The 63092-nt window shown below is 40.3% G+C and overlaps 7 protein-coding genes across 10 annotated transcripts; 4 read left to right on the top strand and 3 right to left on the bottom strand.

The window, feature by feature from the left end:
* The first annotated feature begins 3104 nt into the window (after positions 1-3104).
* Positions 3105-5516, top strand: LOC106744964 (leucine-rich repeat-containing protein C10orf11-like). Of its 2 annotated transcripts, none has more exons than XM_014620148.1 (4): positions 3105-3215; positions 4117-4398; positions 4529-4789; positions 4875-5516. In XM_014620148.1, exons 2-4 carry the CDS (start codon positions 4184-4186, stop codon positions 5068-5070), a joined length of 672 nt encoding a protein of 223 aa, XP_014475634.1. In that variant the 5' UTR covers positions 3105-3215; positions 4117-4183; the 3' UTR covers positions 5071-5516. The 2 variants fall into 2 exon arrangements, with proteins under 2 accessions (XP_014475634.1, XP_014475633.1); XM_014620147.1 differs by lacking the exon at positions 3105-3215 and adding an exon at positions 3246-3665.
* Positions 5517-7312: 1796 nt separating this feature from the next.
* On the bottom strand, positions 7313-16126 carry LOC106744978 (peroxidase-like). The gene is made up of 13 exons (XM_014620169.1): positions 16012-16126; positions 12784-12925; positions 12515-12708; positions 10996-11172; positions 10272-10468; positions 9678-9873; positions 9372-9569; positions 9029-9176; positions 8463-8625; positions 8175-8345; positions 7905-8103; positions 7523-7628; positions 7313-7430 (listed from the first exon to the last, which is right to left on the bottom strand). The coding sequence occupies exons 1-13, from the start codon at positions 16124-16126 to the stop codon at positions 7313-7315; spliced, it is 2124 nt and encodes a 707-aa protein (XP_014475655.1).
* Positions 16127-21535: 5409 nt separating this feature from the next.
* Positions 21536-24571, top strand: LOC106745020 (death-associated inhibitor of apoptosis 1-like). Of its 2 annotated transcripts, none has more exons than XM_014620237.1 (3): positions 21536-21921; positions 22116-22863; positions 23232-24571. In XM_014620237.1, exons 1-3 carry the CDS (start codon positions 21551-21553, stop codon positions 23613-23615), a joined length of 1503 nt encoding a protein of 500 aa, XP_014475723.1. In that variant the 5' UTR covers positions 21536-21550; the 3' UTR covers positions 23616-24571. The 2 variants fall into 2 exon arrangements, with proteins under 2 accessions (XP_014475723.1, XP_014475722.1); XM_014620236.1 differs by having other exon boundaries at positions 23223-24571.
* Positions 24425-37679, bottom strand: LOC106745018 (peroxidase-like). Of its 2 annotated transcripts, none has more exons than XM_014620234.1 (13): positions 37528-37679; positions 30953-31090; positions 30601-30898; positions 30326-30543; positions 27724-27900; positions 27393-27589; positions 27088-27271; positions 26687-27026; positions 26463-26619; positions 26218-26391; positions 25954-26152; positions 25783-25888; positions 24425-25706 (listed from the first exon to the last, which is right to left on the bottom strand). In XM_014620234.1, the coding sequence occupies exons 2-13, from the start codon at positions 31077-31079 to the stop codon at positions 25619-25621; spliced, it is 2265 nt and encodes a 754-aa protein (XP_014475720.1). In that variant the 5' UTR covers positions 31080-31090; positions 37528-37679; the 3' UTR covers positions 24425-25618. The 2 variants fall into 2 exon arrangements, with proteins under 2 accessions (XP_014475720.1, XP_014475719.1); XM_014620233.1 differs by lacking the exon at positions 37528-37679 and adding an exon at positions 32693-34526.
* A 4889-nt stretch (positions 37680-42568) lies between these two features.
* Positions 42569-48849, top strand: LOC106745019 (synaptic vesicle glycoprotein 2B). The gene is made up of 12 exons (XM_014620235.1): positions 42569-42760; positions 43936-43986; positions 44074-44235; positions 45991-46153; positions 46300-46421; positions 46521-46765; positions 46898-47058; positions 47136-47328; positions 47394-47508; positions 47684-47843; positions 47985-48112; positions 48198-48849. The coding sequence occupies exons 1-12, from the start codon at positions 42736-42738 to the stop codon at positions 48260-48262; spliced, it is 1590 nt and encodes a 529-aa protein (XP_014475721.1). The 5' UTR covers positions 42569-42735; the 3' UTR covers positions 48263-48849.
* A 235-nt stretch (positions 48850-49084) lies between these two features.
* Positions 49085-52115, top strand: LOC106745022 (sorting nexin-4-like). The gene is made up of 9 exons (XM_014620240.1): positions 49085-49308; positions 49795-49901; positions 50140-50356; positions 50435-50650; positions 50820-50957; positions 51114-51324; positions 51415-51547; positions 51641-51755; positions 51850-52115. The coding sequence occupies exons 1-9, from the start codon at positions 49231-49233 to the stop codon at positions 51898-51900; spliced, it is 1266 nt and encodes a 421-aa protein (XP_014475726.1). The 5' UTR covers positions 49085-49230; the 3' UTR covers positions 51901-52115.
* A 15-nt stretch (positions 52116-52130) lies between these two features.
* LOC106745021 (neuromedin-U receptor 2-like) lies at positions 52131-61447 on the bottom strand. Its single transcript, XM_014620239.1, has 3 exons — positions 60573-61447; positions 55777-56003; positions 52131-55706 (listed from the first exon to the last, which is right to left on the bottom strand). The coding sequence occupies exons 1-3, from the start codon at positions 61294-61296 to the stop codon at positions 55299-55301; spliced, it is 1359 nt and encodes a 452-aa protein (XP_014475725.1). The 5' UTR covers positions 61297-61447; the 3' UTR covers positions 52131-55298.
* Positions 61448-63092: the final 1645 nt, after the last annotated feature.

The following is a 63092-nucleotide window of genomic DNA, read 5'->3' as shown; positions in this document are numbered from 1 at the left end:
TTATAAATACGCGTAAGCTTCTCCTTCACGCGCCTTCAATCTCGTTTCCACGTTAGCGGTGCCGCGGACAGCATTGATGAGCATTCATTTGTACAATTCAACGAAATTGAAATTCGGTTCTAGAGAAAGAAAGAGAGAAGAGAAAAAAATAGAAATTTTCCTCTGGTGCACGCGGTCTGCAGGATATTTTAAGAATTGAAAAGAAACGGTGTGCCCGCGCCAAACGCGCGCACATTTTGGCACTCGTGCTATTTCTTTTCTTTTTTTTCCTTTTTTGAAAACATTATGTGTTGGTTTATTTTCTGACGGCTAATTTTTCTAATCGTCTCCATATTGTGCAGACAATGAAAATCTCTTCCTTTTCTTCGCTAATCTCATATGTTCCATAGACATTGTTTTATTTATGCCGGCCAAAAAAAGTAGCTTTTTGAAAAAAGCAGCTGTTACTTATGTCGAGATATTAAGGAAATTAATTAAATGCATATACGTGTCCATAAACTTAAAAAATTAATTGCTGCGAAAAGATAACGGTATACAAAGTTTAGAAAGAAAAAGAAAAAAGATTCTGCACGTAGCGGAAACGCGAAGGAGATCGATAAACGCGCGTTTACTCGATTAATGACTTCATCGTGTAACGGCGAGTATGTAGAGTTGTAGTCGTCATTACATCGCGTTGCGCGTCGTAAATTGAATTGCTCGTGTTTACACGTCGAGTGGGAGAACGCATTTTGTGTAAACGGTGGTTCAATTTACTGGCGATCAACTTTGCCATATTAATACTTTATCGCGAATTGGTGTTGCGCTACGTTGCAAATTTTGCCACGAGGATTCCATTGTGATCGATATTATCGTGATCGTACAGCCGTAAATTATGCAGTCAGGAACACACTCGTAAATTATATTACGAAATTATATATTAGATATTATATATAATGTTTTTTCTTCCTTTCTTTTCAAAAAATCAATAATGGAAAGTGTGTACTATATTATATAAGCGATTGAGTAATTTGTTAAAAATGTGGGAATGTAATTAATATATTTTCACGTTGATTTCAAGAAATAATTACTTACAAAGTTGACACAACACCAATTTAGAAAAATTGTATTCTTTAAATTCGCTTTAATTATCGATCACTGCCCGTAAAGATATAAACATAACGTATTGTATCGGAACAGCACTATATTCAATCCACCGAGTGTGTAAATAATAATAAAGCGAATATTTTCCGTACTCGTTAGAGAATGAATGTAACGATAATAATCGCTGAACTTTCGTCCGTCATAAGTCATAACGATCACACGATCAAACGAACACACGACGCGGCTATAAACTAAAAAAAGATATATGAATGTAATGAAACACTCGTTGTAAATTGATAATATGCAGACAAAGATTAATTGTTACATTTAATCTTAACAAACAAGAGAAGAAAGAGAAGAAAGAGAAACAGATCCACATATAATTACAAAATAATTTGTGCGTTTTTCATTTCTATTTGATAATTTCGAGCAATAATAAAGTAATTATATATAAATTAGCCAATTATCTTTATCATATAATTTTCAATCCCACGTGTTTGTTTATTACGATATAAAAATATAATGCGGATAAAAATGACATCGAATAAATTTGTTCATAAATTCTATAAATTAACTTTTGCCAAATGTTTTCTTCCTCGGAGATAATTAAGTCGCTTTCTATATTTTATTTTTAATTTTATATAATGCAAATCATTTTTTTATATCCTCGAAAGAGGCGTAAAAGTATCTTAATTTGTGCCTGCGACGATGTGTATGAATTTTGCGTCGAAAGAAGCAAAACGTGCTTGTATCGCGACAAACTTGTTGTAATTGACATGTACGTATTATTCCCGTTCTTGTGAGAACATATGTGTGCATACAAGAATATGTTATATAAACATCGTAGCATGTCCCCTCCTCCTATACGTGAGATCGACGAGAAATATAATACATATATATACTCTGTATAAAACTTAAAATTGTAGCATATCCTCTTTCATTAAAGATATCTATTTCCAGCTGAAAAAATATTCCCGAAATATTCGTGATAGCGAGTAAGTTATACACGCTGTATTAGCGCAATGCGTATTGTAAATTTGTACAATTCGTGCAATGTGAATTTAGAAAAACTGTCTGAGAAAAGTATAAAATTATCAAGATAGAATATAATAAATCATATAAAAAATAGTCGAGTCAAATTTTTTGGCTCTATATTAACCCTGCAGATTCCAAACAGATAATAACAACAAACTTTCTGCCTTTATTATCTGTCAGGATTTGGACATATCAGTGTGATTAGATCAGATTAACATTTAACTTTATCGTCGGTTTAAAAAGAAATTTCCGTTTGCTACGAGAGGGGATGAAAATATCTGGCCGATCTTTTATAGTCAACATAAGAACTTATATTCGTATATTATATGAAAGCGGATTAGAGATACGAAATAAATTGCGATCGAGATCTTACAGACTCATCATCTTAAATCCCTTTTTATTTTTTACCCACCGAAATATCTCGGATCCGGGATCGGTCATATTCCGTTTGCGCCAGGAGTGTCGAATTTCGTAATGCGCGCGCGATTGTCGCGACATGTTAAATTAGGCAAGGTCACTTGCCGTTACCTGCCTGTCGCCTGTCGGCTCGGCGCTGTAAAACGCGTTTCACCGTCTCGGCTGTAACTGGCTTATTTATCGAAATACTACTTTACCGTTTTTACCTGATATTCTAATGACCTCAAACTTCAACAAGAAAATGCAAAAAAAAAATCAATTTTTTCGACCATCTAGATGTATATCTCCCCTTAAGACTTTGAGGTATATATAAATTCACACAGCGCACGCATGCCTAAACATACACACACGCACACACACATATTAACCATTGCATAGAGTGAGTTAGCTTTTGATGACGATGGTTTTTTTATTGAGTACAAGGGGAAATTGCACACAGCCCCGTGAATAACATAATAATTTTTTCTAGAGGAATGACATAAAATATACACACACATATCTTTTTGTATTAATGCATTTACAAGTTAGCCATGATGTGTGCATCACAATGGCTCCATCTCGTAGTCACAAATCGAACAGTGTATTGTACAGGGTTTGTCGTCGGTGGTCGTCGGTGGGAAGATTCGAAAACAAAATAATGTGAGAAAATTCAAAGAGATCAAATTAACTCAATTCGGAGAACGGTGAGTTTATTGCACAACAAGTGGTCATTGAAACACTATCGTAACGCATTTTTCCAATCTCGTATACTAATATTGTCGTTAAACGCCTGTCTAACGGTCTAACCTTATAGCGGTTTAACCTTAAAGCGCAATGTATTTTGGGTATTTTCACAATGTTCTCGTCCTCGCCTCTCGTATCTTATCATATTCCACTCCAATATGCGATAAGTTCACATGGCTGTCGGCGGATGTTGAGTTTCAGTGCGAATTATAGCTCGTGCGACGAATAGCTATGAGTGCGATAATCGTTTTTTGTGAAAGTCAATTTTCCCTGCTCATTCGCGTGATTCACTACCAAACTTAGATGGCTGGTTTAGGCTTGTCGATGCATGTGCGGAGTGAGGAGAGTGTAGAATACTTTGATTTTTCTGATAAATTTGCTTTGTAAGGCACCCTTAAATTAAGAACGATGTAAGTAAGATGTTTATACTTGCAGATTGCGCTTGCGCTTCTTGTTATCTTTTTCTCATTATCTATACGTTATTTGATAGCTCTTTTTGCAACTGATTATAATTGCAACTTGCAACTTAATTTGCAACTTAATTATAATTATCGAGTTGCATGGCTTTTGGGAGTTAAATCTTACTCTAATAACTTTGCATACTGAGAAATGTTTGCATAATTCAATGACACGCACTCTTTACTAAGTTTGTAATAGGTTAATGGATTTATGATATTATGCTTTGATTGTATTTTATGCAAAAAACATAGAAGAAATTTGGCCTTCACACATATATAGTAATTTTGTTTTATGCAACTTGTATAATAACTTACTATTGTTCTTATGGGATAGATTTAATCTATTCATGGGATATACACCTTTTGTGTATTGTCCATTATATTATATTTGTTATGCATACAGGCCTGGGACCTCTTTTTTTAACGAGGTGAAATGCGAAGTATCAGCAAATGAAGAGGAAAGGTCTGTCATGACTTCTTTGGGGAAATTAGTATTTGGGGATATTCATCAAAGGTATATCAAAGATTCATCAAAGAGATCATTGACTCAGGATGATTTATCTGCAGAATATACAGATTCCTTGTCTCTTGCTTATGAAAATCTCTTATATATGCCTCTTGATATAATAGAGAGACATAGTATCACCATAAATACTTTAGATATCAGTTACAATAAGTTTAGCAGGTAAGTAAACATATAGATGTTAGTAACATGTGTAACAAAAGAATTTTGAAAGTATATAAATTGTATTAATTCCCTCCTTCTTTCTTAATGCACCCAGTAGAATTGAGACCAAAGTTTGTTCATGTTTCAGGAATTTGCAATTCTTATTGGAATTTGACCATCTCACTTCCCTAAACTTGGACCACAACATTATAGATGAATACACTGTGTTTCCATACATGCCGCAACTCGAACTTCTTTGGTTAAATCACAACGGCATAGACAACTTGTATCCCTTTATTAAGAATCTCCATAAGAGCCTACCAAACCTAAAGTATTTGTGTCTTATGGGAAATAATGCTGCACCTAGTTACCTCAATGATAGAACTTCTTACGATCATCTCCAATACAGGTATGATAATAAAATAATCTATCTTGAATTTAGCTCATTATCTTATGCTTACAAGTTTACAAGTTATATCAAACTTTTCAAACAGACTCTTTGTGATATCCTGGTTCCCGAGGTTGGTACATTTGGACGATAGTAGAGTAACTGCAGATCAACGGAAAGAAGCTGGGAGATTGTTCAAACGACCGCTGTTTGAAGATCTTGTGTGCGTAAAATATTTGCACAATAGGTTAACGAATACATTTTGGAGTTTTGACAAACAAAAGAAAAATTTTATCGTTTGATTGATATTGAGGCACTGTAGAGATATAGGAGATTGTGAAAAGACGGCGTATCTTTATAAGAAACAATGAGATTATAATTTCTTACATTTTAATAAAAATATGAATATATGTAGATTTTGGAATACTTATGCATACTTTTTGCATCAATATTTATATTTCTATCAAAAAGAAAAAAAATCATTGAAGAGATACCGCGCAAAATAACTTGCGTATTAAACGTAAATAGTATTCGCTACATGTTATTCAAATTTTACACTTGTGATATATATGAACAATCGTACCTCGTGTATATATATTTAAACAGAAGTTATATTTAACAAAGCCTTTTTGAAAATTATTGAACATGAATGTTATTTTGTACTATACATAGATACATACATGAGTATGTGCGTATCTGTTATCGAGTATCTTTTATAGATAATATAACATATTTGGTCGAAATGAAATGACGTTATTCACAAATACTTTGTTCTCTTTTCATTGCGAATAAATCGATATTCCTTCATATTAACCGATGACCATATTGGTCTTCCCAAATTTATCATCTGCTTATCAATGTTACTTTGTCGGTAAACCTGATGATGATGTAGAGAATTGATTGCAAAATGCATTTTATAAAAATAATCATTGCTAATTATGCGTCACAATTTATGCAATATATAAAGGTAACCTATTAACAGTATGTTTATATACTATACATGTCGTAATAACTACAGGTCGAGACATATGTTGCGTATTATTATTTTTGTTATAATAAGCTTGTAAATTATTTACTGCACTTGACGATATATCGAGTAACCGTTCAAGTTTGACGAGTTCGTCTCGATCACTTTTCAAATGATTGGTTCAAGAGTGTGTATTTAATATTTATTTACTTTTTCGAAAGAGTAATCGTCGATTCAGGCACGAGAGCGTCTCATTTTTTCACTTATTTAGAAATAACTTACTTTTTCTCACTTAGAAAAAAAGGAAACTCACTTTTCTCACTTTTTTCTTACTCGATTTGAACCTTAAAAAACTTGATCATAAAAAATTATGTTCAATAACTTTGGCTTCTTTAAAGATACAAGATTCAAAGAAAATAGAAAGTAACAATGATTCAACAACATAATATTCTTCTTCTTGAAGTAAAGAACTGTGATTTTATTTTTAAGCTGTTTTTATCAAGTTTGTCAGAAAATCAGACAATGATCGTCATAAACACGACTATCTTTTTTTTAAATTATATAGTGAAATCGTTTTTCCACGATTTGTCCATCTATAATTCTTGTTTGCCTCTTAAGTCAAAACGAGTTATTAATAAAGAAAGAGAACCAAAAAACGGATAATAATCGTTGTGGACATACCTGACTGCATTTTATTTAAATTATTGAATATTGTTCTTTGAATATTATTTTTAAAAAGTTGACTAACTTCTATTTTCAACGGCAAAACCCGCCATTTAAAAATTATTTTGTTTATATATTTAAAATTTGTTTTTGTTTGACGAAAAAATGTAGGATATCCTGGAAATATATTACAATGTAGCTTAAATGGATTCTAGTAGTGTTGTTTTTATTTATTTCATTAAACATATGTAAAAAAACACCAAATTCAATTTCTAATAAAAAAAGGAATTCAATTTCTGTATTCTAAAAATTTTCTAAAAAGTTTTATTGTATCTGAATATATGCCTAAAACTGAGTTTAAAGTAAACAAATTTTAAGTTAAACAATTTTTAATATACAAATTACTTGAAAAAGACTCACTTTTCAAATACTTTTTTTACGGCTAACTCACTATTCTTTTATTTTATCAAGAATGAAACTTATTTCTTTTTGACAGCTTAACTGTTCATACGCGATTAGATCCACATTTCGTATATTACAATCTGAATTGAGTCAAAAGAGCTAAATTGTTCAAACAATCTTTGTTTGAATCTTTTTCAACGAACTCTTACGATATCTACTCGATAGGATAACGAATGTACGCTTGGAAACTTGGTCCTGACAAACGAAAGAATAACTCCATTGTTCGAGCATTATTAGCCACAGAAGTACTGTAAAAAAGTGTAAAAAGGCAGCATATCTCTATTTATAAGAAAAAAAAAAATGGGATAACTTATTCCCATTATTCCAAATTAAAATATACTTTACGATATATCGTGCGTATAAAGTTTCATTTAATTGCGAATTCTATTATTGTTTCACGAAAGTAAAAAGTTCTTTTGGTATCTTAGTAACGCGGATCGGATGTTTCCTGGTTACTTTTTATATTGCGGACTCGTGATATGCTGATAGGTGTCATAAGTTTCCGGACCGTAATCCTTCCAGTAAGAGAGATCCATTCGCGGTAGTTCGTCACAGTTCAAAAGCGGATTCCTGAAATTAATTCATAATAACGATTATTGTTTAAACTTCAGTTTGCATCTATGGAAACGATGAAGATAAGATGAACGATCGATCGAACTCACATTACGGAGACTTGTGCGAATCCTGATTTCTGCATGTATTGAATGCGATCCCCGTTGTCACAAAGTAGACGTGATATGCTCGACTTTCGTATCTCGTTCAGTTGCTCTGTGAACGTATTTGCGGTCAATTGATATTTATTTGTATAGTATTATTTATCCATATTTATCGAGATATGTTACTCCTTATAATTAATGATTAAATTACGAATCGAAATTCGTGAGGTAAAAGTTAAATTTAATTTCGATAACGTATAACTCTGTCTTTTCGTGTTTATTAAATTGTTCGTATTTAATTGAATTAATCATAGCATTCATTTTTAAATTATCGGCGTTCATATTATAATATTTGTCATAATAATTTATACACGCTGTTCAAACGTACCTAGCGTAAATGCTAGTTCCGGATCTTCGGTCTCGAACCAGTAACGATCACCCATTCGTGTCTGTTGAAACTGTCTCGTCATGATGCATAAAATCGTCGGACCGGCTAGCGTGCCGGTGATATGCTTTTCCAAAGATCCACCAACGGTTAATTCGACATCGTCCGGGCTAGCGTACAACATCGAGAGCTTCTGTATATCCTGAGGATTAAATTTGTTCTCAGTATAGCAGACGTGCGCATATAGCTTGTTTAATAGCTCGTTCTACTTACTCCGAACGAGATGTAGTCGGCAAAACCCATGAAATTCTTTGCTCGTGGTAATCCGCAATACTCGCGATAATCGTTGTAAGAAGCGAGTCCGTGATCGCGATCTCTTTGTATATCTGTCGCTCGTAGGTCACTCCCAAGGGCTCTTCCTCTTCTGAAGAGGTACTGCGTTATCTGTAAATATTTGTTATTAACTATCCTTCAGTATATTTATTCTCTTAAAAAGATAAATCTTTATTGTCGATATGTTTCAATACCGGAACTAGTAAAGCTAACGGACGTTTTGCGTACCTCTTGATCGAAATATATATCGGCTTCCCTTTGCGGCTGGAAGGCAAAGCCCCTTATTAGATCGTCCAAATTGTTGCCCTTCTCGATAATGCCGGGTCTGTTGAAGTGGTCGCTCAATCTTAGACTATAGAAGGGCGAGACGTGACGATCCTCCGTTACTAAGCTGTCGAACAACATTCACCACTTTAGAGAATGGCGATTCACGATGAGTTTGTATCGTAGAATTTTCGACTTCATTCGCATTAATTGCGATTTGAGAAAGAACGAAGAAATGTCACCGATAGTTCTATCTTTCGCGATCTTATCTTAGCGAAGGGCTAACAAAGAGAAATTAATTTCAAAGTTAAAATCACTGAGAGATGAATAAAGTCTAGAAACGATATTCTTCTAAGTGGAGACTCCTAACTTGTAAATATGTGCAGAATTAGACGCGCATACGTATTAATTCGTGTATAATATATAACTGAGACACGCAATTTAAATATTTAATATATAGTCGAACGTTACATTGAAATGGATAAGCTTGAGATTACTGCGCGTTGATGGATATAGTGGGATACGCTTACTTGAGATTACCGGCGACCAGGCTGTGGAAATATCTAATGGCTGCGGTGGAGTGTTCGTTCAGCACATTGCCATTAACCGTTTCATCGTAATCATTCACATAGCCGTCAGTGTTGTAGATGATTTTGTCGCGATAAACTTGCTCACGACCTGCGATATCAAATGTTTCTCAGGTTTCAATCGAACGATGACTAACATAAAGAAATCGTATCGTATAAAAAAAAAAGAAATAAAATATTATGGCTCCAAATTAGATTTGTGTCGCTCTCAAAACAAATGAATTGTCATTGAAAATTTCCTCCATGCTGCAAGTGTAATATGAAAAAGGACATTTCGTTTAATCACCTAAGAAAATTGGCATCCACTCGTAATACACAATGTTCTGATGTTCGGCGATGGCAATTCGCCGCGTTTCCTGAAATATCGTTTCGTCGGTCCAGTGCGGATTTAATTTTGCCAAATAATCCGCGATGCGATTATGTTCTCTGAGAAGCACGATCTGCAGAATTGTTAGTTGAGGATTTTGATTGACTCGTATATCACCTAGAATAATACCGGGCGTGTTATTAGAATTTGGACTTGGTATTATTCCAGAAAGACGTGTCGCATTCGGTGCGTACAAAAATTGTGTTCATTCGTTTTTATTCTCACCGGCAACGTAGCACGGCTCATATTCGTACATCGCTTCGCATACGGTGGACTTGTTAGATGCCGGTGGTGGAAATTCCCTGTTATTTTTCAGTTCTGCGTTCAAACGCCCGCCGAAACCGGCTCGCAGGCTAGCTGCAACTTGGTCGCTCGAGCCGTAAACGAGCGAAAGGTCCAAATAATGAGTGACGGTGTTCAGCTAAAAAACAATGCTCGTTACTGCCGATCGAATAAACAAACCTGCCTGATTGAAAAGCATCTATTCGAGCATAGGGAACACCGAGTCAATGTACGTCGCTACGTTATACGGAGAAATCTGAATATTATTATAACCGCAATGTTGTGAACTTCCGCTCGTGTATCGATCGCTCCTCCTTCGGAGGAGAGCTATCGATAGGTCGGAAGAGCCGAATACAGAGATTGAAGAACGATTGAAAATTACAAGATCTATTCGGATAAAAATAGCCCAAGAGTAGCGTCGATCTTATAAATGTCAAGTTCGCGCTGCGTCTGTCGTACGACAATAAGGACGTTTTATCTCCGCGTTCTAGTTCCCACATTTGCGTGTGATGTAATATGAATGAACGTAATGGAAACCTGTTGTGCCGGCATGTATGGGGACGAGCAGCCCCGATCAAGGTCGGTCGTACTACGAACAAAGTTCAGGCATCGTATGGAGGATTTGCTATAGACCGGATCTTCCTGAGTTATAAGCATCGGAAAGCACCGAGGATTCGCTGCCGCTTCCCATGTTATCTGTCCGTCGAAGGTACAACATCGCGTGCTATGTGACGCTGTGATTACGCGAAAGAAAGAGAGACACGTTAACGGGGCTTGCTTGTTATTTGTTGTTTCAAGTGATTCGTGTGAGGGGACTTTGCGCGGAGTTGTAAGGAATACTTCACCGTTAGATAAAGGCTTTTGTTTTTCGTTACATTTATTCATTATTGCGTTATAAGATCTATATCTATCTTATGGCCTGGTCATTTGAGTCGCGTGTTTCCATTTGTCTGCACTATTTTTGATCTCTCACCTTGACAATTCTTGTAACGTTTGATCATTATTGTTCGTACATTATGTTATATGTTCGATCATTATTGTGTTTACGACTATCTTTACTATATTATAATTACTGAAGAGAGTTCAATACCGAATATTTGAAGATTCATTTCATCGAAATCCCTCCTATACGAGTAACTCGTTAAATTTCTCGCTATTATAGCACTATTTTATCCACGCTTGGCTCATCATGGCCTGTCTATTATTTCAGGTTTGTTATAAATACGCGCAATAGCATCCGAACGAAAGGCGTGAAACGTACTTGATTGAGTTGTACCGTCGATCAGACCCATGTCATGCGTTATAACCTGTCCGTACTGCATCGCTACCAGAGTCCATATTCTGTCGTCAATGTTGAGGTTCGGGAACATCGTGTAACTGACTGTTCGAGCCAACGGCAAGTTCGCGCCAGTGACCGATTTCGGCGGTGCTCGAATTCCTACGTGAAATCATCTTTTATGAGCCGGAAAGCCTTTCTACGCAAACGTGTTCCCTCGCAGTTATGAATATACCATGATGTAATGATCTCGTGACTGTCAGGTCTAGATATCATTTTAGTGCATTTTTACAAAAGTCTGGTTAAATGTATCCGTACCGTGTAGGTAGATTGGAAAATTATGTATAAACCAGTTTCACATACGTGTTAAATGCCATGTCATGGTTCAATGCGCTAAATTTATTCATCGTGTTTCTATCCGCATAAAAAATTATCACAGCGAAATCAGTCGAGAGAACCCATACCAGAATTGAGATAAATTTGTTGTGGAAAGTAACGACCATCCGATGATTGTCAAATCGTTCGGTAGAAAGAACGTAATATGCGATAACGATGCAAAATTTGTCCCGAGAACAAACGTTTTTCTTTTTTCAATGATTCAACGTTAAAAAAAGAGATGTACCCATGTGAGCAATATCTCACCGAGAGATTTCATTTTGCATTATATAATTATAAACAAACTTTCGCGACGTTAATCTCCACTCGAATATCACTTGATGTTTACGCAATAAATGTATGTTCACGCCGATTTTTATAACATAAAATATCATCATAAATTGATTTTGCATTATATAATCGGATTTGCTTTCAACCGAGACGTTAGTTCTCGACATTCAAAGATCACTTCAAACTGCAAGTTTGAACATGCAACAAAAATATACCCTTATCTCGTCACTTTCATAGATTAAAGAAAGATTTATCGGCCTATAATGTATCTAAGAAAATAAAAAAAATCACAGAGAATATTCAAAAATTGAGCGTTTATAATCGATCGATATTTTTGTTATATTTCGATTAAAAGTTGATATCAGAATGTGTTACAGATAAATCAGAATTTATCCGCTCTGGTGTGCAAAGGTATTGCACGGTACGGGACAAAGGTACGTGAGATAGCAAAAATCGCAAATGAGTAACCGTCGAAATGTTTTTCTACAGTCAGGGACCACTTGTGTACCGCTTACGCCAAGTCGAGCGTAACAGCATTTAAAAAGTGTATCCGTTAGCTCGACGAGAGTGAATTGATACAATCTAGCGTCACGAGGCCGGCTCGAGCCTTCTTTTGCCCGAAAGTTCTACGAACTGCTTAGGGTAGTACGGTTCTTTTTCTTGCAGTTATTACCATTACTTCCGACTAGGATGTAAATCGGTTCTTTTTCACGCGGTAGTTGGAATTACTTCCGACAAAGTCGTTAAGAAGTCGCAAAACTCGCCGCTAAAAACTCTTGCTTGTTTTTAAGATAACCTTGTTTAATGCATATTTTCGAGTTTTACATAATTTTCTTACCGTCGCTGTAACGTGGACGTACGAGTCTTCCGTATCTCGTGTTAGCCAGGCCCCATGTGGGGTTTCCAAGATTGTTGCACGAACCATCGTAGCTTCGGTATCGCGAGTACTGGCAGGATTGGTGAAAAGTATCGCCGCACTTGATTTGCTGATGAACACCATCGCTCGTATTTTGACCGAAATCGAAGGAGAAACTTGAAGGACGAATATTATCAAGTAGGCAAAATTTATCATATACTTAAAAGAGCGTCGATTCACGCAAAACTTACGTGGAACCCGAAAAGTTTGGCAAAGATGGGAAATACGAAAAACTCGGATTTGTCTGATGATAAAGAGAATTGAACATATTAGACGAGCCGGGATACGTTGCTTCCGATTCCTCTAGATCCGAAAGCTCCTTTTCTCGCTCCTCTAGAACATTACAAGATTTCAGTCGCACGGATTATCGGTAGCGCGCGTTAACGATATCTTAATACAGCAGCGATAGCTCAAAGGTAATTCCTGACGTTTTACTTTCAATAATCTTATCCCTCTGCGGTCATCTCTCTAGCTTTTTGCTGCTGTTAGCATTCGCTTCGTGACTACTCGACTTTCCCACGCGGAACGATCGAGTACTTCATTCACGACGGGAGATATTTATCTCACGCAGACTTTGCATCCGATTGTCTAGAGAGATCTCCTTTCGTTTATCCTATTTTGCCATCGGATCCGGCAATGATCGCAACCTGCCGACGAGAGGCCGAACCGGCAATTGTACATAAATCCCGATAGACTAAAGAGATTCGTGTACGAACCTTTCACTGCTTAAAGTCGAACGTTAAATGTTACACCGACGACAGATCGCCTCGATACGTGATCAATTCTCGTTAAGGCATATGTACTATAATTAATTGACGAGGAAATGTTTTTCATTAAATTGCTCTCTGGAGGTGATTGAATTAAACGAAATTCTCTTGTACCAATTTTTTCGCCGATTTATCAGACCGCCGGAGATGATCGTTTAGATGGATCGGTAGCATAACGAATTGTGATCTATACGCGACTGCGCGGAACATTGATTTATCGAGTAAGGAGAAGAATATTTCGAAACATTTCGTTCGATGTTTAAATGTTACAACGGTGACAAGCTCACGTCGGCACGACTCGATAATTATCCGGGACACCTGAATGTCACGGTGAGAGAATATTCTCTGATACGTGCATAATATTAACTCTCTCTTTACTCGGTATAAATTTCATCGATGAACGCGAAAAAGCATAAATACCCGACATTTTTCGACACCTGAATATTATATTTTAATGTATCTTTCTATTTTATTATAAACCCCTGTACAAAAATGTACATGATATCGAGGCGCAAAATCGTGCAATAAATCTTGCTTTCCATACCCACATTAATATAACATGAAGCTGTCACAGACTGTCAGTGGTTCAAGCATGCTAGCTCGAATATTATTTTTCATCGCGAATTGCATGTACGATGTGCAAGTGTATACATTTCACGGTTAAATAGTTACGTTAATAAGACAAAGGGAAACCTTCGACAATTGCCGGTTCGGTCCGATACACACCTTCGCGCGGACCTTCTCGCGAAAATGTAACATGCATTCCAGCAGCGCGCATACCTGCGTGCATTTTCTATCTCACGTGCCATTTCTTGCCATTAACTCCCACCTGTTGCACAAGGAACGTGCCGCGTATATGCAGTGTTTCTCCTTCTCCACGCTGTCGTGTCTCCCGGTCCGATTATTAATCCTGTTACTGCCATTAGAGAAAGTAGGGGTATTTGAACGTAGAAGCAGATCGCTGTGTTTCCCCCGCAAACTTACGTAAAGTATAACGAACGCGGATATACGCGGCAAGCCACTAAATATCCTCGGACGAATCCGAGGCGCGAAAAACGTTTGCGTGTGTCATGATCCGTTGCACACGCGATTAATTGCTGATGAAATGCAATTTATGTCGACGCGTTGATCTACGAACAGTTTTGTTTCTCAAGTTCATCTAAAATCTTCTTCCGACAGACCATCAATCCGAAATTTGATTGACGAGGGATGAAGATAAGAAAAGAATTTAAAAACCGGCAGAACACTTTGGCCCTCCATGATGTAAGAAGCCGACCGTATGTTAATCGGTACGGTCACTTTTCTTCTTTCGCATGTGAAGTAATTGGGACGAGAGAATGGTCGAAATTACCGAAGGGGAAAAAAGGATGTTAAGGAGAGAGAGAGAGAGAGAGAGAGAACGGTGCGTGCCTAAAACAGATTGCGTGGGCTTGCGTCAGAAAATATCTTGCGTTGCCTTTTACCATTAGAACCTGCGGAGTTTTAAAGTCAACTCAAGCAGGTTATATTGTGTTAATGAGCTTTTGAAAGTTCCGATAAAATGGTAGAACGTGTAAAATTGCGAAGCCGGACACGTTTCTAATCGGTCATACGGAACATAACTCGTACATATTTACAATATGTGTGACATGGTTTTCGTATTCTATGATTTTTACAAATTTTATTCCGTTGATTCCTTCGAGTAGTTTGGTTGTGGAGACTATTTCTGGATGCTTTGCGCAATATTATCAGGTTACCTAGTCAGAAATGAAAAGTCGATTTGATAAATTGCTAATCTTGAATATCAGTCGATATTTTTGTCATTCTCGACCTTGTAACAAATATTGATTTTATATCATTTAAATAATTCATATAAGTTTCCAAGTCACAAAGAAGCTGAAAAATGTTCTAATCAGCTGTAATAGTAGCTGCAAGACTTTCGCTAGTGGAACGTTAAATCGGAAAAGACACAGCATATAAAACACTTGTCATCAAAATCGTCTAATTAATATATGCTTGTTACGTTACAAACTAATAGGCGTATTGGACAGTGAAGGATTTCTTGCAATCTTTTTTTATTTAAACAAAAAAATTATAATCTAAAATTAGTCTATTTTATCTCGTTTGTAATTTTATTGTAAACAATATTTTATATTTACAGAAACTAATGTCTTGATGACCGGTCGAAATTTAAACCCATATTTAGATTGAATCGACTATAATTTCCACTGTCGATAAACTATATTACAGTCGACGTCGATTTGACTTTTCATTTCTGGCTACATTAGGTTAGTGTAAAAGGTTTGTCGTATTCGTTATAATAAAATTGGAAACGAAATTATACAATTTTTAAGTACTGATACTTTTTATGAAAAAAGTAAACAATATCCGGTCCAGTATTTTTTGGAATATCTAACGAGACCTTCCTTACGTTGTTCTTAATTCTTAAATCACTATTTTTCTACAAGTAAAAATTTAATAGAAAAATTACAAGTTTTTTGCTTGCATCAACCTGGTGGAAGATTTGAACACTATATTTTGTAGAATCAAGGTTTAAATTTGCGGAAGCGCGTATATTTATTTGATATTTATTTGATGAAGAAGCCGCGTCGTTTTTGCCCGATTTTCACGCGATTTATCCGCTTAAGAAAGAAGAAAGGAAGAATTACTTACCTGGGAATAATGTAGAAGCCCGCCCTTTTATATTCTCCATGTTTACGACTGCTACCGTCTGCAAGAGCGCCGCGACTAGGACGCCTGCAGTCCATAAGATATTCTGACCTTGCATATTCTTGAAAGAGGAACACAAAACCGCGTTTAATTCGCAGTGTCTTATAATATATATCGACGATTTGACCTACGTTAAAACGTCAGCAAGAAATGTATACAAAAGACGATAAAATTTATTCCAAATGTTAATAAAAAGCTGCTGATAATATGATAACGCACGTTTTTCAATTTCTAAATCAATTGCAGAAATTTTCTGGAATTTATCGGATGTCGATATCATGCGCGCGGATATTGGTGTGATCTTGAGGAAAGCTATTTCCGCGCGCACCAGCTGCTCTTATACGTTCTTGCTGGATTGGTCCTCCAACGCATATTTCACCATTAATTAGAGAATAAATTTATCGCACGCGAAACACCGTTTATAAACATTTTTTTCTTCTTTTCGTATTATTGGTCAGAAATTCGAATGTGTGTGATAAATTCGACGAATAAGGAAAGTGCAATATTATTTCTCCACGAAGAAACTTCCTGGCTCCGCGGTATTTATAGGTCTGTTCGTTTTCGCTGCACCGCTGAACTAGTGCAATAAGTTGAAGCGAGACAAGTATATGTTTTTTCACTTCAACTTATTGCACTAGTTCAATGATACAGCGAAAACGAACAGACCTTATATCTCATTGGCACAGCGACGGTAATTCAATTTCTCGTTGATGCATAGAAATTCGACCGCAATCCTTGTTCATCTTCCGGATGCGTCTTTCTCGTACAATTACCGGGACGTACATTTGAACACGTGCATAGTTTGCCATATTTTGCACGTAACTGTGACCTAATTATCATTTTACATTAATCAATGAGCCGACGTACCGCAATCAACTTTTTGCACGGAAATCTATATACTTCGAAGAGTATTTTATCTCTAACAATCAAGTACGTTGGACAACTAATTCGTACGTTTATTATGTTCTCATTAAGTGATATTCCGGTTACTAATAGATTCTTTTTCAATAGATTGCGGCACTTGGTTGCGTAAAAACTCAAGCCAGCCCTCAAATTCATTCCCCGCGGAAAATGGGCTATTATTCGATCCACACAAATAGAAACTCGATTGCGCCTATTTTATGTTTTCATTAGTGATTGCATCGTATGAATATTGATCCCGCGTCGTCGTCTATTACAATATGCATAATAACATGCTTCTGGGCGCGTGCAAGTACGTTTCGACATTTATAATTGAAACGTGGTTGCGTAAGAGCAAAGAATAGAAAAAAGACCGTACGCACTTCTGGTTTGATAAAATTTGAAATATCGAGATATGAAATTCATTGACGCCTTTCGACACGAAGTTTTACTCTAATTTCAAATCATTCTTGCTCGTGATACGTACGATAACGCCTTTCCGACAATTAGTTAATACGCGTGGTACAAAAAATGAATGGCGCAACAATGACAATAGCGAGCGACACCTTTCCTACGGTGATTGCGTGTTGCGGTACGAAGTTAATCTAATTTTCGGTTAAGGAGGCTTTCTTCATTGAGACTCGAACGTGTTAAATTAGTAATTTTCTTTTCTTTCGGCGGTCTCTCTCATCTCCCCGATGTATTTAGATTTTTCGATGATAATTGTTCATCGGCAACGAGGCGAACGAGCGAGTCGTCCGACTCTTCATTTTCGATGAAGCACTTGTGCTTAAATGATCCGGATGAAATTAAGACGGAACGCCGGTGATCTCGGCGTGTATCCGCGGAAGATCTCATGCATAATACATCCCAACCCCCGAGACAATGTTCTCAACCCTAGATGGGATCGATGCATTCGGACTGCGCTTTCCGGTTGCAGCAGTAACCTTCCCGAGAAGGCGGGCGGAAAGGTCCCGCGCGGATCTCCGATTGCCGTCCGGCTTTCCCCTTTATTCGCAACGGGTTTGCACAATCCGCGGCAGTTCGTACCCCACAGTCGAAGGTTGTCCGAGTTTTATTACCAACTGCGAATTAACAAAGCGCTGTCGACTCGACCGCGACTTTTCGCGCAACCCAACGTCCACTTGCGTTTTTCTTCTCTCTTCGCTTCGGCACCTTTTGACTTTGCGAGTGAAACGCATATTTAAGCGCATAATGAAAAGCCACGTTGAATTATATTGAAGAATGGATTATACTGGCTGTTAAAATATTGTATTAATCGCGTCAGTCTGTAATGTACTAATTAGTTTTCTTCACCTGCTATAAAAATTCGTGTGATTTACTTTTTCACCGTGCACAACAAAATAGTTTCTCTTAATTAAACGCGATGTCGAGTCGACATTTTTCACCGTGCACAACAAAATAGTTTCTCTTAATTAAACGCGACGTCGCGTCGACATCGCGTTTAATTAAGAGAAACTATTTTGTTGTGCACGGTGAAAAAGTAAATCACACGAATTTTTATAGCAGGTGAAGTCGAGTCGACATCGCGTTTAATTAAGAGAAACTATTTTGTTGTGCACGGTGAAAAATGTCGACTCGACATCGCGTTTAATTAAGAGAAACTATTTTGTTGTGCAATCCTATATATATATAGCATGGTGTGGAATAACATAATAGAATATCATGTGACATAGAAGTAATGCAGAATACTTTCGTAATTTGGTTGACTGGAGGTCGATGATTAAATTGATTAACAAGGAACAACCTTGCGTATGTATCATATATGAAGATTTGGTTCGATCGATCGAGGGCAGTGCTCCGGCAGTATTCGCCATTCGTAGAAAAAGACAATAACAATTACTAGACCGCGCATTCAACTACTTTGAGCACTTGAGCTACACAAGTCACGTGTATTTCCCGATCGAAGGAATTCGGATGATAAAATAAGCGCAATCAAGGACAGTTTCTTAACAACTTGATGGAGAAAATTATCTTCCGTTTTTCTTGAATAATAGACTTTTTAATTAATGCGGTAGCTTCTCTCAACAGTCGAGTCTAGATGATTGAAAGCGCAAGATCCGCATGAAAAAGTAACAAGTCAAATTTTTTTATATCGAAAGTTAGCAGGTCAAAAGCAGCTAATGTATTTGGACTTTAATAAATTGTGAAAATATTAATATTACGTGTATCTTTGTTCTTTTACTTTATGCTGAGTAACTGTCAAGTAACTAGCGGTGTGTTTGCTGAGAACGTTACGAAAATGGGACGAAGGAATATTGAGCAACGTCACTGAAGTCTTTGCATCCCCAACTTCAAGATAGCGCTATAAAAATCTATAGAAATTTGATTATAATTGGAAAGAGCTTTTTTTACATTCACAAGAATGAATAACTGTCTATGAAGTCATCATTTCAATTAAAAAAGTTCGGAAATGCCGTAACCGGCCAATCGAAAGCAGGCAAGATTTTTGATACTGTGACATATTTCCATCTGGTTGCGTTGCTTCCCAGAGAATTGATTTTGAGGGCAACAACCTTAGCTTGTAAAAAAAATGTATGTTCTTTTCTCACATTAACAGTCCTGTTACTTTATTACGATTCTGATTTTGAATCAGTTTCCGGCGCGAAAATGCGAACACGATTTTAACGTTATTCGCGATTCGGAGCTAAAACAAGGGATAATCGCGAGTTTAACTCACCGATATCATACCGGTCTCAACCCTTAATTAACACAGAGAATATCGAATCTAGAATACACTTTGTTCGCGCGGTCCCAGCGGAGGTACTTGCACTACCTTCCCTGATTTGGAAATCGCGACTGTAATAATTAGTGTTCCTTCGGCACGTGTCGACAACTGAATGAGCGGCGGATACGGGCCGAACTTTATAAATGGCGGGAGAAAGTGTAGGGATACTACTTTGTCGACAACTCCACACTGCCGAAAGCTCAATTCGATATGCATCGGTCACCTGCAAATGTCCAGCCGCTCAATTCTTTCTGTGTGCAATTTTGTTTCGTAAGTGGTTATCCGCTTTCAATTCACTATTCTTATCAGATCTTTTCTGAAGGCCATTCAGATTATTCTTGTAGATCTCTAATCTTTAGAAATATAGGATCTTCAAAAAATCCTTTCTCGCCTTCATATCGATGATGCAATTATTTGCGAATGTAGCGAATAATTTAATCACGTGTTTTACTTTAGATCATCTCGTTATTATTGCTATTATGAGAGAGAAATCAAGTATCTTTGTGAAAAATTTATTGGCCTTTTAATTTGAAACTAATGACATTTTGACCGATAACGATGGCACATTAAGTGCTATATCGATAATTTGCCTTCTATGCGACGAGAAACACAATTGCGATTATGGATAAATAATTGGGATTTATAAATCATTATTTTTAGCATAAATCATTATGTGATCATTATTATTTCTTATTCCTGAATGTTTGAGAGAAATGACTAACGACATCTTTCGGAGAACGGTAATTGACTCAATAACGGTGTCGATAAAGTATTGGCACGATAAAGTATAACGTCAGTAAAGCAAACGGATAAAAGTTCAGGAAGCCGACGCACTTTACCAACTGCGATAAGAAGCGAGATAGCAGATTAGACCGTGCTTTGGGACAAATATTTACTTGGAACAAAAATTTATATATTTATATTATGCAAAAATCTATTTTGAGATGAAAACTGTGCGCGTTAATGGATCTTCTTTAAAATATGCCACCGCTTCTTAGACTCGGTTATTATTTGGTACAACGTATCTCTCGTATTGTATTTAAATGAGCAATACAACGATAGAACAATTAAAGTCTTTTATTTTTCTCGTATCTTTTATGGTTTTATTACGTTGTCCTAAACAATATATACGTTTGGTATTCACTTCTTATCTTAATAACGCAAGGCAATTAACAGAGATTCGTTCTTAAAAGAAAGGGAGAGGGAAGAGAGCAGAGGAAAAGTCTATATAGTTGCACGTGAAATTAAATAATTATAACTTGGCGAAAGTTACAATCTTCAAATCCATCGAGAGTTACGAGACTCAAATACATATTATTTCTTCGTGCGACGCTCCGTTCGTGCTGGTACTACAAGGATACTCCATTCCGGAATGGAGAGGAAAGGAATTCACTATAGTGCAGGTAAATGCAGGATCGTAACAAGAGATTCTGTTGTCGCGCAGGTACCTGCATTCCTTGTGTTAAGATAGTCGGAATACATTGTACCTTTGTTGCAATTTTTTTCTACCTGCCATGGATGAATGTTCATTTTCAATTTTCTTATTTTTCTTAATTAATCAAATCACACGCCGCTTACTTAAAGATCACTTGGATCACCTGTTTTTCTATATCTTATCGCGAGATTTTCAACGAGAGATAGAATTCTTTCACACGATATTTCATTCACGATTTTTCTCAGCGCAAGAAAAGAAAGAGATATTTATCACTATATTTGCGCGTCAATCTCTTTTCCAAATTGTTACAAATCTCATAGCCGTATCTCACACGTGCGACACGCACACACACATACACACACAATGTGTGTTCTTCTTTATCTGGACTACTCGGAATAATGACATCCGCCTTCCTATGTTTCTCGAAAGTTTCGACGGAATGCTTGCTGACGTTAGCTTTGAGTAGAGATAACTTGAGCAGGCAGCGCTGCCTGTTTTATCCCGTTACGAGCGACAAAGAGCACGAGCATGTGAAAGCGTTCTCTCAGGCCTCGGGGCTTCAGTGGGTCTTAACGTTACTGCCCGCTCGGCAGCGTCGAAGGGCACGCTGGTCCGACTTTCATTCACATATTTATCATCACGCTTACAACAATGTGTATAATAATAGTGTCCACAAGTGTCAATATCTAGAATTAGAAAATTTTTGCTGCAACGATTCACTCGGCATGTCAGGCCAATGGGAACTTTCGTCTCGCAACATCTTAAATTTGTAAGTATTGTGCTGCAACAAGAGGAAATGGATATACGTAGGAAAGGAAAATATATACGCGTAGCTTTACCAACGCGAGGATGTCCCCTCGTGGCGCATTAGTAAATGCGCGTTAGTAGTAAAAGTCGTGTACTGACTTTATTCATCTATGTCTAAAATTATACGCTTACTCAGTATAGAATGACGTTACACAGGCCAAAATTCAACATGCTCACTCCAGCTAAGCTATTGATGTCAATCATGAATGTACCACGTGATACAACAATCGATGAGGTGGACGACGGCACCGATTATCGATACGAGGCTATCAGACTAAAAAGCTTCGAAAAATGGCCCTTGTCATATATGAAGCCGGAAAGTCTTGTGGCAGCTGGTTTCTATTTCACCGGAGAACTCGATATTGTTAGATGTTTCGAGTGTGGTACGGAGATGTACAAATGGCTAGAGGGCGACGATCCCATGGTAGATCACGAAAGACAATCTCCAACGTGTAAATTCATTCGCAATGCCTTTTGCGATAACGTGTCGTTCGATGTTGCACCCGATATATCGATCGCGTCACCGATGACGGAAGATCGAGATGTCTGCGGACCGTACGAATGCGATCTTCCACCGGATTATTACAAGCTCTACCCCACTAATTCGTCATGCGCCAAGTATCCGGAATACAAATTGTACGAGGCGCGCCTTCGTACCTTCGAGCACTGGCCCACATTTTTAAAGCAGAGTCCGGAAGAGCTATCGCTCGCAGGATTTTACTATACAGGCGAAAAGGACCAGGTGTTGTGTTTTCATTGCGGCGTAGGAGTGAAACATTGGGAACCCAACGATGATCCCTGGGAACAGCATGCTATGTGGTATCCGAATTGCTATTATCTACACGAGGTTAAAGGATCGAGATACGTGGGAAAGGTTACAGGTCAATCCATCTCTCCTAAAAACGTGAGCATCTTTTTTCTTTTGCATTCATATATATACACATATATATGTATGTATGTATATATATATATTAAGTATGTATATATATATATATATATTATTATAAAATTGTACATGTAATTATTGTAAAATTGCAAATGTATATATATATATATATATATTATAAAATTGTACATGTAATTATTGTAAAATTGCAAATGTATATATATATTAAGTATATATATATATATATATATATGTATGTATATATGTATATATATATTGCACAATTTTCGCGAGTCGCTTGATAAGTTGCAAGTATTGCCAGGCTTTAAGAGAAATCATCACATGCTTCCCGTAATATTTACGTTTATTCCTGATAGAATAACCAGTTACAGACGGCATCTTATGTCGCGAAAGTGGAGCTGTCGATAGACGCCGAATCGGAAACTGAACATGGGAAGTTCGACGAGGAAAATTATCTTCCTGGATCTCCTGGACCGAGTTCTCAAGGTAATGACGATAGCGGCGTAGAGAGTATATCGAGTAACAATTCGTCGATTAAGGACAGCAACGAGAATTTATTCGACGCGGAGGCTGGATGCTCCAAATCTCTCAGTGACTCGAGAATATGTAAAATTTGCTTCGACGGGGAAATATCCCAACTGTTTCTATCGTGCGGCCACTTGCTGACTTGCGCCGATTGCGCCAAATGCATCAAGATTTGTCCAGTGTGTCGTACGTTTATAACCAAACAGATGAAAGTAATCTTCTGAGAGTACTCCCCACTTCTCTCCCCTCGTACAATATATCTTAGCTACAATATTTTCACGCTTCAGTATATATACAAGAATCACACGATCGATCGAGAATAACGCGTTTTGTGCCAGGTGGCATGCATTAACGTGTTTCTTGAATCACGTTTCCGCAGGAACACAGTTAATCCGTCCATTTCTCACGAATATAAGAAAACAATGCTACCAAAATGAATGCAAGATGGCTTTTTGCGAAGTATTCAAGACGTCTTCGAGAGTTTGCAGCAATGATAAATAAGAGAAGCTCTAAACATTTTTCTAGTTGCATTTTTGTTTTTCCGAAAGAGTCGAGTAATCAGTGATAATGCAGATTTTTCTTTAGAGCTTTAAAAGTTAATATCGCAACCTTGAAAAACCGATTCTTATAAGGAATTCATATATCGAAACAATAACGTTAACGCCGTCGCGTTAACACAAAATAGTTAATGTACGAGTCCTAGTTCCTCCGTTTTTATAACTCTTTTGAAGCCAAATTTTCTTGGATGTATTTTCAAAATTCTGCACATCGACTGCTCTATCAGACTCATAAGACCCTGCGATATTGCGTCCGATATTTTTATTAAAGAAAGAATATATAGAGATATTGAGTAAAGAGAAGATCAACTGTAGCATCGATATTTTTATATTGTACAAAAAGACCAAATTAAATACGCGAGAACGTAAGCGATGTAAATCGTTTTTCTCTTTAAACTGTAGAATCGAGGATTTCGAACGTATGTGTGTAGGTATATATGTATATATACACACATATATAGTTATGTGACATAGTATAGTTGGCAAAACATAATTTATTCGCATATAGTGCTGTCCTAACAATATTGTTAAAAATTGTTCGATGACTATGTTTCTTTTTAACAAATCGTTTTCACAAATCTGTTGTAAAACTGGCTCATTTTGAAATAAATATTTTTGGCAGATGTGGGAAGTTTCTAACGTAAAGAAGACATATCCTTCGACTAACGTGAATACGTTAATCGTTATAAAAAAATAAGGTATTCCTTTTATATCCAGCGCAATACTAATTCTTACCCTAGACTAAAAGAAGGGAAAGTCAAAGACTTTTTAACGTGTGAATATTATATTCTCAAAATATAAAACACTAAATAATATCTTGATAGGGTGAGGAAGAAAGCAGAGAGAGAAAGAGAGAGGGTTCGTAAAAATGATCTCGGAGATTCACGTTAATATTCAACAGTTAAAAATCTATCATAGCATCAGTCACCGTTTCATACATTATTGCTTTCGGTTATAGCTTCGTCCGAGAGAGTCATTCAGATTATTATCAAAAATGAAAAAGTGCACTCTTCGATTTTGAGATATGCTTCTGATCCTATGATTATATTTACTGGTCAGAGATCCGTTCCATCTTCATTAATCAGATACTTGGATTCTCACACAATTGGAGATAACGTCACTTATTGTTAAATAACAATTGTAGCCATCTCGATATCCTAAAGTTATCGCAAAAGTGATCAGTTCCCAAGTACTTTTGAAACTTGGGCCTCGAATTAACGCAATCATATACGCAAGCGTAATATTCGGATAAGCGCACAAGGTTCGCAGTGTCCACCACCTCACACAAACACACGAGACTATCCATAAACATGTATCATCAGACTATAATGTTAGGAAATACGGTCCTGCGAGCAAGCTCTGTCGCAGAGTGACAAAGTCATCTCGAATATAGTTCTCTCGCGAGGACATTTTTTTCCGTGCAACCTCGCTCTAGCTGCCGGTTATCTTTTTAATCGACCAGTCACGTGGTTTCGCCATTGTTCCGCCTTGCGCAGCACCTCGTCGTGGAGGCGCGATCTCGTCGTCGCGACGCTGACGAGACTACCACATAGTCTCGCACAATCGCTTCCCACACTCCCCCGCTCCCGTAATCCGCCCTCGTCAGGCCCGCTCTACATCTCGGGCGAACGGATGCAATTGTTGTGTGACCAGCCAATTAATCGGGCAGTTCAACGGTACGCCTTCGCCCTCTCCGCCCAGGCGAACAGGTCCACGCTGGGTATCGCCTCGAAATCCGTACAGTGTCTCAATTCATTCCTGGAAAGTAGCGTGTGATAATACGTATTTAATGGGACAGGGAGAGAGAGAGAGGGGCACCCAGGTAGAGACTCACCCTGCTTGCGGCTTGAGGAATACATTGCGCTGCATGTGCGTGATGCTGTTACCGTTGTCGCAAAATATTCGCGCCAAGGTGACGTTATGTAGCTGAGTCAATTGTTCTGTAAGCGAGAAATCCTTGGTTAAGAATCGCGCTAATACAATCCTATGCGAACGTTTAGCTTACCAGGTGTGAAGGGATGCGGTTGCAACGCGGAGTCGTAGAAAAACCTATCGGTGCGTCGGGATCTGGAAAACTGCTCATAGATGAGACAACGGAAGGTTGGCCCGACCATGCCGTCATCCGCCGGTCTTTCCGCCATTCCGCCGACGATAAGATCGACGTCATTCGGGTGTGAATAGGTCGTGCGCAGTTTCATCACCATCTGACAAACGATCGTATGACGTTTCTAGATTCTTGAGAATACGTTACGAAAGAATAGCTCCCTACCTCCGCTGGTATGTAATCTAAAAAGTCGTCAAAAGTCCTGGCAGCGGGAAGCCCGCAGTATCTGCGGTAATAATTGTATCCTGGAAGACCATGATCGCGGCTACGTTCAATGTCCAAGCTGATGGCGTCTAAGCCCAAGTCGTTTCCGTTACTGGTGTACAGCTTGCTCGTCATCTGTAACGCAGAAACGATTTATCGCGAAAGGAAGAGGAAGATCGCCATCCATAGCTGAATACTGTACTCACGTCTGGAATGAGGCTAATATCCATTTTCTGACTGGTCTGAGTAGCAAGACCACGAAGCAATCCGTCGAGCACTTGTTCCGACTCGATCACACGCGGATTAAAGAAATGATCCGCCAGTTGGAGCGTTTTGTTCTGCTCGCGCAAATTGTCCGGTAAACTGTGAGAAAGAGAGAATATATCGTCTGTCACGGCAGGATTGCTCTTCTTGTTCGTACGACACTTACCTCAGTTCTCCTTGCATCAACGAATTCAGGAAACGCAGCGCTGCGGTGGCGACTTCGTTGCTGACCGCCGGCTCGTCGTCGGAACTGTAGCTACGACTGTAACCATTCCCTACGAGGCCGATGGCGCGGGTATATCTTCTACCCAGCAAGATAGGCAACCACTCCTTGTAAGTAATATGTTGAATCTCAGCGATTACGATACGCCTGGCCTCTTGGTAAAGGACTTCGTCCGGCCAGTCCGGATTCAACCTGGCAAGCTCGTCGGCGACGCGATTGTGTTCGCGGTGCCAGACCGTGTGGATCGCGGCCAATTGAGGCTCGATGTTTACACGATCATCACCTGGCGAAGACGCGCATTTACTGGTAATGAGAGCGATACAAGCGGGGGATTTTACACCTACCGGAGTTGTAGCAATTCTCTCCGCATTGAGACGCGAGCTCGGCATCTCCCTGCGGTAAGTACGTGTGATTGTTTCGGACTTGGACGCGCAAGCGGCCACTTTCGAACGTGCGAAGATCGCGAGACTTCTTCAAAGTGGACCCGTAAATCGTGGAGCCGTCCAAAAAGTGACTCGCTTGGTTCATCTGGAAGCAGATTAATACTATTATTCGCACAACGAATCGAGCGCAGTCTTGGTGAAAACCCTTATCCTCAATGCGACGGAAAAAAAGATTGGAACGATCCTTTTATAATTCAACTTCGTACCTGTTCCACAGGTCCGAAAGTACACTCGGACCTTAAGACGGGTAACGATCGAACATAGTTCATGCATCGAACGTAATGTTCGCCGTAAACAGGGTCACGATCTGGCACGCTGATGGGAGAACAGTCGGGATGTACGTGACGCGGCGACAAGGTGTCTCCGTCTGGCTGACAGCAAGAGATCGGCTTCCCCGTTGAAACTGTGCAATCATGATAAGAATTTCACGCTCCTCGTGTCATTTCTAGCTTCCGATATACCGCGTAATGGAAGATTTCATGCGGATATCATCGGTCGATCGATCTTGTAAAGCCACTCACTTCGAAATCTACTCACCCATCTTACGAACTGGAGTGTGGGCCATGTCGTGAGCGATGAATTGGCTCCATTCCATCACAGCTAAGGTCCTGCTAGCGTCCGACTGATCGTTTGCGGTCGTCAGAGCTGCGCTTACGAGCCTCGGGCTTGGCAGCGGCTTTTTGGTTTGTCCGACGCGCCTCGGTTCTTGGATGCCTGCTTCCCAAAACGCGCATTAGATACTTTTGTCGCGTTAACTGCTCCAAGTCGCGAAATCGGAGTAAATCGGTGCTACGTGTGCTTCGGTCATTCGCGCGAATAAAATCATGATGCAAAACGATACGACAATAATTTGTGAACAGGAAATGAAGGATCGCGCGCGCGCGATGTTGAAAACATTATGCAAGTAATTCGTGGTGATTACTCCGATTTTAGCGAGCTCAGGCATGCGCGTGTACGTTTCGAGTGGTACGCGTGGCAGTGCAGCACGAGAGGAGACAATGAAAGAGCTCTCCACTTGCTTTATAAATAGCAGACTGTGTCACCGGCTGATCTCCCGAGGTCCTAACTACGCGTCCTAACCTGCTCTGATTTTGAATCGATTTCTCGGGGAACGATCAGCGAAGTAATTTTAGCAAGAAACGAATGAATTAATGGTTAAAGACGTCGTTAACGACGGTTGTGCATCGTTCGCTGATTGTACCCCGAAAGGAGATCCCGTGCTGCAAAGCGAGGTATTTGGGTTACATCGACTTGGGCGACTTCTGATGCGTTGTCGAACGACGAGCTGTCAATATTGAACGTAGGTAGAGACGCGCGAGAAATGCACGTCGGTTATAATTGACGATCCCGAAATTTCGACCAGGCCGGATCGAGAACGCTCGCAGAAACGTCCAGTAAACTTATCTAGATGATCGCGCGATGAAGGCGTACGAACGAGTGTACCGAGTTGGGAGGGGGTTGTCAAGATGCGCGAGTTTTCTCTATGGAGTCACATGGAAATTATATGCACGATCATCGTAAATGCACTACACAGCTATTGCTCCACTTGACATTAGATTCCTCAATACATGTGTGAAGCGTCGATGCGTTAAGAAGCAACCGAGACGATTACGTAATCGAGACCTCCTGACACTCCTGACCGCGAGAGAGAGAGGGAGAGAGAGACTAATTTGCACGCACTCCCAAGTCGAGTCCTCTCGCACAGTTGCCTTCGCAAAAGAGAAAAAGAGAGAACCGCGTACCGCCAAGTACAGAACAGAAAAGAGACTCGAACTAGCGTTACATAATAAATATGATACATTATTAGATATATCCGAATTAGTTTACATACACATTCTACTGCTGGATAGAATCTCCCGACCGGGGCACCCTATTGCCCTAGGCAGTATTATTCACTGCTACACTCAGGCATTTTATGCTCTATGTGCCTTATCGCACAACAACTGTAATGCAAATCACAGAATATAATTTGTTAAGCCAATCGATGAACGTTTATCCATTAGCGCCCACAAGGATCAGCGTGAATGTATGTCGTAGGGTAGGTAGGCTCGCGCGAGACTGCTGATTCGTCGATGAGACAACACGTTGTTGAAGAAATCAAAACAGGAAGCGCGATGGAGCGTCTAATGAAGAAATGATTCGTAAGACATATCGGACGCGAGTCCGTTTCTTTTTGCGAATTTTTCACTCGAATAACGAAAATCCCCCGAGAGTGATTGTAGCGACTCCATACGGAAAAAAGTTCGATTGGATTTACCAGACAGCGAACACGAACCGAGCGCGTCTTAGTTGAAGGAGACAGAATTTCTGGTTATAAGGAACCACAAGAACCAGAAATTCTATTTTCTTCAATCAAAACATATCTGGTTCGTCTAGTAAATTCAACCAAACCTTTTCGTCCGCAAAAGAAAGAATACCACTTTTTCCGTCGCAGAAATTAATCCGACTGAAACTGCTTAGAGTTGAAAACAAACCGTTTCTTTGTTCGTGTTATCGGCGCGCCTCGATGCGCCATACTTATTCACGTTTTGCTACGACCGGCTGCGAGCAGATGATATCCGCGCCGACTATTTTTCCCATTATCTCCTTCCAACAAAAGTACAGGAGTGACTAAACGCCACGAATTTTAATTATCACGTATATTTCCACAATGACGCATTCCCGCTGCTGCATACGCTTCTCGAAAGGCGCGCGTGACATCTAACCGCGAACATATATCGCCGAAACAATATCACGCTTGTTATCGTGATATTAATAATATCGCGCGACTGTTACATACTTTTTCCGACCGAACCCGGTATGACGGGAGAAATGAACCCTTCGAGGAATAGGACGGATGATTGGAATCGCAGAAAGTCGAGGAAAGCGCCAAACGTTCAGAGGCTGCAAATAATTGTACGATTATTATTGCACACAGAATGAACGATCTCTTTGTCACGACGACACAAAGTGCACGCTCGAAAGCCGCTCTACTACGAAACTGCTAGAAAATCCCGGTAAATGGACGGCTGTTTCGGATGATGCGCGCAATTGCAATTGTTTCCCTAGTATGGAGCGACGGTCGATATGCAATTCGTAAACCTGGATGAGAACGATCGCGCGAGTGGTTGTTAAATGGCTAGAAAGAGGGACACCTTACCGTCGAAGTACTGGGAGAAGAGCACCCTGGTGTACGCGGTCATCGCGCTGCCCCAGCTCGGGTTCTCGATATTGTTGCAGCTGCCGTCGATGCTGCGGTACCTGGAGCCCTCGTCGCAGCTCGCGCTATGCATCGCGACGCAGGTTGCCCCGAGTTGGGTGCCTCGCAGCCTCAACGTCGATATGTAGCGAGCACAGTCATTTTTGTCCAGGCCGAACCTACGGGACGAAAGAGTGCCGTCAAATGACATTTCGCCCGCTGTCAAACGTACGTACCTTCGGCAGTTCTGATGCATGAGATACGACGATGCCTTTGTGGCTATGATGGCGTCGATGCTCCTCTCGAACGCGTCCGCAGAAGGGTAGGAATTCCAGTATTGTTTCTCAGCCGGACTCTGCGCCTGGAGCTCGACACCGGCATTCGCGATATTCTTCTCGAGGGTGCTCATACGGCCGATCAACGTCTGGGCGAATGCGATCGAGTTGTTCAGTGTCGCTTCATCGATTCTGGGGAATCGCCGATTTTCAAAACGGCCCACGACGGCCTTATGACCGTAATTGCTGACTGGGAATCCTGCAAAGAAATATCACTAAACCTTGCTCAACGCGCAGCATCAGCTATTCCTACCGTTGTAACTGGCGAGATAATTTTGCAGAGAGGCGGGTAACTTGGAAGTGCCGATCGAGTGTCCCAAAAGTCCCATCGTCTGCAGGGACACCCAGAGAATCGCCAAAGTGGCAATGGAGCCTGCCATTACACCGCCGGCTGCGCAAAACGAACGTAAGATAAATAAGACGACCGTGTTCTCACGTCGCGACGTTCTCGCTTTATTGACTTTCTATGCGCGCAATGTACAACGCGATGCGTTCGCGACGGCGGTCGCTCGCGAATGAAAATGTTATAATAACAACCCGCAGCTCCATGTCTCCGAAAGGATGTCGTCGCGCTGTCGTCGCTTGGCACTCGTCCCGTTAGCGAGCATATCGAATTCGTGCTGAGTGATTATTGGTTAACGATGGATCCACCGAGACCCTGAATTCTTGTCGCTCTTACTGTTATTCACTATTGTTTTCGCACTAAATGTACCTTTCCTTCACGATCTTTGTATCGTTCATAAAACTTGGAGCGCACTAAGCGAATTTGTCGGTGTAAATTGTGTGAGTTATTATTCGCGCACCGTGACCTCCAATTGTCCGATTCGGTCAAGCCATTGGCATAGAAAAGTATCACGAAGTCTTTTCTTTTAAAGAGACGTTTCATTTAAGTCTGAGAAGAAATTTTTCTCCTCATAAAAATTGGACGGATTTCGACGCGATGCAACAGGTCGGCAATCGTTTGACCTCGGTGAATCGCTGATGAAATATTTGCACTCGGATGAAACCAAAATAAGATAATGCGAGCGTTTTCTTCGAGGCAACACGCGAATCCCAGCCACCGAAAGGAACGAGGCGAGATTACATTACGAGACGAAATATGGGGATCATGAAAGACGGGGTGAAAAGAATTCACCATTTTCTCATTTTTTCACAAACGACTAATCATAATAATGTCTGAGCTGCATTTCTCGCGAGATGTCAAGTTTAGGGTCAACTGCTAATATTTATATATGATTTACAGATGCCGTGTGTTATAGACGGTCATCTTTTTTTTCGTATGTTTTATCGCAACCTTCGCGCGATTCGCGCGGCTATTTATAGAGCCACGTTTTAGCAAGACTATCGTCGAGGTTGTGTGCAGTTCCTGCCGGTATCTCGTTAACGCGATGGTAAATACTCGCTCCGTTCACGCGCTTTACACGTGGTCAGACGCGCGACCAGGTCTATTCGTTTATCACGTACAAACCCGACGCGAGTCTTTTGCATGTAAACGCGCATATGTACCGTGTGTGAAGGCGGCGGATCATGACAAATTTTCTTCATTCGATGGAAATTGGTTAATGCGAGCCGTGATGATGTCTTCCATCGATCGTTGAGTTTCGCAGTTCTTCAGTCGAACGCGAGTTGTTGGCGACGAATCAAGTATGTTTCGGTGACTCGATTCGATCACCCCTCATTGACATGTGACGCATATGCAATTCAGCCCGTCGCGCAACATTGTTGAATCTTTTCTACGCGTGCTTACCGCAAGCAACAAACGCGCGCGGCAATAATTCACGACGTGATGATGTTGCTGGGATTAGCATTATTCCGCTGAACAGTTCGTGAAGAATGAAAAAAAAAATCACGACATTTGCTGTTTTCTCTGGATCATTGACGTCATTCGCGACTGAACGCGATTTGATGGGCCCGCTTCGATGGACGATCGTTCGGGAATCGATTGCTTTCTCGTCGAGCTGAATCGTCGCGATGAATACGATTAGATCGTTACCGGATACATGATCCATGGGCTTTTCCAGTCCGTGCATCGCGTAGACCCAACGATTATTGTCGACTGGTGCAACGAGAAACATTCTGCGCAGCGATGCAGCCAGCTGTAGCGCTTTTCACTCCGGGCCACACACGTTAGTCGGGATCTTTCTTCTCACTCTTCTATTGAGTCGCGCGGATTTCGCGTCTCTTGATTCAATTGATGAGAGACGTTAACCGCTAGTTCGTGAACGCACCTGCGATGCGAGAGCGCACCTGGATACGGTGGTAGTTCACGACTGAACACGCGTGCGAGTTTCGCACCAGAAATGCACGAACTCGCCCCTCTACACTCTCTCTTTTCGTCCTTCTTCTCCTACCATCGAAACCTTCTCGCACTCATTCATTCATTACCTGTTCGAATAGTCCTCGTCTTGCTCGCTCCTTTGACTCAGGGCCGACATGAGCAAGGACTATCAGAGTTATCAATTCCCGTTGCTCATAATTCGGACGCTGTAACGGAATTAATTCCACGGATACGCCTCCTTTCTCAACGTTAAGGCGAAAAATCACAGCCTTTGTTTCTGAGTATAATTTTGTCTCGATGGAAAGAACTCTCGTCGTCCAAAATCGATAGCACGAGTTGTACTTCCGTTCCAACGCACGAGAGATTTTCTCGCTCGCAGAAACAGATCCACTGTGAGTGATTATAATCCTTTACTTTCGCCCCTAGCAGCGACAAACTCGAGATACGTCACTGGTTACTCCAGACTTTGTCATGTATCGTCTGTCTCGTTCGCTCGCTCGCAGTTTCACACACGTTCAATCTCTTTCTCTCTTTCGATCACGTGCACACATTACGCACACCATGACTGCTCAACAGCTGTCAAGCTCGTTCCTTCTCTTTCTACCTTTCGGTCTCTCCGTTAGCTCTCGCTTCGCACGCTGACTCGCTCGCGTTTCCTATTCGTTCGTTATCGCCCCACCAACACTGAGTCACCTTATTTAGCTCGGAAAAAAAAAGTTGTATCACTCGGTGAGCACGTGCTCGTCCACCTCCAACGCTCGCGCCTCTTTGCATGCCGGCTTTCGGAGCATTATCGTCAGGTTCTACCGTCTCTCTTAGCTTGGCGATACCTTCATTTGAATCTTTTTCTCGCCGTCATTTGAACTAGACATTAATCTTGTCACGCTTTTGACGTTTTCGTATGAGACTTTGTCTCTACTTGAACGATTTAAATATATACAGATATTTTAACGATTGATACGTCAAGATAAATGGTTGGTATCAATGGGGAACTACGGTTAAAAGGAGAAATCCAAACGAAAAAGAAATATTGCGCCCAGAAGCGTATTTTCTTATTGATTTGGTAGTGAGATTCGATTGTGACGAATTTTGGTGTGCTATTTCCTCGCTTTTCTTATTTAAATGCTGAAATGATACGGGCCGTATTATTGTTGGGGATTTTGTCTCTTACCCTCCCAGCTAGCTGTAGGATTCCTTTGTCTAAGACGTTTTATTTCAGAAACTTTTGGAAAAAATTGTCCGTTCGATAAGGCCACCCAGTACTTTTCCACTGCTTTCGCCGTAGACGTACAGGTATATAGGAACAGAAAAGTCGACATCTGCAATATAGTACCCGCAATAGTACAGTCTCTACCGATTTAATAATATTATTATTAACGGAGTCTCTTCCGCGACGGGAATAGAACCAATGGTACACCCTTAATGAATGTTGAAAAACAAACTTGAAAAGAATAGTATAGTCGGACTCTTGAGAGAGAAACTAATTCAACGGCGTCGCTAAATTTGGTTACCGGGAGACAAATCGCCCTGCGTTCGCGACGTCCGGCCTGAATGACCCGGGAGCGGATCCATGATTAAATTGCGTTTTATTAAATTATTGCCGAGTGAGGCAGGCGCGCAAAATGAGAACGTGTGTGCCGCTTATGTTCGTTACGTATGCGCGCATTTCACTGTGGAGTGATAAGCGGTGCTTTGATGTATGAATAATTTCGATACAGACTTTCGGCACTCTTTCGATCGAGGAGATCTTGGTGATGTAAAATTGTCAAAGGAGAGGTTTATAAAAAGAATGAGCCGTCCGTGCGATCGTCACCTGTGTGTGCAGAAAGAGTGACGAGTCAAGCGTCATCGTTTTGTATTTTGAGAGACAGTTTCTTAATTTAAGATCTACGAGCAAGAAATTGCCTCTCTGTTCGAAATTGTTTTTTAATTGAAAACAAATATTTTAGTTAATTTGTTTGTTTGCGCTCATTAATAAGCATATCTATTTTTATCGAGAGAATGGAGACGAGTTAATCTTTCAATGACCTCTGACCGAGATCTTGGCGGAGCAATTAAGGCTTCGTATCGTCGGTATCTTTATCGGTCAGTGATGCCACTTTCGAAAAAAATCGGTGGTAACGTCAATATGCGGATATTCATCGGTATCTCAAATTTCTAATAATTATAGCATTTGCTCGATAAGCCGTCGGTATCTATATGATGACAAGATAGTCATCGAGCTGTACGTAATTTCAAAGGTACTCCAGACTTGGAGTTGAACGATACGGTTTCTTCTAATAAACGACCCTTGTCGATAAGCGAAGAATATAGCATGGTTCCTACAGCGAAATACTACCAATCGCGATGATGAGTTTTTTCCGTGTCGGGCGGAACTTTTTCTCGTCGTGTGTAGAGTGTCGTGTCGTTGACGCGAATCAACGGATTCGGCACCTACCCAGATACGATTTCTTGCAGCGCTCTACTTGTAGGTAGCTTTGCAGATAATCGAAAACTTCCACGCCCATCTTTTTCTCCCTCGAGCCGGCCTGGAACGGACGATGAAATGATTCCCCTCGTGCCACCGAAAACTCACCACGATGGACGGACGATCGACATACCGCTCGCGTCTACTATAATCCAAAAACCGAACGAGTTCGAGTCACTGTACTTGCACTCACGAACGGGGAAGCAATGACTTTTGCGCCGACCGCATCCGAGAGAATTCGATTCTACCCCTATCCCGGACGCATGCGCCGTGTTTTTTTTCTTTGCTGCATCGCTCCTGAGTACTAACGCATACCACTACTAACTGCTACTCGCTATTGCGTTGGGAATTATCCCCTACGTCGCAATACTAGTGGTATCGGTCATTTAACCTCGTGATTGCCGTGCGTATCCTCGTGTTTGAGCACTCGGTGTGACATGACGCTAGGAAACACGATTGAATTTCTTATGTAAGGACGAGCTGTGTAGAATATACAGCGGAATATGTCCCGTAAGGTCGGCAACCTCAATCTTAACAACAGATATCCTTCGATCAATCTGCGAACGATTTGACGAGCTTTACTTGACGTTTTCACGCTGGCCGAGGACCACAGGTGACTCTCGATTGTGGTTCTTCGCCTATCATACGAGATACCTTTCGAAATCTTCGACGAGAGTGCAGTCGAGTTTCTTGCGGAATTATCCAAACGAAATTATATACTCGTTAAACGGGCCGTTGAGAAAAATTGCGCCAAGACGAAGCGGCATCAATGTAAATCAAGCCGCCGCGGATGCGCGAGCAAGAAACGGTAAAGATGGTTGAACGAGCACGTGATGCCAGCGTGACGGTTCGCTGTTTCATGCGCGATGCTTCTGCGAATTCGTTTCTTTCTTCCCCTTTCTCGCCCTGTCCCTCTTTTCTCGAGAAATCGGCTGCATCAGGTTATGCAATTCCTCCTTTCTCATTCGTCCATATTGATAAACCTTATGCGATTTTCGTTGAATCTCAATATCCGAATTTTGACGATATATCTACTAATCTGGGACAACTAATCACCGAGTAAACTTTTTTGTAATAATATTTTAATTATATGATAATGTTTGTCTAATAACGCCTGCTTATATTTCTGTGCGCAGGTTTGAAATCACAATTTCTTTTATTCCCCTTTTCCAGGATAATGTTATCGAAGACGGACAACAACATTAGACTACGGTCTCTTTCCGCGGTGCAATTGGTACGTGCAGAGTCATCTGACGATGCGAGCGCGAATTCTTCGACACTCGGTGCATTGGATTTTGTTATCCATTGTGCGGTACCATTGGAAAATGAGATTTCCTGATATCGAGAACGATATCAATTTTTCAAACCGTTTTTTACAACTCGAGTGTTGAAAATTAATCTATGCGGCCGCTATAACAGCATAGCTGATACACACATTCGTTAGCAGGTGTAAAAAGCGAGACAGTATTTGGCGAGTTATTTTCGATTTAGCCGCGCGTATCTATTTATAGCGCATAGATTATTCCAAACAGTCGCGAATATAAATTTCGATGCAATCGATGATACAGTAGTGCGAGAACTGATTTATTTTATCTATTAATTGCGATATAATAACAGAGACAGTTACGGTATTTGAGAAAATTCTGCATTTCGCGCGCGTAAAAATATACGTATGTAAGATTTTATATATTGCGCCGCGAAAACAAGATCTTTGTTCTGGTGTTTCCGAAACTGCATGCAAGCTCTGCCGTACAATCAATCGCAGGATAGTTGCAACACTTTCTTTTCTATAAGTTTCGGAATATATTCCGTGTTATGAGAGAATTCGTCTTTTAATGGTTCTCAGGAAATACATTTTCCTATTGTACACGAGATACAAAACTCGTCGAGAGAAATATATTGTCCTGTGACTGATCGTGTACAGAACTTCATCGAATATTAAACTGCGATTAAACGAGCGCTTGTTGTTTATTTCACTCTATAAATTGCGACAAGAGTGCGAGATGCGAGAGAGAAACACCACCCCTCTGACCACCGCGTTTTTCGGAACGCGCTGGAAATATCGAAAGATTGATTTACTCACCCGAATGAATAACAAGGATGATATCGGCTTCACCGGTGACAGTGATATCGTTGATGAGAGAAACAACTGGTTTGTCGAACGATCACTTTGTGTCGAACGACACGATTGTCAGGCCTCGCGTCGTGACTTCTCACTGACGACGCGGCTTCTGGTAGATGCCCTTTTATCATTCGAAAGCAGCTTCGAATAATTCGCGAGAAGATAGCGGCTTTCCGGCGGGGTCGTCACGGGTCGATAGATTCATCCTGGGTCGCGAGAAAAGTTTATCGTAGCGCGAATGTGCGCGGTGACGCATTTACACGATCGGCACGCTACAATCAATTGTAGAGTAGAGTGACAGTACAGAGAAAATTCGTAGAAGCGTGTATAAAACAGCTGCGCAAATAAATTGGAGCTCGATCCTTTTATCATCCGATTGGAATGAAACTGTAATATTTATATGCCCTGTCAAATTTGATCTGTAGTTTATCCATGTATATCTATCACGGCAGAAGAGGAAAGGAAAAGCAAGATGGACCTTTTGATATGAGAACATAATTCAGAGGAAAAAAATCGATATAGTTTTTCGTTGTTGAATCTTTGCGCATTTTTATATCTTCATTCTTTAAGTCGATTCTTCACTTCTATACTTATCTATAACGTTTCGATATAATATCGAAGCGGAAGCGTAATATTTTAAACGAACGGTGTCACATCGATCGGAACAACGAAAAAACGTGGCCTGATTACTTTGCTGCAGAAAATGCGCAATTGTGAAATCCCAGGGCTGATTGATACTTCTTCGAGTGTATATACGTCATCGAAGCGAGAGAAACCGAGAAAAATATTCGTTTCTTATTTCTCATCGTAACTCGAGTAATTATTTTTGCGTTGCAATAGACACCGCATCAGCAGCGACACGTGTCAACAGCCGACAAACCTCTTGACACGCAATCTCCGAACTGTTTTCATTCACGGTGCAAAGTTTGCTTGCGTTCTAAATACGCTCTTTCGTAATGCGTGATGTTTCTAATGTGGAACGAAGCGGATGATACCGGTGAAAGCAGACTCGCATTACCAACCGAACTATTACTATCTAAGTAAAAAAGAGACGTCTTGATATTTACATTGCATCGTGAATAAACCAAAACGTGGAAAACGGTTATCTCAAAATGTGGCTACTCAAACAACTGTTTGAACAATTTAAGTTCAGGCTGATTCATGAAAACATCGCCAATAGAAAAGAGCTGGGCGTGGTTATTGGTACGACTACATTCTATTAGATTTATGTAATTGAGACCCATGGCCGAGATTTGATGTGAAAGGGAGATTCCCCGCGTACGTTTGAAAAGTCTGACGAACAAGTTGACACGTTTGTTAACACTATCAACATATTTATCCTTTTATTTATTTTTCCACATAAATCTAATAAAATATAATCATACCCGGCTCTTATTGGTCTGTTGATATTTCCTCTATTTGAATTCTCGTGTGACCGCTTTATACCGTGCAATCAGCGATTTTACGCACGCTTTACACTCCATTCACGATGAGCGCGGCGCGCTCGATATTTTTTATTCGTCGGTGACTGGCTTCGATATAACAGTATATGCGATGGATAAATCGTTTAACGGTATTAATCGTTGCGGTTAACGAATAACCAGAACAAATGACGTTTTTCCCGAGTAGAATGTTGTTAGAAATAGCTTTAACGTCACGTCAACGCGGTATTAAAGGTATATCAGTGATTTAAGGTAGTTGGTCCGTGACAATAATGTTAGAAAGATATGGTAAATACGAAGAAACTAGAGACAAATCTGTGCTAAATGATTATAAACATGATTTGTTTTGTCCCTGCACTGACTATTTACTAGTTTGCGTTCCGATATTCATTGTATAATATTTGCCAAATTTTTACAAGTTAGCTGTCATATACTTCAGCTGTTATCAACGATTGTGTACTTTACACGTAAATTTTTTAAAAAAACTAGATAATCAACGATCTTGTAATTCTTTCATAATATTTCTACATATCTCTTTTACTGTCTCCTCGTTTTTCATTAAAACTATAAGAGTAGTTTATTCGCTAGAATTAAAAATATCGGATATCGGATATCGGAAACCGTTTTCGTATCTGTCGTATATTTAAATAATGCTAACTTTGGCTTCAATTATTTCAACTATAGCCAATCTTTTCCTAATTTTACACGTGTATAGATCATGTTTCGATTAATATGCTGTTAAAATTCAACAAGATTTCTATAAAGAAATAAATTTCGGACCAACTGCCTTACTGGAAAATACAAATTTACAAACGGCTAAGCTAATAAGTTCAAGCTTCTTGCGGCTAGTAAGAAAAAAACAGAAGAGCGTGCATTGCATACGTTAACATATGTTAATACAGCGTGACGTACATTTTTTACCTTATAAATCATTTATATGGCATGGAGTAAGACATATTAACGATTTCGTCAGAATCGCTCTCGGTAAATTCGAATAAGTTCGTGCGAAAAAATGTGCGCAACGATAATAGGAAAAATAAAAAATAATGTTTTCGTATTTGTAATATTGTGTATGTACGTCTACTTCAATTTTGTTTAAAATTAATATTTATTATTTATTTAGGTAGTGAAATAAATGTATACGAACGTAATTTCGCTTGATAAGTACTAAATTTATAAGTGGCTCCTTGTTACGCTACTAAAAATACGGCATCCAGTTGTACAACTATTTTAAAGCGTAATTATAGCGCCGAGGCGGATCGTCATATTGTAATACGATCGTCGATTAATCGGCTTAAAACTAGAAGGTCATACCTCGGAGACCTCGAATCAAACGATGCATTAAAGCTGTTTACCGTTTCATGTTTCTCCACAAATCACTGTTTGCGTGTTGTTATGGTAGTGAGATTCATTACCACAAAATATATTACAAAGTACATTATTGTACGTACATCTTTTGACTTTTCTTAATTCTAAATATTGTACGTACATCTTTCGACTTTTCTTTAATATCTAATTCTGCTGAATTTAGAGGACGATTTACATTTGTGTCGCCATATCATACTTTTCAATCCTTGTTGATTGACACAATTAGTTATGTCGCGGTACAATATTTGGGGATCCTAGACCCCTTTCAACATCACTCGGGTCGATCTGCATACTATTACCTGTGATTTCTTTTATAATTTAAGAGCCACGTGCTTGCATCTTATTTCGGAAATGAATGATGGAAATGTAGCGTGCAAGGTTAACGACGATATAACGAGTGCGGGGTATGCTTGTGCACAAAGATAATATCGAGGATAACGAGGCGAACGACTAACAATTTGTATGCGAAAACGATTTGTGCGAAGTATCTTACTTCAAATCGTGTAATCACAGGACACACACACAGACACACACACACACACACATAGACATATGTAAACCTGCGCACGCCACGTGGATGCTCAAGCAAGGCGGTCAAAACCCGTCTTATCTTACATTTTTGACAAACTTGTGTTAACCGGGATGATTTCGATTCTTTTTCCATTTGCTATCGTTTTTTACAAAAACAAAAAGCATGAAAGTGTCTGTCACTCATATTGGTGGGCATTGAATATGTAGTAGAGCAGCTAAATATAAGAGAAGAAACGTTTCGTCGGTTAAAGGTGCTTAATCTATACATAATACTCGCACGTTTAGGACTTGAAAGAGTCACATTGGCACATACTATTAAAAATTCTGCAATGATGAATTCTTGGAGCAAATGTAAGAACGATCGTCTTTCTCTTCTCGCCTCTTCGGTATCTACAATTGACGTATCGTAGATGCATTCGTAAAAAGATATAGCATCGAGGTGAAGAAGCACGTTTACAATCTTGTCAATGAAGGTTACAATCTCCTTTATTTTTATCGAGTTCTGATAGGAGTCGTGCAAAATCTATCGGCGCTATTCTAAAATCGGCAGTGCTACGACAGTGTTGGACGGTCGAAGAGAGTGAATTCATAAGAAGGAAGAGATCCGACGGCAAAGGATTCCCGTGTTCCTCGAGTCTGACGCGCTAAAGACATTGTCGAAAATCGAAAGACGTACGTAAGAGCTTGAAGGTCTTGCACGTAAAAAAAAATAGAAAAAATGTAAATATTCATGGAGAGTAACTTTCAATAAGCTTTTAATAAATTTACCGATTCGTCGAAAACGTAATATTGCAAAAGCTGACGGAGAATGAATATTGGAACGACACTTACTCCACCAATCACCAGAGTTAGCACGGGTTTTACCGATATAATCTCTCCGCACAATCTTCCTCGATCACGCGATTGATCACGATTCATTTCCCCGACAAAGGTTCCTCGTGGTATTCTACCCGAAAACAGGCAAACCCCTTCTGCGACATATCGAGATGCTTTACCTCGGCCGACCGGTACAGCACTTAAACCGGTTATCAGTTATCAGTGGCAAAAGTGTTAATTTTATTTCTCGGTTGGAATGTCGATTTCAAATTCTGAGACGCTTGTTTGATTCACTTGAGCGGGAGACCATTCTTACGGTTGGTGGGAAACCCGCAAACAGTTTTGGCAAAACCAGTGACATAGTAATGCTCGGGGAAAATTGTTCAAATACTCCTTTGCGCATTGAAGACAAACTCTGCCTCAAATTCTTCAGCTCCTATATCTCGAAGTTGCACCGCAATTGGAACAATAAATATTACGAAGTGCATGAATTCGTAATATTTGTCTGTACAAAACTACGTGGATGCTTGCTCGCTTCATCCCTCTCGGCCGATATTGCTCGTTTATGAGCAATAAAGAGAAATCGTTTTACCCGATGCAGGGAAGGATCCTCGCGTCGTCTTTTCGCGGGGGGCGGGTATGCGGGTGCGGGAGATGATTTTTTCTCTCTCGAGACGACGTGTTGTACAGGTTCTTTCAAGAACCTGTTCCGCCCCACCGCGTGACGACGGACGCCGTCGTCACCGTCGTCGTCATCGTCGTCGCGCACTTCTTCCGCCACGGTAATGCTTTTGAATCGTGCGAATCGGCCAGTTTAACGCGCGCACTGTGCATGTGCAGCCGAATCCCAAAGAACTCACTCAAAGCGGTTGCACGATCGAGCAGCGTCGAGTAAGAGGTCGACGGTGGTTCGCCGCCGGTCTACCCGTGTTTACAATTCAAACCTGCACTTCTCATTCCGCGAGTATTTTTCACAACCGGAAGAGACATCGATAGATCCCAAGGATATTTCATGAGTTCCTCCATGAAATCCGAAGGCAAGTTGTCGTCCGATTGTTGCCATCGCATCATTTTTCAGCATCCTGCGGCTTTCCTCGATCGATCGCATTATTTTTGTTAGTGCACATCGACAACGTCGGAATATTAATTGCCCGACGATTCGGGATAATTTCGATCGAGATGTTTTAATTCCGCTCGAAAAGGATCGATATTGTTTCCCTTTGTTCGTGTCGTGATAGAATCGCAAAAATGCATCGTAGTGTTGATAAATATAAATTGTATTTGAATTAGGATTCTTTTTTATTCGTTCCCTGTGTAGTTACGATCAGACGAAGTTAAGTCCAGAATTATAACTTTGTTAAATTAATGAAATGACGCTGCTGTAAGTGATATTACACCTCTGTGGCATAAATTTCAGTTTATTAACAATTACACAGATTTATCTCTCGAGATCCTCTCTATTTTCGAAACAAATCAAGTACGAAAGAAGTTTCCGGTCAATATCTCATTGGCTGGAAATATGTTTTATCAAATAATACGCTCCATAAAGGTCCGATTAGGTAAGATTTCTCTGATTTTTCTGCGGATAAATTAACAACAGTTATCAATCGTTAGTTGAGCCCAAATCGTCTGCGATCGTCCTGATTCTGTGTGACTTTCAGGATCGAGATAATCACGACGCGCGATTGCCTCGCGAGTTAGAAATGCAAAAAGAAAATATGTATAATAAGCAGCGCGATGTTAGTATTGTACGTACATTAATTCGACGGTACGCTTGCGATGCAGCTGTCTATCGTTTCGTGCAAATATTCCATGTAATTGAATCACTCGTATCGCATCGTTGTTATATTATTGCGTTTTACCGTGGATATACCGTTCAACGGAGATGACTGCATCTTCAGGAACATACTGCGAGAACAGGTTTTTTCTTCTTAATGCACGGTGTAATAGGTTTATATCATTATCTAATTGTGTTTCGCGAAAGATTGATGATCTTTTACAGGGAAAGACATTCCTGCAAATTTATATCTAATGAATACCATTTTTATCCAATGAAGTAAATGTAAATAATGTCGCATTGATGACGAGCGAATGAAGAAATACGCGCGTTAGTGTGGTGTCTCTCGAAAAGTTAGTCGATTTCTATGTCGGTCGCAACAAGACGGAAACATCTCTCGGTGATACATCTCGCGAATGCTGCTTTCGTTTACAGACGTGAAGCACGAGGATCCGGCGAATTTCGAACGGGCGATCGTGTCAACGGGTGAGTAATGCGCGCCAAGTTACGCAAGGTACGTTCGTTCGCGTTTCTAATGTGTTTCTACAATGTGTTTTTCTGTGATCCCGGCAGGCTATGGAAAATTCAATTACCTGCTGTTGCTGGCGGTATTACCAGCCAGTTTCTCCAGTATCTTTTCGTCCTCGTCAATGTCCTACGTGCTACCATCTGCCGAATGCGATCTCGGGCTGACCATGTTCGACAAGGGGCTGCTGAACTCGATGGCGTTCGCAGGTGGTATTTCAAGTTGCATATTAGAGCACGCTGTATTATAGGTGCGATGAGAACCTAAGAGCGCGTACTTATGCGTGCTTGTAAGCAATAACGAGTGAGAGCAAACAGTAAATATATCGATCGGCCGTTGTATCTTGCAACGTGCGGTCGTTTTCAATCCGCAGGCAACCGATCCAGTGGTGGATTAAGGCCCTCTCGGGCTCCGTGTAGCGACTTCTCTCCTCCTGCGCGGCAAGGAGAAATTTTATCGTGTCGCGAAACCTTGCGTATCTCAGTCGGACTCGACAATGTGGGGTAATATTTCAAATGCTCGCGCGAAACATTTCTGACATTCTTAAAGATGCTAAAGAATAAGCTACGAGAGAATACCGTCCGCTGTATTATGCTGATGCAAAATTTTCCAATTTTATTCTCGGAAAAATATCTCATACAATCATATACGTACATATACGTGCGTAGAAATGAGTTGTGTGTGACGACTTAATATATCCCATGTAAAGTAATAATGTCTTGCTATATTCATCTAGTCGAAATATAATAACGAAAACGTAAATCGCCACATGTTGATAAAATTCACAATTGTAATTCACTTTTATGCTACAACAAACAAAAGATTTATATTCTCTATAATACGAATTAAAATCTTGGAATTACGTGCGCCTTTAACGGTAAACTTATCAATTCGAAAGGCAGTTAATCGATTTGTTAATATATCCTTTTATCCAGAAACGATACAATTTTACCGTTTGAATGCAATTTGCCCCATGTTGCTACGGATTTTCTACGCGAAGACATTGACGAATGTTGCATTTGACGGTGACTTGCGCGCTGCATCAATGTTACGCGCCGCTTAGTCGAGCTCGCCCTTTAGTCAAGGGCGCCGCTAAGTCCGAGGCACGAACTTGCTACAAAGTACTGGACGCTCCGTTGCGTCGATGATAGAGGATGATAGAGGACCACGCGACTGAAGAGATGTCCAGTCTTTAAATTCCCATATCTCGATGAAAAATCGACGCACGGAAATGAAATGTTTTTCTTGGTGTTTCGCGCAGCATCTTGTTTACACTCCCTTCATATATGCTTATCACGACGCGATATATTGTGTGTGATATCGAGATTTATTATTATATATTTAGCGTGGGAGTAGAAAGGGATTTAATAAAGTAGACCATTTTTGCATGTGATTTCGAGACATTACATTTTGACCGACGTGTATATATTTATCTACTTAAGAATTATTCGCCGGTATTATATTCAAATTTTAACATTCGACTGTAATCCCAAGCTGAGTTGAACTGCGGTTGTCCATACTGATCGTGAATCCTTACATAGGATGTTATCTTGAAATTGTTCGGTAAACTAAATCGAGATTTTTCTATTTTCTTCAGTAATAAAACACTTTTCGCTAACGGAGAAATGAAATATGTTTTTTTTTTTTTACATTCGATTACATATAACGCTCGCGTGCAAAAATTTCGTCAAAGAATGGATGGATTAAAACTTTGTGTTCACGTTAAAGAGTCACACAACAAAGGTTCTTTTTTAAAACGATGCAGAGACAAATGAAATAATTATATTTGTAATTGTTAAGTTTGGAGGCGCATGCCTATCGAATAATCCGACACTTATCTTCCTATATTGCACTTGATGCAAACTTTTTATTCATATTTATGTTTAATTTGATTTTTTTCCCCTAACGACCAATCTTCTCCGGAAGAGCCGTATTAAGACGGCTTATACATCGATTTGTTTCAGGAATGATCTGCACGGCGTTTTTCTGGGGTTGCATGGCCGATATTTTCGGCCGTAGGAAAATAATGTTCTATGGTTACTTGGTGACCGGTCTGCTAAGTCTGGCGACATCTTTTTCACACACTTCTTGGCTTTTGATAGTATGCAAATTTTTCGACGGCGTGATGTAAGTTGGAAGTTGACAAGATGCAGCTTGACGAGATGTATCAGCGAAAGTCACAAATTGCCATAATAATAGTAGTGAAAAACTAAAACTAAAAACGCATAGATCTATTACATAAGAGTTGACAGAGCCGATTAAAAAAATTGCAGCATATCTGGCCCATACGCAGCCCTTATGTCGTACTTGGCGGAGATTCACGGCGAAACGCATCGATCGCGCTCGTACATGTGGCTCGGCGTGTTCTTCTCGCTCGGAAATATTTCCCTGCCATGTACGTACTGTGTCTAGAGAGAGAGAGATGTATAAATTTTGAAGCCGACGGGAAGAAAACTGTCGGGGTAGCAAAACAGACGCGATTTTCGGCCCGTAGGTGTAGCGTGGCTCGTGATACCTCAAAAATGGGACTTTACACTTTTAAATGGAACGATAGAGATCAGTTCTTGGAGGGTGTTTTTGGCGATCTGCTCGTTACCCGAATTCCTAGCATGCATCGCCCTGTTTGCCTTTCCGGAGAGTCCGCGTTTCCTCATTCTGAAAGGTCGGCACAGCGAGGCGTTGGACGTCTTCAAGAAAATTTACTCATTCAATACCGGGAAAGACCCTGACACATATCCGGTAATATGCATAACGATACTCGCGATCGATCGCTCTAACGTAACGGCTTGCTCCGAGTATTCAGAGTCTTTGCTTATGCAGAATATACCCGATAATTATCGCATTAATACCGACGACGCGATTAATCGACAGATAAAGTCTCTTGAGGATGAATATTACGTGAAATCTTCCGGGGAACGTGATCTACGGGATAAACTGCACACTTGCTGGAAGCGAATCAAGCCGTTGTTCTTTCCGCCCAGCGTCTTCAAATTGATACTCATATCAATGATACAGCTCGGCGCAACGACAGGGTCAGTGTTAACGCTTCGATCGATTCAAATTTTCCAAGGCGGAATCGTTTCAACTAACGTGAGAATCGCGTTATAAGGTCAAACTCGCTCCGACTTTGGATGCCGCAGTTATTCGCGATGATCGAGAGCTACAAGAATAACCTCCTGAAGGATGATAAGCACGCGTTAGGCTTGCAACCATCGTTCTGCTACATGTTGGGTCAGGAAAAGTCGCATCACAATTCTACTCGATACGTCAACGAGACGATGGACAAGGTTGCGTGCGTGCCGGTGAGTAATATTCCCCGCTTTTGTCGTGCGATAAACACAAATTTGGCAGATAACATATTTTTCAGCCACATTTGAACTCTCGAGTCTTTATCAACTCCATCGTGATCGCCGTTACAAGTGTTATCGGCTATACCTTGGCTGGTTCTCTGATCACGATAGTTGGAAAGAAAAAATTAATGGGTGAGATATCGATCTGATCATTTGCTACTCAAATGACGTCTCTAATGTCAATAATACGTAATTAGGACATCTTTAGACGTCACCCTGCTTAGGGTTGGTGTTTGTGACATATTAGTGGAAAGGTAACACTGCGCGGTATGATTTCTTTTTCTTCTCAATCCTTTCATCTTCGTAGCAATTTGCTTCATCGTCGCTGCTGCCTGTTGCGGCTCGCTTTATTGGGCCGAGGATACTAACGGCATCCTCGGATTGTCTTCGGTATTTGTCGCGATGTCGAGCATAGGTGGAGCGGCCGTTGTTAATGTTGTCGTCGATAATTTCCCTACGTGTCTAAGGTATGTTTTATCTAGCCTATCGTACATTGTTTCTCTCGGGAAAATATTTGATCGAAACACATTCAATGGGAAGACTTATATGATACATTTTTCTTCGTTCTCTTTATTCCACCGCACATAAATACATTGATTTCGTTTCAGAACCATGGCGGTCAGTATAACCATGATGATGGGGAGAATCGGTGCGGTGATGGGCAATTTATTATTTCCCGTTTTATTCGACTTATCCTGCCTGGGACCCTTCATCATGATCGGCTCGGCTTCTTTAAGTAAGGATCTCGCAACTGTCGGAAAACTGTACGTGAAAATTCATGAGAAAATTACGATTTCAACAGCGTGTTATTTATTTGCCAGTATCTGCCCTTTTGGTTGCTATACTACCTCGGAAACACAACGACGTACCAAAGGATACAGTTTGATGCCGCATTTCCGACACATGTCGCTCAATGTTTCACTCTTGTGCGATGAAAGAAAAAAAAAAGAAAATTACATGTCAACACGTATTTTATTTTTTTTGCGCATTTCAACGATGACGAGTTATAGTTATACGCTCTTCTCCATTATGTAAATACATCTACTCATATATCTGCAACTTATGTTTCGTACGACACACATTAGAAATAATTTAATGCCACTGCAAAGCATAACGATAACAAGAACATTTCAATACGATACAAATTTGCTGTTTATCCGTTTTCAAATCCTCCAGTACGCAATGCGCGACGCAGAGGCGTGCGACGAATCACCTCGCTCAAGGATTTCTCTAGATGACGAGAAGCGTCAGCGCAGCCAACTCTGCGGATTTCCTTCGGTTCGCTCGTTCAGTTTAGCGTGCTGAATTAGTAAATACGGTACGACTCTGTAAATATCACTGGTTACGCGTCTTCTTATCTTATCATGTACATATCGACGCAACGCGTGTGCAATGTAGAATAACGGTTACGACAGTCTCCATGACGTTCGCGACCGGAATAAAAAATAAAATCAATTGATGAAACAAATTCTAAGATTCTAGATTCGTTTTATCATTGTTACTCGCTTTATTTTTCGTTACCCAACCAGCTTAACAATGCGGAAATTTAACGCAGCATCCAGTGAAGAGGGACCGAAACAAAACGCCTATGTGTATCCGCTGTCGGTATACAGTCTCTACAGTAACATATAGTGTAGAGTTTCAGTCTTGAATATCGTTATTCGAGAGACTCTGTTCGTGCTGGCGTCCATTCTGCTCGTAGGGATTTTACCGTGCGGTATGATGCGGACCCTGTGACGCGGCAGTGTCGATACGGCTGTGGCGGTTGCAGGTCGTGTGGGCGATAGCGTGATGCGAGCAAGTGGCTTTCTCGCTGGCTAAAGATCCCCGCAGGTGCACGCATCGTCGGGAATCATGGAAGAAGTTTTTCAGAACGGCAACTATCAGAGGGAGGCTAACGCCAACATGACCGCCGTCGAGACGCGGAAAGAGGTAAATCGATACGCCGCTCTCTCTTTCTCTCTCTCGCGCTTGTGTGCGATTTCATACTTCGAGCAAGTCGGAGCAAGCGCGACGCTTGCCGTGATATTCGTGCGAAAAGTCGAACTTTCGGCAAATCCAGTGGCTCGCACGAATAACGGCTTGGAGTGCTGTAGAAATTAATTAATCGTCATAATTAAATATCTCTGAGTGGTGTGTGTCGCGCAGCGATTATCCCAGACCGCGCAGCGCTTTCCAAACGGTGTCACTGACTCGAGTCCCACTATATAGCTTGCTCTCTCATTATACTTATCTGTGCATTTGTGTATTTCCTCCTACGAATTGGCAACAACAGCTGTCGCATTTTGTTGTTTGTGTATTGATAACATCCTTCGTGAGTGACGAGAAAATATATGTGGATAGAGTAACGCGCGCGTGTCTTTCAAATCTGAGAGAACATTCGGCGATTGAGCGTTATATTTCAGCAATATATTTCAGGGATGCCTGCTCGATCACATGGAGATCTCAATAGTCGAGGCTGAGAAAAGGGCGAATAGGGCGCTTAATCTAAGAGAATTCTACACGGTATACCTCATTGAAACTAAGTGAGTGACAGAATAAAGATGCTAATTAAATATGAGGCAAACTATTGACAAAGTAACATAGACATGAGTAATCAAGTGAAACACAACAAAGTATTAAATTTTATATAAATAAAATACACACACACATACACTCTCTCTCTCTCTCTCTCTCTCTTTCTCTCTCTCTCTTTCTCTCTCTCTCATTTTCTCTTTCTCTACTCTATTTTTTTCTCTCTTTCTTTTTCTCTCTTCATTGTAGAGTCACAGATCCAGATTTCAAAAGCGCGCTGACTAGAATAAGTTCGTTATGGCGACGATACACCGAGTTTGAATTACTCCGTGCTTACCTGGAGATCTCGTATCCTTACATCGTACTACCGCCACTACCAGAGAAGAAAGTTCTCTATGCGTGGCAAAAAGTAACAACTGATACGTTCGATCCAGACTTTGTTGATCGTAGAAGAGCGGGTCTCGAGGTATGTCTCTGGTCTGCAATTACAAACAGTATGCGTTACGATGAATAACAAAGGGGTCGTAAAAATATTCTTTCGCAGAATTTTCTCATAAGAGTGGCGTCGCATCCCATACTATCGCGCGATGAACACTTCATGGGATTTCTCCAGCAAAAGGACGGCTGGAGAGAGAGTGTCAAAGAAACGGGCTACCTGCAGATTGCAGAGTCGAAATTGAAAGCCCTTAGCGTAGCGGTACGACTAAGAAAGCCGGATAAACGTTTCGAGACTATAAAAAATTACGGAATTGAGCTTCAGGTAGTCCATTCGAAGAATTATAACGAATGAATTACGGCATGGACGCGCAACTCGATGACTTTATGCTACTATTAAGCCCTAAATCACGCAATGTCGATTAGTTTAACACCTTTCTAAAATGTATCTTCGATAACAAGTATCCACGAGAAATGATTACGGTGTTTTGCAGAATAATTTATGCAATCTGCTGCGAGTACGCGCGCGTCTCGTCGAGAAGCAACACAGTCTATACAAGTTACACGCGAATTACGGTCGCGTCTTTAGCGAATGGAGTGCCATAGAGAGAGAGATGGGCGATGGACTGCAGGTACCTTCGTACTGATAGACGAAATTTTCTCCGTTAATATCGAAAGTGGCGTAACACGACTTTGATAAGAGAGAGAGAAAAAAAAAGTAGAGAAATAATAAAAGAAGTAAATATAAAGATTGCAAAACACCGTATTATTACAGCCTGTTTTCTTAGAAATCGGGACACTACTTGGACTCATTAGCGGCAACGATAGATACTACTCTCGAGGAGGAAGAACTTATAGCCGATCAGCTGAAGGAGTGGTTGTTTGGCGCCTCCGCCTTGCAAGCTGTGGTTAAACGTAGAGAAGCTCTGCAGTTGGCCAAGGATGAAGCCCACGATGCTTTAACTGCCGCATTCGAACAGAAAGACAAAGTCATGCAAGGTATCGGGCGTTTTTGAGAGAGAAATGATTCATGATGCTTAGAAATGACCGAAAATGAAATATCTCGAGCATCTTCTGTGTGTTTCCAAGGTAAGGCCGGTCTGATGTCGCGCTTATTCGGCTCCGTGGATACCGAGGAAGTTCGCGAATTGAAGATCCTTCAATTGGAACAGCGAATCGCACAACACGACGAGGCTGTCAAACAAGTCGACGAAGACTTAAAGTAAGACCACCGCATCTCGATCGATATTCTTCGATAATGGACAACTTGTTAACTCGATGTAATTTGACAATTCGGTGAACCGTTCACGTACAGGTCTTTCTCAATCAAAGCCATGATGGACATCGAAAGATTTCAACACCAAAAAGTCATCGACTTGAAGGAGACTTTGGCGGCTTATTGCGTATTGCAGTTCAAATTAGCTAGAAAGGTCGGTGTTCATTTGATTCGTGTATTAATATACATTTCGATATGGCATTTTGTGACGCGATGATCGATCCCCACATTACTTTTCATTACAACAGGGTCTCCAGGCGTGGCAGCACATCAAGGGTTGTCTCGAGAGTATGCCGTAAAAAGTCTCATTGTAAGAGACTGTATCGCAAAACAATAATAGTTTACGCGTCTCTCTCTCTTCTCTCTCTCTCTCTTTCTCTCTCTCTCTCTCATGCGAATTATACATTCCTGCATTTGTAAGTTTACTCATGCCGTACGCTTATTATTATATTGATGTACATGTTTGTTATTATTATTTAATGTCAAATCTATACACACACACACACACACCACACACATGTATGTATGTATGTAATTCATGTCGGATATATAAGAATATGTGAAGATGCATTATTTAAATATTTATATATATGTATTTATATAGAACACGCACCGCGCTTTACGCGGGCACGTCTAGGTGGTGAGTTACAATCAATAATACGCGAAAGACCGTACTTAATAATCATATATATATAAATCGAAATGCAATATGCAAATTATATGATTTGTAAAATTTGTTATATGCAAACGCAACGACAGAGATACGTATAATTGTTATTAATAACTAATTTTTTATACACCATCTTCCCATCGTTGAATCAATGTAGGCACTTTGATCAAATCCATTTTTGCTGATGAATATTGAGATTGAAACTTTATTCCTTCGCGAATTGTTTGTTGTAACAGATGCGTCTGATGCTCAACTGATATTCGTCAATGTGCACGACACAGAGGTCATGATTATCTTGCCACTATTATTTATATATTTCTATGCAGTGGTTATTTTTCATATTATTGCCACATCACAAAAGTTGTTGATGCCTAAAAGTATCTATTCGCGAACCTTCTTCGATTTTATTTACAATTTCATCGATAAAACGCCTTCGTTGTACGGTTAGATGCGAGAACTGGAATCTTTGAATAATCCTTGAATATTTAATTTATTTAAACCTCCTACAGTTGAATCTCCAATAATGTATCTCGTAAAAAATTCTATATGATTTTATACACAAAATGATTACATCATTATGTGTCCATACAATGAAGATCTTATTAACATTCTCGTTTCTTTCTTTTTTTCATTGTATTTATACACCGAAAAGTGTATCTCATCGATCTGTTTTTCGTATTTATTTTCTGTAAGCGTATCATTATATTATCATGTATGTACTGTACATCTCTTTATGTATTGGCTTTGTTATATGAGCAGATAAATATATATGTATGATTCTGTGATTGTGCTTCTTTACCGACCATCTTATAACGACCGAAAATTATTTATCCTCTATATTCGCGAAGAAATCACAGTAATCTTTACAAATACGTTGTTGTTAGAAAAACAGTCAATTCACTCGTGAGAGACAATCAAAAATATATTCGATATAAACTTAATACGCTTATATGGTAAGATCATATATTTAATCGGCCTATTTTTATTATTCAATCATTCATTTGCAACGATGTTGTCGTGTACCCTCGAAATATCTCGCAAAGATAAAACTTATCGCCGGGTCTGTTTTCAGCCCATCTTTTCGAAACGTCCGCTTTCGGAAAATTATTTCCCGCTCTTGCTCGACTGTAATATTGAAGATAATTTAGTCTACCGAATTGAAATTTCGCAAGGTAATCGCCGAAATAATTTCCAAATATGAAAATACATGTTGTAGTCGCACTATTTATGAATTATAGAATGCTTGTATAACGAATGTAGAGTGGAAATCTGTACAATATCATTCCTTTTGTCATCGAAAAGGCCGATTTTAAGGGGAAAGGGAAATAAAGGGTCGGATGAATTTACGACGCATTACAAGCGCGTCTAGTGTAATTATCAAAAATATTGATATTTGTAATGTACAACAACAAGAATACGATCAACATCCATTAAGCGGATACGTGGATGAAAATAAACGGCGAAGATTTCACAATTGACAACTGCAGTTATCTTATTTACGTATTTAATAATCACATTGTTTAATACTAAAACTACCGAAGCGGTCAAAATGACCGGTCTTTTTTTTATTATAAAAGTTATTCCAATGTCTAATAGTGCATTCTTTGAGATTAACCGTAATTTTCGTCGCAATGTATAAACGAATAGATATTTTTTTCTGTATTACGTATTTTTTCAAAAATCTTATTTAATTATCTTAATTAAATCTTATTTAAATTGCTCCGATAGCAAGGTACACGTTAATCGTCGGTAGTTTTAGTGTTAAATCGAAAGAAGAACAGAGAGAGAAGGAGACGAGAAAAGTAGTATCTTATGCTACATTGTACATTCTACAACATTGTGTTCTCTACAATAATATGATATATATTAACGAGCGAGCTTTTACAGGTGTGAATGTGTTTACAATTTATTCGAAAGCATATGACGTGTAAATTCTGCGCGTGATATCAAAAGCATGCACACACGTTTTTAAAACGCTCAAGACGCATTTCTCCCGATTATTACTTATACGTTTTTCAAGTAATCATCTGTTTAATTGTCGTTAGTCGTGAAATTTTGTTATATGCGCAGAATAATTTATATTATAATCACCTTTTTATCGCAATTTAGTTCAATTAAACGCGTATTACGTACGTCGCTCATTCTAATCAGTTTAATCGCTAAAACTTCACTCAACGATGTGTCCGATATTATCTTATGATAATTATATATATACATCTGTATCGCAATATTTACGAACATCGATAAAAAATTGGCACTTTGACATTTTCGGAGCGGAACGCGACACGAGGGAATTAAATAATATTTCATTTCAATATGATTTTGAGAGAGAGAGAGAGAGAGAGAGAGACATACACAGAGGTATGAAGTAAAATGATGAACAAAAAAGAAAGAGTTAGAAGAACATTGTTTATAACATCAGCGAATATATATTTTTTGGGGCACTCTCAGAGCCTGATATCAGAAATATGTAAATTTTGTAAAAACTCTGTCAAAAAAAAGACTGATATGCTTATATTATTTGGTATGAGTCGCTTCGACAGAAAATGTGTGTATATGAATAAATCTCTCTTGGTGATCAATGAGCAGATATTCGAGGAAACTGTATCGCGGAATGATTTATGAAACGTCCTGACATGTTCCGACTTATAAAACGTCCTGACATGTTCGACTTATAAAATCGCTAGCGATGCATCAGCGCAATATTTCTCTTTTCGAATGCTCTTTTCGACCGATTCAGCGGTACGCGGCAATCGTAAGATTCGCTTTGTAAATCCGCCGCGACGATTTTCTCGTTTCTCCCATGTTTGTTGGAATTTCTCTCAATTCCCGTCGTCGTCTTTTCTCGTCCCTCAAACTCTCTCGCCAGTCACCATGGTCGATGGCATCGTCGTGAGACCGCCTCTCCAAACTAAACTCCTTCAAACTACGCCCGTCAGTCATGTGATGTTCGTAGGTCTTCAATCAGGCGACAATCGTTAGTTTGATCGCCGACGCGGGTCTTCTCGTAGAGATCTCGGCCGCGTCTCAGACGGGTCGGTTCCACATCGTCATGGGCAGCTCCTCGCGACGACCAGCAGCGGACTCATCTTCGGCCGGCCTGCCGGAGAACCCGAGGACCTTCAACCCCGGCAGCCACTTGAGCCACCATTTCTTGTCGGAAGTATCGGCGCTCACGTACCTCGGAACAGCAAGATTCCTGCTCTGCCGATTGCCCGCGATGCGACCGTCGTTGTTTCTTGGGCAGGCGGTTTCGGAATTTGCCGAACCATCCGTACTATCCGCCACCATGCCGGATCCCCGGCCGATGGTTCCCGCCGTTTTCGAATTGTACGCGCCGCCGATCGTGCGTTGCTGAGATCGGGACAGGCTGGAATACGAACGTTGCTCGTGACGCTGCAGCCCGGGTAGCCTGCAGCTTCTGGACAACGTCTCCTGGAATACCATTCATCGTTCTCATCACAAAAGATTCGCGCGAAATAATCAATCACTTTTTCGCACTTACCATGAACGCCATGCGAAATTTGTTCGACATGATGTTGTAAAGGATCGGGTTGATTGTTGTGGATACGTAATAGAGAACACCCGACACATAAGTCATCAGGAGGTAGAGAAACTCCATCCACGGGCCGTTCGACGTTATGTGATCCTCCGTATTGGTCCCGTATATGGCGATCAATCGTTGCACGTGAAAAGGCGCCCAACAGATGAAGAACGCAATAACGACCGCGACTGCAACAACAATTCGCTCGTTAACAATTCGACCGACTATTCCTCCCAGCGTTTCTTATTGACACCGCTTGGCGGAATTAATCGATCGGCCGAATGAGTCGCGTGCTTTGAACTTCCGTGTCGTCATTGAAACGGGATGATCGGTGCAATTGTTTCTTAATCGCGGTCGATCATTATCGAGTTACCCGATATGTTTCCACTCTTTTTTCTTTTTACACCATCGCTTAGGTTATGCAATCTTTTTCGCGCTCATTTAATTTTTAAATCGTCGCATCCTCGATCGCGAATGAATATTGCATGTATTCATAATTATCGCATCGTCATTCTAAAGTTGTGCGTATATTTCCGCAGAAGAATTACCGTGTCGGCGACCGTTTGCGCGCTTTCAGTGTGGTTTCGATAATGAATGGATCTCTCGAAAGATATATTTCAAAGTCGAGCCGTTTACAAACGCGCTGGAATTAGTTGATTCTCAAATTTCTCGTCAGATGTAATCTACGGTGTCCGAGAGATACTGCGCAAAATGTTGTCAAAGTGATCGTTAGTGTGCGACAGCTTCATTGAAATTTATAAGATGCAGTTTACGTTACGACACATTATGTTTTAATCAGAATCCTGATAAAATATTCATGGTTACATAATTTTAATGAACGATATTTCACAGCGGAAGATCGAAAAACATCTAGTACTTGTCGGGTTTTTTCCATCTGCGCGTTCTCTTTGCGGATTATATTTAGAACTTTGAACCTATTCATTAACATGTCAATAAGGATCTCTATATGATGTAGTTGAGGAGTTTCGAGGGACGCTTGTACGTAATTATTCCTCTTGTATTATTCTATCTATTGTCCACTTAATGTCCATTCTTTCGTACAAGCATCATCACGCTCCGCTACACATAATCGCAGCATTACGCAACTTTACAATACGAGGAATCGTGATCGCTTCCGCATCTTATTGTTGCGTATCGTTCTATAAAATTACTGAAATAGTTTTGCGCAATTAAATTTCGCGATGCAAGATTAATCTCTGGCGTAACAACAGACCATATTGATGACGAATGTGATTTGAATGTGACACAACAGGAAGACACGATGAATGTTTTATACAATGTCCCGCCGTAGAAATGATCTCTTATCTCATGGGAGGAGAGAAAGAAGCGCATGTTCCGTTTGCGTGTCGATGTGCTCCCAGCGATTCATCGAGTAACAATATCTCGATGCGCTTGAGCAACTGGAATTTCGGCAGTTTGGCATTTTTGGTCGTTGCGTCGCGCACGTGTGTCGAATGACTCGAATTGTTGAATTTGTCTCGGATTTGACTCGGATTCGTTAACCCTTTGCACTCGAGGGCTCCGGAGCGGAGCCATTTAAAATTTGTCTTCAAACTCTTCAAACTCAAATGCAAATAGCAAGAGAATATATCCTATACACAATCGTTTTTACGATTTGTCTTTGTCCTTATGTTATGAATTGAAAGTTATTTGCATCGTCTCCATAACGGAGCCCGCGAGTTCAAAGACAAATTTTAAATGGCTCCGCTCCGGAGCCCTCGAGTGCAAAGGGTTAATATGATGCAAATGCATCAGTAAGCTACGCACGTCGTGCTAATCGACAAGTTGATGTTCTGTACGTTGCTCTCATTTGAAAATTAATGTAAATCGGAAGGAAATTTTTCTCTTCTCATTATCATTATTACGATTTAATTGGAACAGTTATTGACATTTTACGCAATCCGCGGAATCTTGCGAAAGCGAATTATTCAAACGTCACGAGTTTTTGTTAAGCAGATCAGACACGCGTAGTATGCGGACACGATACAAAAACACAATTTTCGTTTGCACGAATTTTTATTGTGCTTGTAAATCGTTATTTTCCAATATGCGAGGATTACTTAGAAAAATAATTTAGAACACACACATACATATGTACATATATAAAATATTATATAAAAAATGTCTTATATTTCAAATAGTTTCAATATTTATCTAAAATATATTTGGAATGGAGATCACTTTCTCTGACAATAATCGTCCTATCGCGCGAATGTGTACATCAATTTCCCAACAAGTTTTAATCATCAGTTTTTACATCTCTTCGTTTTCATAAAGAATACGGATTCGCATATATACGAAAAGATTATTCACTTTTGGTGTGCATTTCTGTTAACATTTTCTTTTGGCAGCGAGATAATTCTTTCTCTTATTTAAGAAGACTCATCTTTTATCACGTGCAAGTTAATCTTTTATCACGTGCCACATAATGAGGAGATAACCGTCAGGAAAATCCGAAAAGCCGGAAAAGACCCATTTGTCCACGGAAAATGCTGCCCGATGAGTAAGATTTGTCAAAGCGCAATTCCCTTCTCTTTCTTCGCTTTTTTTTGCGACTGTCTCGACTAATCCAAGATTTCGACCTCGCGAAAATATCGATAGAAGATATCGCGAAAACGCTGGGAGCACATTGACGCAATCGAAAACGGTCTCTCATTTGCGTTTTTATTGAGATTTCACTGTAATCAGCCCGATTCAGCCATTTAATGGCATGATTTCGAATGTAATGTCGATTGTCATTGAAATCTAAAGTATCTTTCCGGATCAGAGGTGCAGAGGTGTATACGCAAGAACCCATAAATCAGCATAGATATCGAACACAATACACCGGGTCGTAAGCGGACCGAAAATATCCATCGAAAATTTGTCCATTACTGGGTTACGTCGATTCAATACATTTGCATTACAACAATAAAATTTACATTACAACTACAAATTTATCAGGATAATATATATTATTGTATACGAAGTATGATACATGACGCACTAGCAAGGTTATCTTCTATGTCTAAAATAAACCACTTTTTTCAATAGGGAGGGGGAGAGAGAGAGAGAGAGAAAGTGTGAAAACTACGTTAGAGTAACGATTGTCTAAATATTATCGTGGAAATGTTCTGTTCGAAATGACAACTCGGAAGAATCGTACTATAATAATATAGAAGAGTCCGTCATCACTCCAATCACTGAAGGTGAACATACCTCACGACTTTACGTGAAATATCTCGAAAAGAAATCGATGCTATCTTTTCCTTAGGTTTCCACAGCCATCGGTAATCCCTCTTTTCCTCGACGCGATTCATCTCTTTCATTGTTATCGGTAAACTAACGAAACGACCATTCGCTTTTCTGCTAACGTATTTCTCCGTTCACGATTAGCGGCGCGTAAACAAGAGCGACGTTGAATATTCAAACACACGTGAATAATTTGACGAAAAGTATTTTGCAGTCGTGAATGATCGCCCTCGTTACAGATAATCGCAATCAATTTTCCGTGAGATTCGAAACATACGCGCCTACTATCAATTGCAGATTGCGAAAACAATATATGTATTCGGCGCACTCCAGCCTGTCCACGTAAGCCAAATATATCGCCAACGCGCGCGCTTAAGCCAACAAGTCGATTAAAAGTTTAATTAAAAGCCCGTGCGCGCAATATATATAAAAGCTTTTCGCTATAAGCGCGGTTATAAGGTGATATCTCTGGTGAAAGTTGTATGTGAGCTTTTGTCGAGGATTTTATCACGCGTCCTCTTCTCCTCGCCGGATCGATATTTCGTCATATCCCGATATCGCATATATGATATGCGGTTACTATTTTGATTTTAGAACGATTTTAGTTACAATATGGATGCGAAATTAATTCGCCATTACTCTTGCGATCGCTCGCTATGATTGATTATTGGGTGGGTTTTGGTGGGATTCGACCAACCAACTTATATATATCACGTCTGTTCGATGTAGGTATAATATACGACCGTCGCTCGGCGTTTAATTAGATTTCATTTACACGCTCCTAATTCAACTTGCGTTTAACGTAATCGTCAATTTGTATCGGAAAAAAATATGTGATTCTTCTCTTTCCTGTACGACGAGTCAATTGACTTTTGACGATGTTGTATCGACCAAGCAAGTAATTGTGTGTCGCCCAGCGCGCGTCTTCGCTCGATAATTGCGAGTCACCCGCATTTAACGGACTCATCATCTACGATCGGCTGATAAACGCCATTATATTTACGCTCAATGATAAGGTTCAAGGGGATGTACAACAATGTAGATATATAACCGTGTTTGTTGTTTGCTTTCTTGCATCTCGTCGAATAAATTATACGGAAGACTCGTCAAGGATGTCTGCAAAGGATTACGACGAGAGGGGGATCAGTGTCTTTGGAAAAGACAATTTGCTTCTTGCGTGTTATATCCTAATTATTCGCATTATTTTCACCGCGAAGACAACGCGACGGTTGTTTCATTCTTTTCCGCTATTAGTGGTTCATGGCAGCGAAGTGGTCGACGGCGAAAAAAGAGAACACTTGCGTTAAAAGGAACTAGCTTTGAATTCCATTCAAAGCCACATGTGTCTCAATCAATCGAGAATTAAGTCCACCAAAATATGGTAAATAAAGGGAAAGTTGGTTAGTTTGAAGAGACGGTGTCAAAATTTAGCTCCCGAAGGAATATCGCTGGCTCGTAAACGGTCTCTCCTGGTGCAAAATGGCGGAGAATCTCATTCGACTCACCCAGCATCTTCAGCACCCTCCTGGACGATCTACCGGGATGATGCCTGCGCGTCGACTCGACTCTGACGTTCTTCATCATGTTCGACTTTCTGAGCTTGAGGCCGATGAGCGCGTAGAGTACCGTGATCAGGCACATTGGCATGACGAAAAACAGAAATGTCGAGAGCTCGAACGAGTGGCTGATGATGATCCTCTTGACCGTGCACATTACCATGTCGGGATTGCCGGTGTGCCGCACCACACCAAACTGCAGGGCTTGCGGTAACGCGAACGACAGGGCCACCAGCCATATCACGAGGATCAGCTTGATGGCGCGCGACAGCTTCGAGAGAGTCTGTGAGAGGAACGGGTGGCAGATCGCGACGTATCTCTCCACGGTGAAGGCCGCGATGGTGAGTACCGAGGCGTTTGCCGACGTCTCCGAAGCGAGGCCGCGCAGGACGCAGAAGCCCTCGCCGAAGATATACGGATACTTGCACCAGACCAGGTACATCTCCGCTGGTAGACCCGACACCAGCAGCAACAGGTCCGACACGGCCAGACTGAAGAGATAGTAGTTGGTGGCGGTGTGCATAGACTTGTTGCGCGCGATCACGATGCACGTGCTGACGTTGCCGATGATACCGGTGAGGAAGATCGAAGCGTACATGACGGTGACCGGTATCACTATGTACAGAGAGTCCCGATACGAAGGCTCCGAATAGGTGTCGTTGAAGAGTGCCATCGTGCGCTCTAGTCAATAATCATCTCGGCCATCTCTTCCGCGGATCACGTGCGAACGGATAATATACTGCGCACGGAGAGAACACGTGATGCGTCTTCCTCGATCTGTCCCGCGATTTCCTTTCTTCAGCTTCGCGCAAAAAGTCGTGACGACGAACCGCCACCGACGCTGGCCGAATCGCGACTGAATCGCGACGCGCTGAACGACGCTATCCGGTAGGTTCGGCGCCACCGCTCACCGGACTCGTTCCCGAGTTCTCTGACAGGGAATTCCAGGATTTTGCATCGCCCTTTTTTCCTCCTTCCCGCCTCCCTCCTGATACGAATAACGAGCTAGATCACCTTCCATGTCGTGTTCATTTTTTATGGCGACATTTATTCACGGCCCAAAAATTCCACGGATGTACCGCTAAATTGGATTATATCTATACATTTATTCAGCGACTGTAGAGGAGATATTCGCGAGTCTTCTCGCGTTACAAGTTTCTTTTCACGACGGCTCGCCGTTAAATTACAGGTACTCGTTAATTCGGCAGTCAATTTAAACGACAAGATATCGCTGGCCGTTTACGCGATTCGTTTCAATTCTGGTCTCGTAGCTATGATTCTTGGCTACCATCAACGTATCTATGATCGTCGGCTACTTTTGCGCAAAAGCATAGATCTTTGAAAATAAATAAATAAATGTAGACAAGAGAGAGACTCCTAGATTAGAAGAGAATAATATACGTCTCTTGTGTCGCTTGCTCTTTTAGGAACACTCTTTACTAGATGCAATTAGTGCATGCCGATTCATTTCCAGACTTACTTATCACCTATATTTTAATCGGCGCTTTTCATTGTTTTCTTCGTAACTTATTAAAAACTTGGCTTATCCCTCTCGATTTCCTTTATTGCGTGCGTTGGAAAACAGGGTACACATTAAAATAATAAACTGGTATATCGTTCAATATGAATCGTTACTTGGATGATCATCGCGAAAGAATTGTGTATTTTTCATGGTCAACAAAAAGTATTTTCACATTATGCGTATGATATTAATAATACAATATTTAAAAGTGTCAAAATAACAAATATATTACGATATGCTCTCGAGAGCGCCGGCTAAAAGTCACGGCAATAATATTGTACGTATCTATTACCGAGCGATCATAACTTGACGCGCGAGGGTAAACAGAGACGTCGCACATAATTCCTATTGTTCCAAGTCGATCCAAATCGATCCAAATGTGCGTGGGATATTATTTCGCACGCGTAATTATTCTGATTGTTTTGCACAGTGACAGCATCCTCAAATCTTGTTGGTGGAATCATCATGATTGTTTTAATCGTTTTAAGAGATAAATATACTGTCATTAATCCGAGCTTAAATGTCGTCTATATAACTAACCAGAAAACTCACTTTTTATTTCAGACGAAACGGAGCTTGTGACCACACAGTGGGTGCGATGAATACCGGAGGATCCGGTTCGAGAACAGGCTCGAAAAGGTAGATAGGTTTATAGACTTGCCGTATTTTTGCATTTAACCCTTTGCGACCGATAGTTGGAACACGTTTGTGGACAAACATGAAGAATTGTCAAGTTGCTCAAAAGATTAATCTCTCGTACCCACGCATATTTCTTTTTATTGAATCGTTATTTGCTCTTGTATCTAATCGGCTATATTTGTTTGCCTTCAGAATCGTAGCTGTGGCCGATCTTCAGCTCCCGCTATTTCGAGTGTGTGAGTCAAACACGAAAGATTTAAGATGGCGGATCTTTTAGTAGTTAGTATTTATAAGAAATCAATGCGATT

Source organism: Dinoponera quadriceps, unplaced genomic scaffold (genome assembly GCF_001313825.1).
Source record: "Dinoponera quadriceps isolate SergipeBrazil2010 unplaced genomic scaffold, ASM131382v1 scaffold717, whole genome shotgun sequence".
NCBI classification, from domain to species: Eukaryota; Metazoa; Arthropoda; class Insecta; order Hymenoptera; family Formicidae; genus Dinoponera; species Dinoponera quadriceps.
Note: the sequence above shows the minus strand (reverse complement) of the source record. Positions and strands in the feature narration are given on the sequence as shown.

Coding starts and splice junctions, on each gene's coding strand:
- LOC106744964 (XM_014620147.1), top strand. Junction 4,399..4,528: donor AGTTACAATAAGTTTAGCAG/GTAAGTAAACAT, acceptor TTCATGTTTCAG/GAATTTGCAATTCTTATTGG. Junction 4,790..4,874: donor TACGATCATCTCCAATACAG/GTATGATAATAA, acceptor CTTTTCAAACAG/ACTCTTTGTGATATCCTGGT.
- LOC106744978 (XM_014620169.1), bottom strand. CDS start 16,126: ATGCAAGGTCAGAATATCTTATGGACTGCAGGCGTCCTAGTCGCGGCG. Junction 12,709..12,783: donor CCAAACTTTTCGGGTTCCAC/GTAAGTTTTGCG, acceptor TCGTCCTTCAAG/TTTCTCCTTCGATTTCGGTC. Junction 10,469..10,995: donor CGACGGTACAACTCAATCAA/GTACGTTTCACG, acceptor GCGTAATCACAG/CGTCACATAGCACGCGATGT.
- LOC106745020 (XM_014620236.1), top strand. CDS start 21,551: ATGACATCCGCCTTCCTATGTTTCTCGAAAGTTTCGACGGAATGCTTG. Junction 21,922..22,115: donor TCTCGCAACATCTTAAATTT/GTAAGTATTGTG, acceptor GACGTTACACAG/GCCAAAATTCAACATGCTCA. Junction 22,864..23,222: donor AATCCATCTCTCCTAAAAAC/GTGAGCATCTTT, acceptor TATTCCTGATAG/AATAACCAGTTACAGACGGC.
- LOC106745018 (XM_014620233.1), bottom strand. CDS start 32,774: ATGTTTCTCGTTGCACCAGTCGACAATAATCGTTGGGTCTACGCGATG. Junction 30,544..30,600: donor ATGCATCAGAACTGCCGAAG/GTACGTACGTTT, acceptor TTCGTCCCGTAG/GTTCGGCCTGGACAAAAATG. Junction 25,889..25,953: donor ACCGCATCCCTTCACACCTG/GTAAGCTAAACG, acceptor TCTCGCTTACAG/AACAATTGACTCAGCTACAT.
- LOC106745019 (XM_014620235.1), top strand. CDS start 42,736: ATGAGTTCCTCCATGAAATCCGAAG. Junction 47,059..47,135: donor CAGCTCGGCGCAACGACAGG/GTCAGTGTTAAC, acceptor TCGCGTTATAAG/GTCAAACTCGCTCCGACTTT. Junction 47,844..47,984: donor AATTTCCCTACGTGTCTAAG/GTATGTTTTATC, acceptor ATTTCGTTTCAG/AACCATGGCGGTCAGTATAA.
- LOC106745022 (XM_014620240.1), top strand. CDS start 49,231: ATGGAAGAAGTTTTTCAGAACGGCAACTATCAGAGGGAGGCTAACGCC. Junction 50,958..51,113: donor AGATGGGCGATGGACTGCAG/GTACCTTCGTAC, acceptor CTGTTTTCTTAG/AAATCGGGACACTACTTGGA. Junction 51,325..51,414: donor GAAAGACAAAGTCATGCAAG/GTATCGGGCGTT, acceptor TGTGTTTCCAAG/GTAAGGCCGGTCTGATGTCG.
- LOC106745021 (XM_014620239.1), bottom strand. CDS start 61,296: ATGGCACTCTTCAACGACACCTATTCGGAGCCTTCGTATCGGGACTCT. Junction 56,004..60,572: donor GAGGGTGCTGAAGATGCTGG/GTGAGTCGAATG, acceptor TTGTTGTTGCAG/TCGCGGTCGTTATTGCGTTC. Junction 55,707..55,776: donor AATTTCGCATGGCGTTCATG/GTAAGTGCGAAA, acceptor ATGGTATTCCAG/GAGACGTTGTCCAGAAGCTG.